This window comes from Rosa rugosa, chromosome 7, assembly GCF_958449725.1.
Source record: "Rosa rugosa chromosome 7, drRosRugo1.1, whole genome shotgun sequence".
NCBI classification, from domain to species: Eukaryota; Viridiplantae; Streptophyta; class Magnoliopsida; order Rosales; family Rosaceae; genus Rosa; species Rosa rugosa.
Window position 1 is genome coordinate 39,372,969 of NC_084826.1, and position 71,788 is coordinate 39,444,756.

General features: G+C 41.8%; 5 protein-coding genes and 1 pseudogene across 8 annotated transcripts in view; 2 read left to right on the forward strand and 4 right to left on the reverse strand.

Annotated features, from left to right (window-relative positions):
• LOC133723285 (uncharacterized) overlaps positions 1–1,019 on the reverse strand; it is a 1,210-nt gene extending 191 nt beyond the window's left edge. The window contains exons 1-3 of the mRNA XM_062150099.1: positions 721–1,019; positions 172–613; positions 7–101 (exon numbers count right to left, since the gene is read on the reverse strand). Coding sequence (XP_062006083.1) covers positions 7–101; positions 172–613; positions 721–1,019 — 836 coding nt within the window. The remainder of the gene's footprint in view (positions 1–6; positions 102–171; positions 614–720) is intronic.
• A 13,680-nt stretch (positions 1,020–14,699) lies between these two features.
• LOC133723286 (pleiotropic drug resistance protein 1-like) lies at positions 14,700–17,249 on the reverse strand (annotated as a pseudogene).
• Positions 17,250–21,962: 4,713 nt separating this feature from the next.
• LOC133720682 (protein EMBRYO SAC DEVELOPMENT ARREST 30) lies at positions 21,963–31,724 on the reverse strand. The gene is made up of 10 exons (XM_062147104.1): positions 31,269–31,724; positions 31,099–31,183; positions 30,952–31,022; positions 30,775–30,863; positions 30,431–30,674; positions 29,515–29,627; positions 26,275–26,365; positions 26,079–26,207; positions 23,904–24,457; positions 21,963–22,864 (listed from the first exon to the last, which is right to left on the reverse strand). The coding sequence occupies exons 1-10, from the start codon at positions 31,440–31,442 to the stop codon at positions 22,417–22,419; spliced, it is 1,998 nt and encodes a 665-aa protein (XP_062003088.1). The 5' UTR covers positions 31,443–31,724; the 3' UTR covers positions 21,963–22,416.
• An 825-nt stretch (positions 31,725–32,549) lies between these two features.
• Positions 32,550–35,848, forward strand: LOC133722468 (uncharacterized). Of its 4 annotated transcripts, none has more exons than XM_062149359.1 (11): positions 32,550–32,878; positions 33,285–33,344; positions 33,428–33,529; positions 33,663–33,743; positions 33,834–33,952; positions 34,049–34,150; positions 34,249–34,365; positions 34,569–34,637; positions 34,755–34,821; positions 35,205–35,282; positions 35,486–35,848. In XM_062149359.1, exons 1-10 carry the CDS (start codon positions 32,876–32,878, stop codon positions 35,208–35,210), a joined length of 726 nt encoding a protein of 241 aa, XP_062005343.1. In that variant the 5' UTR covers positions 32,550–32,875; the 3' UTR covers positions 35,211–35,282; positions 35,486–35,848. The 4 variants fall into 4 exon arrangements, with proteins under 4 accessions (XP_062005343.1, XP_062005344.1, XP_062005342.1 ...); XM_062149360.1 differs by having other exon boundaries at positions 32,550–33,193; positions 35,486–35,847; XM_062149358.1 differs by having other exon boundaries at positions 32,550–33,344.
• Positions 35,849–60,817: 24,969 nt separating this feature from the next.
• Positions 60,818–61,991, forward strand: LOC133719916 (probable transcription factor At2g01370). Its single transcript, XM_062146105.1, has 2 exons — positions 60,818–61,379; positions 61,452–61,991. The coding sequence occupies exons 1-2, from the start codon at positions 60,900–60,902 to the stop codon at positions 61,863–61,865; spliced, it is 894 nt and encodes a 297-aa protein (XP_062002089.1). The 5' UTR covers positions 60,818–60,899; the 3' UTR covers positions 61,866–61,991.
• A 4,409-nt stretch (positions 61,992–66,400) lies between these two features.
• LOC133723287 (protein SRC2-like) lies at positions 66,401–66,820 on the reverse strand. The gene has a single exon (XM_062150101.1). It carries the CDS (start codon positions 66,818–66,820, stop codon positions 66,401–66,403), a length of 420 nt encoding a protein of 139 aa, XP_062006085.1.
• Between the last annotated feature and the right edge of the window lie 4,968 nt (positions 66,821–71,788).

Genomic DNA, 71,788 nt, shown 5'->3' on the forward strand with positions numbered 1-71,788 from the left:
ACCTACCAATATGCCAAGCACTGAAATGGGGCATACTTCTTATAGATTTCTTCCACATCTTCCATGACAGTATTTTTGTTGCAATTTTTCCTCCCATGAACCTACAATTATATAGATTAAGCATTGTAGTATAATTAATTAAAGCTTGATTTAAAGTGAAGTAATGGGTACCTGCTGCAAATGCCTTATAGTTTCAGTATCTACTGGAACTTTGTGATAATATCCAATGCACATCATAGCATTGGCGCATGCAAAGGAACCAAAACCTTTTATTTGCATGAATTTCTGAAACACATCATCTTTCTCCTCAAGCCCTTCAAATTCAGCAAGTCTTATCTTTCCACTCTCCACACCTTTAGCAAGACTTAGAATGTATTTTGCCCGGTAGCCAAGAATATTATTGGTAAGCTTTTTTAAAGTCTTCCCATCCAATCTAGCAAGTTCCCGTGAGCTTGGAAAATTACCTAATTTTTCTTTACCATCACTATCACTTCGATCAATCTTTAATTCTTCTCTCTGCCTCTTTTGTCCGTTTGATCTCATCGAAGCATTGCTGCTTGGCTCAAATTGAAGCTCACAAAGAGCTTGAGCCATTTTCAATGAATTCGACCACCTAATATCAATCATGATTATATATAATTAGAAGACAAATGAATGAAAACTAAATGAATATGAACAAGTGACCAAAAAAAGAAGAAGAAGAGTTGTAGATGTGTATACTTGCAGTTACATAACAGAAGGCATTTGACAAGGTCTTCAAAGAGAGAAGGAGAACGAAACATTCTACCAGAACCGACTTTGTAATGGTCGTCGTTGTCCTTGTCCTTGAGCTGGAAGAGCTTTGTATGATACTCTTTTACATTTTCTTCATCTTTATGGGAAATCCTAAGCATTCGACGCACTTGTTCTAGTATAGCAACCTCATCTTTTTTTGATATGTCGCTTGGACTAACTTTGTGGAGTCGAACTATGAGAGAGTTCTTATGAATAGAAACACATGGCTTTAAGATGGAAACCATCACTGACTTGGTTGAGTCTGCGAGTCTCAAGGGACGTTGTAGGGTTTTTGAAGACGAAATCCAACGGTTTGGAGCCATCATGAAGAAACCATGGTTGCATACTACTTTTTCAAGATCAAAATTGGACTTGCTTTCTCCCAAATGCAAAAACAAAGAGAAACCTTCTTCACCCCCATACATGATCATATGACTCAAAGTAGAAGAGAATTTTATTAGTATATATGACTAGAAAAGAAGTCAAAAAATATATAGGTTAGTCGCAAGTTGCTATATGGTTGAAGAAGAAGTTTAGTTAGAGATGAGAGTGTTTAATGGTTCAGATTATACATTTTTTTCCTTTTTAATTTTGGAATATGAAATCAAATAATTACTTTTTTTCTTCTCTTTCCTTCTCCATCAAATTTATTTATTGCAAACAAAATCTTGATAACTCTTTATTCGATTTAGAATAAATTCACCATCTTCCCTTTCTTTTTCTGTAAGTTTAACACACGAAATTTCACAAATTTGGAGTAATAGGTGAGAAAGAGGCATAATATATCCCAAGAGAAATTTATTTTAGATTACGGTTTCGAGACCATCAAAAATGTCAAATTTCTTTTGCAAAAGATGTGTGTGAGAGAGAGAGAGAGAGAGGAATTAAGAACATAAATAGTTAAATTTTGGATTTTTTTTTTATCAGAAAGTTTTGGATTTTGTGTTTGTAATAAATCAATATGATAAATTAATTTTAATAAGGAAATAGAGAGAGGAAATATTAATGGATTATTATTTGATTTTGCATTTTGCATTTTAGAATTAAAAAAGGAATAGAATATCGTCAATTATCTCAGTCATAATCTAATTGATGAGAATTAGAAAATATTTTAATTATCTTAGTCATAATCTAATGGATGAGAATTAGAAAATATTTTAATCAGAGATAATTAAGACGATTGACTGCCATTTATAGTCATCATCATCATTGTTTAGGCACTTAGCCCAACAAGAAAATTAGAAAATAAAAAATCAGTAAACATGTTGATCAAAAGCACTCAATTTTTTTAGTTCTTCTTCTCGACCTAGGGTTTGCGTCTGCAACCTAGGGTTGCGTCTAGTTATCTAGATTGTTGTCCATCTGCTACCATGAACATGGATATACTCAGTTGGAATTGTAGGGGTATCTACAACGATGCAACTAAGAGGGCTCTGAAGGATTTGATATCCCAGAATCGTCCCCGAATTGTCTTCCTTTGCGAGACAAAAATTAGTCGAATGTTAGACTTCCTTAATCTTCACACCGCCTTGGGCTTTCAACACTTCAAAGAGGTTCTGAGTGATGGCAACTCGGGAGGACTAGGGATGTTCTGGAATGGTGATGTGGTGGTACAGGAACGAACTTCTTCTGCCCATCATATAGATCTAGTTATTGTACGTAGGCAGTCCAGGGGAACCGTCTTGGCGTTTGACAGGTTTCTATGGATTTGCTCGCACGGGTGATAGGGACAGGTCGTGGCAGCTCCTCAGGGATCTTAGTGATCTTGACTCTCTACCATGGGTTGTTATAGGTGATTTCAATGAGATTCTGAATAGCATTGAGAAGATTGATGGACCGGTAAGGGCTGAGCGTCAAATGAGAGGCTTTCGTGAAGCTCTAGGTTATGGTGACTTGCTGGACCTAGGGTTCTTGGGTCCAATGTGTACGTGGTGGAACTCTGAAACACAGTTGCGGTTGGATAGGGCAGTGTATACACCTTCGTACGTGGTGTGATATCTTTGGCTATGCAAGGGTGCGTCATCTTCCACCAAGTGACTCCGATCACGTTCCTATTCTCTTACATGCTAGCTCGGTGCCTCTAGCTCACAGACCGCGTCATCATCGCTTTAAATTCGAAGCTTATTGGTTGCAACATGCGGAGTGTGATGGGGTGGTGCAGGAGGCATGGTTAACGGATGTTATAGGGACTCCCATGTACTGTGTTTCGCAAAAACTGAAGCATACTAGAATGAAGCTAGATAAATGGCAGAAGCAGGCCTTTAGGGCGAGGCAATTGAATATGCTTGGTATTCGATCTCGGTTAGAAGAGCTAATGGATGTTCCTATCTCAGAGGCTATTCAATTGGAGAAAAAGAACCTACAAGACCAGCTCCAAGTCCTTCTTTCTCAGGAAGAGACCTTTTGGTGTCAGCGATCAAAGGTTACTTGGCTCCAAGAGGGGGGATCGGAATACGAGCTTTTTCCACCGTAAAGCTTCAAATAGGAGACGTAAAAATCGACTTCAGGGCCTCTATAATGAGGACGGGGTGTGGTTTGAGGATGATGCAGGGGTGGAACATATTGTTACTACCTATTTCACAAAGATGTTTGAAGCCCAAGCTGTTGATATAGAGGCGGTCAACACAACTCTTGAAGCTATTCAACCTTGTGTTACCCCGGTTATGAACGAGCAGTTGTGTGCTTCTTACTCTTATGAGGAAGTACGTAATGCTTTGTTTCAGATGTACCCTACGAAGTCTCCGGGACCGGATGGGATGCCCCCACTGTTCTTCCAGCACTATTGGGATACAATTGGGGTGGATATAACCTTGGCGGTGCAAAGTTTCCTACATACAGGTCAGTTATTAAGACAAATCAATTTTACACATATTTGTCTTATTCCAAAGAAGAATGATCCCGAACAGATGTCAGATTTGCGGCCTATTGCTTTGTGTAATGTGTTGTATAAGATCTGTTCCAAAATGGTGGCTAACCGGCTTAAATTGATTCTACCTAAATTGATTTCTCCTTTTCAAAGTGTGTTTGTGCCAGGGAGATTAATCACTGATAATATTCTGGTGGCTAATGAGATTGCTCATTTTGTTCATAATAAAAGAGAAGGGAGTGAAGGTTTCATGGCATTGAAGCTTGACCTTAGTAAAGCTTACGATAGGATGGAATGGTCTTTTCTTCGAAAGGTGTTGGTTCGGTTTGGGTTTGCACAAAACTGGATTGACATAGTGATGGAGTATGTCAGTTCGGTGAGATATTCTTTCTTGATTCGTGGGAAGCCGCGGGGCTTTGTTTGTCCGAGCAGAGGTTTGAGACAGGGCGATCCCTTATCTCCTTATTTATTTTTGCTTAGAGCTGAAGGTTTTTCGGCTTTGCTGCAAAGGAAACAAGATACTGGTCTGCTGCCGGGGATCGATGTATGTGACAATGCTCCTTCTGTTAATCATCTTTTATTTGCAGATAATAGTATGCTTTATGCAAATGCGTCTTTGGAGGCCTGTTATGAGATTAAGGATGTCATTGAGACATATGGGAGAGCTTCAGGTCAGTTGGTGAATTTTAGCAAAAGTTCTGTTGTATTTAGCAAGAATATTTCGGAGGAGACGAAGGAGATTGTCTCTAGTTTAATGGGAGTGGAAGTGGTGGCGTCACATGAAAAATATCTGGGGCTTCCTACTTATGTGGGGAGAAAGAAGTCTGCTACTTTCCAATACATTAAAGATAACTTGGCCAAGAAGATAGATGGTTGGCAGGGGAAGATGTTGAGTGGGGCTGGGAAGGATATCCTGATCCGAGTAGTTGCTCAAGCTTTACCAGCCTATGCCATGAGTGTGTTCCAGTTGACAAAGAATTTTTGTGAGGACTTGGAGCAGATGTGTGCCTGCTTTTGGTGGGGGTCTACTTTGGATAAACAAAAAATACATTGGAAGATCTGGAAAGCTCTGTGTAATCCAAGGGAGGAAGGCGGTTTGGGATTCCGGAGTCTTATGAATTTCAACTCGGCAATGTTAGCAAAACAGGCTTGGCGGGTGATTCATCAACCGGATTCTCTTATTGCAAGGATTTATAAAGCAAAGTACTTTCCAGAATCTTCTTTTTGGGAGGCTCCGCCTCATGCTTCTCCCTCGTACTCCTGGAGAAGTATTAGTGTCACGCCCCTGATTTTTAACACAAATAAAAATCGATATATAATCCCATAATTATACATGCGTGATCGTTCAGCCATCAATACAAACACCTGGAAAACTTTTTCCCTTTAAACTAAATACATATTGATGCCCTGAACCTACTATGTCAATATACACTCACCCCACAGAGTTATATACAACACAAGCTTACGAATTAAATTGTCAATAACAAAATAAAACGTAAGTACTCATCAGAGTTTACTACATAGAGGAAGTCACACAATGGCAAAGCCAACAAAATTTGCTTCCTACCCGTTCTGCTGCCAACCAGCTACCTCAGCTTCAGCTACGATTATCCTAACCTACAGGATTAACCCCTACACCGTTTGAATGGTGCACCGGGTTGTCACACAACAAACCCGGTAAGCTTTTGCAAGCCCGTATGAGTAACTCAAAACAACTCACACCAAAATCACGGGATGAACCCCGCACATTTCAATCAAGAACCCAAATCACGCTTTGATCCCTTAAAACACGAAATAAAGGAGAACAACTCATACTTTAATTCCCATTCAAATCGAAATAAAAGAAAGCAACATACACCTTGGTTTCTTTTAAAACGAAACATAGAAAACAACACACTCCTTGGTTTCTATCAAATATAACATAGAAAACAACTCACACCTTGAATTCTATCAATTGTACCAAATCATACCATAGAAAGCAACTCACACCTTGATTTCTATCAAATATAACATAGAAAACAACTCACACCTTGAATTCTATCAATCGTACCAAATCGTACCATAGAAAACAACTCACACCTTGATTTCTATCAAATATAACATAGAAAACAACTTGCACCTTGTCCCCTTAAAAACCGTTAATAAGGAAGCAACTCACACCTTGTTCCCTAAAAACACGTAATGTCATGAGTTATCAATAACCAATTCTCGTTACCCCATGAATTACCTATATGGCAGACAGACTAGAGCTCTAACTGAAATCGTAACCACTCGTCCTGCCAAGGACGTGATTACCTATTTCCTGCCTTGGTCACCATCTGTGACATATGATTTCAGACCCCGTCTGGTCATAAAATCAAACATCAAGTACGTCACACCTGACCTAAAAACGTTACAAACATCTAGTTTCGGCTTTCCCTATCCCTGCTCACCATCTGTGACCCTTGGTACAAGGACCAATACATTTAAAATGAGTCACGCTTGACTCAAAAATGTAACATCAAACTCAATACTTTTCAAACAATAGAAAACATCTTTTTCCACAATATTGTTTCAATGAAAAGTCGCATTCAACAATAATATGAACACCATCATGCATATTATTCATCACACATCATCCACAAGAATATATATATTTCACGTAAATATATATATACGTAGTCATTCGCTCAGGAATGCCTACTAATACCAACTATAGTTTGCAGTTAAATAATTAACGCCAAAGCAATAATGGTAATTCCGTTCATAATGAACCTTGTGAGATTACTCACCTCGAAACTCCCGCTGCGTCTTCAATACAGAACAAGGCAGCCACACCACAAAACAACCGTCTAAGGATACCTCGTCAAGTACCTAATCACATACGGTTCAACTTAGCAACAGTCCACAAACGATTTAAGTCCGAAACCCCTGTTTTGAACTAAAATCCCCAAAGTGACGCCAATCGAGGGGAAACCACCCAATGTCTCCGGAATACTTCTACGATCGATATGCCAAAACCACAAGTCGATCGGATAGTCAGATCCTCACGAATCGAATCATCGAACGGTCCGAAACCGTAAAAACCCTAACATACTCATACGACCTCCAAAAATTACAAACAATATATCGAAATGCTCGTATCGACTAGTAGATCGAACTCAGGAACAGAAACTATCCCTGAGATGGCCGGAAACCACCGGAAAACACCACCACAGTGGCGGCGCCGCCGCCGACCCAAAGTTGGAATTTGACAAAACTCCCAACACCAAAGTTCTTCATCTCAACTCCAATTTAAACTATCATAACTACACCAAAGTCCAAATATGAACCAATCGATCGAATTTTACCTTAGAACAAAACAGCTCGATTGAAACCCTAGAATTTCAATTCCAAAATTCGACCTCTATGAGTTAAATCGATGCAAGCCACCTTGTGGGAAGCATCAACGTCCTCCGAGCTCCAAAAGCCCTCAAGAATCACCGGCAAAGGTGGCCGGAATCTCTAGTTCCGACGAAGGCGATTTCGTCCCCGACTAGGCTTCTTCTCGGCCTTGCAGCGTCCACCACAGTTCAAATCATGAAGAATCACTTCCACAGACGTGTAGAGGGGATTGAGGCGAAGAAAGCCCACTTGGAATCGCGTCCGATGGTGGCCGGAGGAGGAAGAACGAAGCCGGCGAAGATGGAGGCTGCGCACGGGCTCGGGAGAGAAGAGGAAAGCTCGGGTTTCCAGTTTGGGAAATCTGGGATTTTCTGCAAGTTTCCCAAAAATTCGTCCTTTTATACAAAAATAGAAAGTTTTTCCAAAGCCCATAACTTCTTCATACGAACTCCGATTCTCGCGTTCCACATGTCCACGAACTCGTATCGATGCGCTCTACGACTTTCATGAAGGAAGCTTTCAGAGAATCTCAACGTATGAAAAGTCAACCTTGAACCCCTCCTAAATCCACACTTTTCGAATAAAAATTCGCCCGAAGCACTTCCGCTCCATCCACGAGCCACGAAATCGTCCAATAACCACAAATTAGATTTCGGAAAATCCTCGGAAAATAAATACGAATTTCCGGGGCATCACAATTAGTTCTACTAGGGATCTTTTGAAGAACAGCTCTTGCTGGCAGATCGGTAACGGGGAGGAGGTCAATATATGGTCTCATTGTTGGGCTCCTGCTTTGCACGAGGGGAGGCCGAGTACCAATGTTTTAGCAATGGAGGAAGTTAGCAAAGTTAGTGATTTGTTGTCAACTACGGGGGTTTGGAATGAGGCTCAGATTCAGTGGCTTTTTGGGAGGGAGGAGGCAGAAATTATCTTAAACATTCCTCTTAGCTGTAGAAATATACCAGATAGGTTGATATGGAAGTTGGAAAGGAAGGGTGAGTTTTCTGTTAAAACTGCTTACCAGTTTTCTTTTTTACACTCTCCTTGTCGTAGTCCTTTTACTCTGGCGGTGAGTGGGGATTTCTGGAAAAAGATTTGGAAAGTTCTGATTCCTAATGCAGCTAAGGTATTTGCATGGAGAGTTTGTCATGACATTATACCTTCCCTGGACAGGCTAGCTTCAAGGCATGTTCAAGTAGAATCTCAGGGCTGTGTTTTGTGTGGAGGTAGTGTTGAGTCTACTTTACATTTGTGTAGAGATTGCCCATTTACGCGGCAGGTAATGCATGGACATGTGCTTCTGAGGAGGACGTGTTTTGATCCACAGGTCGTAGAATGTGACTTGTTGACATGGTTTGGATATTGTGTGAGGACTTTATCTATTACAGATCTGGGGGTACTGATTTTTCTATTGTGGAGTATTTGGAAGGAGAGAAATTCACGAGTATGGGAAGGTAAGAGTGTATTGGCCTGTGATGTTTTTCTTCGTGCTGATTCTCGTATCCGTGAGTTTCGTGTTCATAATATGAACTCTGCTCTGGTGAATGTTCGTTGAAGAAGAGTGCAAACATGGGGGGCTCCATCAGCAGGGATCCTGAAAATCAATGTTGATGGATCTTTTTATCATCACACGAGAATAGGTGGTTACGGTTTTGTAATTAGGGATTCCAGTGGTGCTATGGTGGCTGGGGGAGCATGCCCTTTACGGGGATTGCTCTCATCTGAGCATGCCGAGTTGTTGGCGTGTAGGGCTGCAATTACTTTTGCCATTGATCATGGTTTCATTCCAGCTATCTTGGAAACTGATGCACAAGAGGTGCAACGTCAGATCAATGCCCAAGTGAGCAATAATTCTTCGGCTTTGGGACGTTTATATGAGGATCTGAGTTTAATGTTGGTTTCCCATAATAGCTTGCAAGTTAGTTATGTTAATAGGAAGGCCAATGTAGTGGCCCATATGTTAGTTGCACATGGAAGTAGTATGATGCAAGCTTGTTTTTATTTTTCAGTTCCTAGTTTTCTAGCAGCTGAGGTTCCTGTGATGTAATTTGCAGTTTCTTCAATAAAGGGCTTACCTCCTTCTCTAAAAAAAAAAAAAAAAAAAAAAATTATAGTCATCATTGACCTTCCGATCCTTCCTTACTATAATTTAACTTATCTTGAGTATATTAATTGGTGGATCATTAGTTGTTTTTTGTTTTTGTGAATTTCAACTTCTCTTTCAGTAATTATTCCCATACTCAAGGATATAGGTTCTCAAGTCACCAAAAAACCCTAGAGCGCCTCACTGAAGCTCACAAATCAGAAAAACTCAAACCCTGCTAGCACGGTGTTTCTCATCAATCTTGCTCCCCCTCCTCCTCCTCCTCCTCCGGCATTGATGATGTCACAGCGAGCTTTGCAGCTTCACTGGCTCTGGCTGGAAGCGACGTCATTGAAGTTTCGTGTTTCATAATGGTGGCAGCGCCGTGTAATTCTCAAGCTTTCTGTTAGGGTATGAACCCCAACGAAGAAAGAAATTGCAGAAGGAAGAAAATAACGCAAAGAAGAAATACTTATATATTGATAGATGATGAAAGGAGTACAGAGTTCTGGTTTATATAACCCAAGGATGAGCTACCTACCATTGGCTACAATAACAACCCAGCTAATTAACAACTCAACCCAAATTAACCTAATCAACGACTAATTAACCCACTGCACATGTGCACAGCACATGACACATAATGAGTTATCCTACTCGGAACAACAATGCCTATTTAAGCCTATTTTCATAACAATGCAGCCCCCTTAACAGAAACTTGTCCTCAAGTTTTACATTCTGAGTCAAAATCTGGACACCTCTAACCAATGCCTTGAACTGATCAAGATGAACCCTTGCTGCAGTCACACTCTCACATGTAGAATTTTCCTTGATCAATTCTTTGTCCCTGCTTGAGAACTCCAGAACATCATCAACTTTAATTATCACCATGGAGAAACAAAGGAAACTAATAACAGTCATCTGAGTCTGTACATATTTTGTATTCTCCCATGTCCAAGTCTGCAACATTTTTCTAACCAAGTCCAACAAGAGTTGCAAGCAAAGTATATCATATATAAATCCTTTTCCCACATCAGAAATTCCATGTGGCAGCAACATAGCTTTCTCAGCAAATTCATCAATGTGTACTTTTGCTATAGTCTTCATCACACCACAAGTAGTAACACACATGACTAATGCCACAGAAAGAAGAAAAGTAATAACGATTGAGGTAGCTGAAGAAGAACAATACCTCAAAGGAGTTTATGCAGACTTAGTATGAGAAAAATGTTTAGCAAGTTCATCATTGATCACTTTGGTATAGGTAGCATAATTTTGTCTCAGGCAATGGCTACTATCTTTATCAGCAAATTCCCCAATGGCTTCAGAGCTAGAAGAAAGCAATACAGCCAATAAGTTGTTCTGTAATTCTTTGTTATTAATAGAACCAAAGATCAGACTATCTGCACAAACAATTCCTTCCTCATTTGCCAAAAGGAAGTGACCGCTCTCCAGACCCTCTCCTATCCACCTCAATATCTGCAAATTTAAAGATCCATACATCACTGCAGAAACATCTTCACAAACTTTACGCAATGCGATGCACAAGAACTCAAGGACAGGGGTTCTGATATTCCAGCAGCCCGTTCTCTATAAAAGACTGTTCGTTCGACAGACACTAAGGACTGAACTGTTGTCGAATTCTTAATACCGAGAAAAAAGAATCACAACTGTCGCAAGATCTTTTGCATGGCCAGGGTTACATAGAGATGTAAAGACCTATGTAGCTGCATGTCACAACTGTCAACAGAACCATTATGAAACTATTCGGCCACCAGGTCTTCTGCAGCCTAATGTGATCCCAGAAAAGGCTTAGACTATGATTTCCATGGATTTTATTGAGGGCCTTCCAACTTCTTCAGGTAAGACCGTCATCATGGTAATAGTGGATAGATTGACTAAATATGGTCATTTCATACCTTTAGCCCATCCATACACTGCTACCATCATTGTCCAGCATTTTATCAACCATGTTTTTAAGCTTCATGGAATGCCTGAGTCTATCATATCGGATAGAGATCCAGTATTTCTAAGTAATTTCTGGGAAGCTTTCTTCATGGCTCAAGGGACATCTCTGAACAAGAGCTCAGCCTACCATCCACAAACAGATGGCCAAAGTGAAAATCTCAACATGACTCTTGAACAGTATCTAAGATGCGTTGTTGGGAAGAAGCCTCACTCATGGGTTGAGGCCTTATCTTGGGCGGAATACTGGTATAACTCATCCCACCATTTCGATCGGCATGACACCCTTTCAAGCTTTATATGGATACGAGCCACTTGCTATTCGAGTGTATACGCCTGGCTCCACATCTGTAGAAGCTGTTGACCATCAACTCCAAACTAGGGATGCACTCTTGGCTATTATCAAAAGAAACTTACAGATAGCTCAAACAAGAATGAAGCAGTTCTATGACAGGAATCATTCTTAAAGAACTTTTGTTGAAGGGGATTGGGTTTATTTGAAGCTCCATCCTTACAGACAGCAGTCCGTAAAGAAAAGACTTATCCACAAGCTTGCCCCTAGATTTTATGGTCCATACCAGATTGAGACGAGAATTGGGAAAGTGGCCTATAAACTTAAGCTTCCTAGCTCAGCAAGAGTACATCCAGTTTTCCATGTGTTCTTGTTGAAGAAAAAAATAGGGGATGCAGCTGTAGTCCCTTCCCACCTACCACCAGACATTGATCCTTATAACCCCAGGTGGTACCCTGCTAAGATCTTGGATAGGAAGCTTGTCAAAAAAGGAAACGAGCCAATAACTAAGTGGCTGATTCAATGGATTGGTACAGTACGTTGAGGAGGAGGCTACATGGGAGGAAGCCGAAGAAATAATGCAGCGCTTTCCTGACTTTCAAGCTTAAGGTCAAGTTTATCTTATGGGGGCTGGATTGTTACGAAAATAGCTTAGAAATGGTTTCCTAAGTAACTGGGAGAAGTCAGTCTCGTGCATGTGTTAGGCACGTGGTTAATTAGTTCATTCTGTTAATTATTAAGCATGTTGGGGTTTAATCAAGTCTGCTCACTCCATGTGCGACACGTGTCACATATGATAAGGGCTATATAAGCCTCAATCTGTAGCTGGAATACTATCAATGAATATCAGTTTATTATCTTCTTCTTTTCCTTTAAATTTCTTTTGCATTTTCTCTCCAGTTAGGGCCCTTACCCTAACAATTGGTATCTAGAGTCGTTCGATCATGGTGAAACTCAAGGGTGCGGGGTCTAAACCGGCCTCTCCTCCTCATGTTGCTGATGAACCTCTTGTTTCCGACAAGCTTTCTCATCTGGAATATGAGCTGCAACTCCACCGCGATGAGACTAGCGCTCGTCTTGATGAGATTCAAGCCTTTATACAGGACTCTATGGCCACTTCCTTGGCTAGTTTCAAGTCTTTATTAATGGAGGAGTTCAAGCTTCAACTCACCACTCTTATCAAGGACAAACCCCCTGTCAATGATGCCGGAGACATCGCCGTTCCTCAGCCGGACGGGACTGTCAGATTGGGGTCCATACCATCACCGACGATGCAGCAGCGGTTAGTCAGCTTTACGGAATCTTCATCATCCACAGTTGCTAGATCTGAGGGTAACCATACTCATCCTTCGGATACTGGTGCTCATAACATTAGTAATGATGATGTGTTGTGCAAAACTACTGCTATTGTGACTACTACTGTGGATTCATTAATTGGTGGTAATCATGCTAGCAAGAATCAGGTGGCTTCTCAAATTAATGGATCTCAACATGTGAATGCTAGTGGAACAATGGCCCAAACAACTAAATCGGTGGGAGGAACTCAATTCCATTCTGTGCAGCAGCCTACTATGGGGTCACAGCCCTTTAAGGTACCTCCCAATTCAATATATGCTGGCATGAGCCTTGGTTATCCACAGGGTGTCAACCAACCTATACATGAGCATGATCCCTTTATGATGACCTATTCTGGGCCATATTCAACATCCATGATCAACTTTACACCTCATACAGTTCAGTCTACACATCCATCGATTATGCCTCACTATGCAAATACAAAGGGGCACACACCCAATTTCAATGGGGTCTCCACCCTTGCCACCACCACAACGACTCATTCGTCACCTCCTAATTATCAGCAAGCTGCACCAATACCACCATTCACACACATTTTGCCTCTACCATATCATCAGGGCCAAACCAACTATTATCAACCAGTTCCACAAATGCAGCCAAATTATTTTGGTTTTCCTTTCATTGATCCTAACCTACCTACCATGAAACAAATGAGGTTGGAGTTCAATGTGTTTAGTGGAGGAGACCCTGTGGAATGGCTTAACAAGGCTGACCAATATTTCGAGTTCTACCAAATACCAGTAGAAAGGAAGCTATCCATTGCCACAATGAATTTGTCTGATAAAGCATCAGATAGGTGGTATATGTTTAGACATGAGTTTCCTAATACTTGGCAAGGGCTGGCTGATTTACTAATGAGGGAATTTAGTGGCTATAATAGATCAGAATACCAGGCTGCTTTGGCAAGAATGAATCAAACTGGTTCTGTGGAAAGTTACAAGGAACAGTTCACCAAACTTTCCAGAAGGGCACCTGGTTTTCCTCCTGAGGTATTGCTGTCCTGTTTCATTGGAGGCTTGAAGGAAGATATAAGAGTGGATGTGCAAGCACAGAAACCTAGGACCCTATATGAAGCATGTGAGCTTGCTAGAGTCTATGAGACAAGAAATGAAAGTCACAGGAACTTTTCACGAAGCTCTTACAGTCACAAATCAACTACAGGGGGCAGCAAGTTTACAACTGATGCTAGAACTAACTTAAGGCCAAGTGGGACTGCTTTCACTCCTCGAATCACTCACCCCAATTCAGGTCCTGCAAGTGGTAGCAATAATGTCAGGGTTAAGCTCTCTGATGCTGAGTTTGAAGCTAGACGAGCTAGAAATCAATGTTACTTTTGCAATGAGCCATACAAGCCTGGACACAACTGCAGAAAAAAGGGTCAGATGATGAGCATGGAGATTGTACCCAACGATGATGAATTATCTGAGGGCACTGATGAGCAACAGTTAGTGGAGGTACCTCCAATAGTCGTTATTGAAGAACCACTGATTAGACTGCAGGTTATGGGAGGAGAAAATGCACAGCCAGCTACTATGCAATTTAAGGGAGTTTTCAACAAGAGAATAGTGCACATCCTAATTGATTCGGGTGCCACACACAATTTCATTCATCCACAATTACTCAAAGGCTCCAAGGCTCAAATACATCAATTTTCACCATTAAATGTGATTTTGGCCAATGGAGAAAAAATGCAAACGAGAGGAGAAGTGAGAGTACAACTTAAGCTACAGCAGTTTGAATTCATGGATGATTTTTACATACAAACAGACAGTTCCCCTGCATCTTTTTGCTCGGTAAGTGGCACTAACACAAATGTTTCTAATCCGTTCAATTGTCACAAGAATGATTGTGGTGGTATGGGTTTTGTGTTTGGTGCTAATGGTATTGATGAGAAATTAGAGAATGGGAAGAGTGTCGAGAAGAGGGCTGAGGTGGCTAGTGGAGATGGTAGAGAGTTCAGTGAGCTTGAGTGTGTCATTGCCAAGCAGGACGAGGGTGGTCTAGTTGAAGATAAGGAGAAGCGTAGCATACATAGAACCAATTACATTGAAGAGATCCATTAGAGTTGTCTTGCCAAGGAACTCATTAATTATAATAGCATTCTGCCCATACATCAAAGGTGATATCCGGTAGCCCCATTTCCACCATTCCTTTATATTCCCTCTTGACAGGATAAAGCCTCCCAAAGCCACATATACGCATGTTGAGAATGAGACAAGTGTATTAGCAATAGTCCAGCTTCTACTAGTTCCAGCAATGGATTTGAATAATGCATTAACCATTTGATGCATGAGTAGGAGGAGAAGGTATTGTTTGAACAACCTTCCAACATTTGGATCATATCCAATGACATAATAGGAAACAAATACCCAAACACCAACTTCAACACAAGTGAGAGGGATCTTGAGGATCCACGTGGGAAGTGCATACGCCCATGGTGGAAACAAGAGTAGCTTTCTTTGCTTATAAAAAACTGGAAGCTTCGCTACAGTCATCGATATCTTTGCCACTGCATTGAGCACAACAGTATACAAGGAGAAGAACAAAGCACCAGCATAAAGACCTCCATTAATCACTATGTCATGGTGCATCTTAGTCCTTAGGAATAGTGTCATTGTAATCAGAGCCAATATTGATTGTTGGGTAGGCTTGAAAAGGTAAACAAATGAGTTCCTCTTCATCAGCAAGAACTCCCTTAAGAGACAAGTTTTCACCAGTTTGGCTTTTTTAACCCCATATATATTGGTTGATAATGTAGCTGGGTGGCTCTTGGTCTTGTCAAATGGAGTTGCAAGTTCATTAGTAATTGTGCCCCCTACATGAAAAGATTGGAATGGCTCAGAGAATTCTTCGACTGTGATGAACTTGTAAGGCTCATCTCTGCTTCCCCGATACTGCTCCTGATCTTTCTTTGATGTCACTTCTTGCAGAAAATCGGCCACACCTTTTCTCTCGGGACATCTGAAGCCCATGGATTTGAAAAAGTCAAGAATATATTCACGGGGACCTTGGTACACGATTTGACCATCAGAAAGAACAATAATGTCATCAAATATATCATAAGTCTCAGGTGGTGGCTGCAGCAATGAGATGAAAGCAGTCCCATGGAGAATGTGAACAAATTGCTTGATTGAATTTACTATCTGATAAGTTGTTGAACTATCCAAACCAGTCGATATTTCATCCATGAATAGTGCCTTAGCAGGTCCAACCGACATCTCACCAGTTGTGACGCACTTCTTTTGTACTCCAGATATACCCCTTATCATTTGATCCCCTACCAAGGTATCTGCACAGCCACCCAGTCCCAAAATCTTAAGAATATAACTTGTTACAAATACTGCCCTTTGGCTTTCTTATGCTATTCCCTTCATGTAGATATCCAAGTCTATATCCGGCTTAATTCTTGCTTCTTTCTCTCTTCTACTCAACTTTTCTAGCATCTCATAACGAGTTCCGGCGCCTTGGCATCTTGCCGAAAAAGCCAAGGTTTCTGCAACTGTCATTTCCCCAATATGAACATCATGTTGACTGATATATGCAGCACTTCTCTGAGGTACAAATTCATGCATGTCATGACCATTATAAGTCACACTTCTTGAAACCTGCTTCTTAACTTCAGCGAAACCAACATCTTCCTGCTTAGCATTGACAGAAAAAATCGCCATCTCATCAGAAGCATCAACAACTTCACGATGAGTAGTGAGTCCTCCGCCTTTGTCTCGAATGCTCATAGGAGCAATAATGGTCCTTCTTGCATTACACAACCCATCTAACTTTGGCATTTTATCAAACAGTTGGAGGGCATGAAATTCTGACATTCCATTGCTAAGCTGCTCCTTATCTTCAACTAGACCACCCTCGTCCTGCTTGGCAATGACACACTCAAGCTCACTGAACTCTCTACCATCTCCACTAGCCACCTCAGCCCTCTTCTCGACACTCTTCCCATTCTCTAATTTCTCATCAATACCATTAGCACCAAACACAAAACCCATACCACCACAATCATTCTTGTGACAATTGAACGGATTAGAAACACTTGTGTTAGTGCCACTTACCGAGCAAAAAGATACAGGGGAACTGTCTGGTTGAGTCGAAACGGCGCCGTCGAGCTGAGGAGGAGGCTTCGTGGTGGGTTGTGCCAGCGGTGGAGAGCTGATTTGGAGTCGCGAGCTATGGATTTTGGGTGGATGAATCTGCAGAGGAGCACCGTCCAACAGAGGAAGGGGGCTGGAGGTGAACTGTGCCAGTGGTGGAGGAGTCACGATCCGATCTGTGTGGGCCGGCAAACTGGTCAGCTTCTGGACGACGTTATAGATAGGAGGCTGGTGTTGATCCGCAGCGGCCGGTGGTGGTGGCGGCGGCGACATCATGTACAGCTGTTGGTGCGGTATGTACGAATCGATGGTCCCAAATTGTAGCTGAGTCACTGGCAGAGATATGATCGGTACGGAAGAAGTCGGCACCAACGGCTCCATCACCTGAGCTGTGATCTCCAAGCGAAATTGCCTCAACTCGTTTAGTAACTCGGACTGGAACGACGCCATAGTTTTCTCAAGTTCACGGCGCCACGCAGCTGTCTCTTCTCTCGCGATTTGGATCCTCTTCCTCCTCCATTCATCTAGGTTGGGTGGACGCGGCGGTGCTGGCGAGTATGGTGGTGGATTCCCAGCGCTCCTCGGCCCCATGAGGTGGGCTCTGATACCAGTTGTTAGGGTATGAACCCCAACGAAGAAAGAAATTGCAGAAGGAAGAAAATAACGCAAAGAAGAAATACTGATATATTGATAGATGATGAAAGGAGTACAGAGTTCTGGTTTATATAACCCAAGGATGAGCTACCTACCATTGGCTACAATAACAACCCAGCTAATTAACAACTCAACCCAAATTAACCTGATAAACGACTAATTAACCCACTGCACACGTGCACAGCACATGACACATAATGAGTTCTCCTACTCGGAACAAGAATGCCTATTTAAGCCTATTTTCATAACACTTTCCTGCTCGCTCAACCGCTGACGACCAAACCGGTTGCAGCCATGGATCTACACAGACATTTTCGAAGAATTTGGGTCCTTAACAGTGAGTTTAAAGTCCAGGAACGCACGCAAGGATTGTTTGTGTTTGCATTCGATCTCAAGAAGGATCAAAACAAAGTGTTGTGGGGGGACCATGGTATATCAATCGGGCTCCAATGATCATTCAGGCATATGATGGCCTTACAAATCCCACTGCGGTGAAAATGGATTCTATTTTCTTCTAGGTCAAGATCGACAATATTCCTCCGGCATTGGAAGTCAAGACCACCATCATCAATGTGGCCTATGTTGCGGGGAAATTTCAAGACCGAAGACATGAAGCTATTTGACAATACCGGCAAGATCAGGGTAAGAGTTTCTCATGATATCTCTTAGCCTTTTTTCTTGAAAAAAAAAAACCCTAAAGCTGGCTCCAAATGTGGTGGAAGAAATATCGTTCTTTTTTGAGAACCTGGTGGGTAAGTGTAATACATGCCACCTGATTTACCATGAAGATGGCAAACCAACGGTAGCAGCAGCAACAAGCCACTGGGACCGATGATAAACGAATTGGGCTGCGCAATCCATTTCGAAACTCTGCAGATGTCTCCAGCAATGGTGCCTTTCACTTTAAGGGGTGCAGAACCCGATCTTACCCCCCATTTCTGGCAATCTGTTCGGCACAAAAGACACAATCAAACAGCACAAGCCGGTTCTCATACGAAATGCACAGATGCAGGGTGCAAGTTACACTGATCAAACCCTAGCTTTGATCACAGCTGATGATCTGCCACCGGAACCACTGAAGAGAAGCCGTCCTCCTTCACCATTCTCTTCACCAAAGAAATTAAAGTTTCTGCTGGAAGAGTTCAAGGATAATGCTGCGCCTATGAAGAAGGTAAAAGTTCCTGCTCTCCCATTCACTGTCAAATCACTTGGTTTAGTTGAAACTCCTAGCGGTATGCTAGTGCCAGCAGAGGTCATGATGCCCAAAAATGGAGGGCAAGCTGCAAAGAGTGATAGCAAGAAGAACAGGGGTCGTCCCCTGGGGTCGAAGAACAAGAAACCCCCAAAAAACCAAGAAGATACTAGCTGAAGAAGTGCTAAGTGTGCTTTAAATTTGCCCGGAAAAACCTCCTAGCCCTAGTGTGAAGGGCAAGGAGAAAAATTTACCTTTATTTTTCTTTGAGTTTAGCCTATTAACTAGTCTTAGGTCACATAGTTTCTTGGCTTTGTCAGCATGGGTACCGTCAAATGATTGATTGGACCTAATCTATGTATCGTTGTGGTTCTAACCACAAACTCTTTAGCTACCCATACATGGTAGAGGGATATGTAATGGCATTTTCTGGCTTGAGTATTAATATGTCGACATGATATTACTTAAAAAAAAAAGGATATAGGTTCTCAATGAGATTAGTACTTTTAGATTTCACAAAGTCCATATAGTTGTCCAAGCTCCAGGCTTCAGCTTAATAAACTTTAACAAGCTCGAACAGCTTAATAACCAGTTATAGTTTGACTTTCCCCCCCCCACGAGACATATCAATGGAAAAGATTTGGAGCAGATTTGACATAGACCCAAATACTTTAAGTTACAAATAAAAGTTCAATCCGACCTGATTTGATAATACAAAACCCTTTGATCCTCTTTTAAAAAAAAAAAAAAATTAAATCCAAACCTGTATCAACCAAATAAATGAATATCTAGTATTACTTAATTTTTAAAAGGGGCCTTGACCCAAAACACTAAAATGGGTTAAAATTAACCCGCTTATTCCAGCAACAGAATTTTATTCCCACACTAATCCAATTTAAAGTAAAATGACAATTTTACTCTCAGCCAAATTAATAAACTACCTCATGCCATCTCTCTCTCTCTCGCACACCCCCCCCCCCCCTTACATTTCAGATATGCCCTCTGGGAGACCCAAAACCCCCTCTTCTCTCTTCACAATTCACACTCCTTGATGCCCCAGATTCCCTAATGAAGCAGCTCAAGACCATCGGACGGAAGCTCGCCATGGGCTCCCAAGGCACCTTCGGCCAATCCAAGGAGTTCCTCTACCTCGTTAAGTCCATCGGCAAAGCCAAAGAGGAACGCATCGTCCTCCACAAGATCGAAACCCTAAAACGACGCCTTTCTAAGCCTGACATCCCCAAGCGCAAGATGAAGGAGTACATCATCCGCCTCATCTATGTTGAAATTATCAGCCACAACGCGTCGTTCACCTACATCCGCGTTGTCAAGCGACAATCTCGTCCTCAAGCGAAATGGCGTCTTCTGCCTTCATTTCTAAAAAGATGAACAACATCGCGTCGTGTTCCTCATCGACTTTGACAATCCAAGCAACTAAGCAGTCCCATCAAGAGCAACCCATGATGTCCTTCAGCTGTATTGGAAAAAAAAAAAAAAAAGGCATGTCCTTCAGCTGCAACCAAATGCCTACCCTCTCTTTCTTTTTTTATTTTTTATTTTTTATTTTTTTTGGTAAAATGGGGGCAGAAGGCCCAGAAAGAAAGAAAAAAGACAAAATGTTTTATTGTCTTTGAATAAAACATTTATTGGGGGGTGATAAAACATTTCTCAACATTTTATTGCCCTCAATAAAAGTTTTGAATTGATGTAATCTTCTCATCTTTTTCTTTAATCAAAGTTTTATTTGTTTAATTTTAGGGAGATTAGTTCCCCTTCCTCCCAATAAACATTTATTGCCCCCCAATAAAAAGTTTTTACTGGGGGGCAATAAAAGATTATAGGGGGTAATAAAAGTCTCTGGCGACCTATGAGAGCACCGACAACCTCTTTGGAGATCTCTAGTGACCTCCGGTGATGTTTCCGACTGAGTCCGATGACCTGATTCGGATTCCGGCGACCTCTTACGAAGTCTTCTATAGCTTCTCTCTCTATGTGACAAAGGGATGAGAGCAAAATAGTCTCAAAAATAATTTTTTTTAAAAAAAAAAACTTAATTGGTAACTCACTTGTTCATTTTCTATTCTAGCCTAGCCATTTTGCTTCAACAAATTTTGATCAATTATTGTCTAAATCTATGGCTTCAAGTTGAACCTCAACCTCCATTAGTGCTTCTTGTAGTTTCTCCACAAATTCATTCTCTTCGTCAACCAATCCACGATTTAAAAAATTGATCGAATTTTGTTGTAAAAGAATTAGAGTAGAATAAAAAATGAATGAGTGATTGACCAAAAATAAAAACGATCAAATGCGATAGCATTGCATGTCTTCTGGATTTAGGAATTTTGGTGTGAAGAAAGAACCGGGCAGTTGAATTTGTACTAGAGAATAAGAAAGAAAATTGCAAAATAATGTTAGTTAAGACATTTTACCAAAATAAATTGTAAATTTAAAGAAAAATGAGAAAGGGTGTGAATAGAGATTTAAGGTGTGTTAATAACAACATCCTTAAATTATTTAAATTTCAACAGTTATATTAATAAATGTACTTATCCCTCACAATCCCTCAAAAAATTATCTCTCTTGTGAACACTGGGAGCCCTTCTAATGAGGACTACTAAAATGAGGACTAGTTAAGGACTTTCTAATTAACGGTTTATGAGACCTACTTTTCGATTATATCACGAAAAATAAACCGTTAGATGTTGATGTATACATGAGTATATCACTTCTGAAAATCCTTATCCAAATTGCTAATCGTTAAGGTACCAAACTAGATCAAATTAATGGATGAACCAAATTTGTCAAACATGAACGGTTTATGTTCATAATTGATAAATCACGATTATGAATGTCTCAATGATTTTCAATTTGAGTGAAAAATTGCATGAATGATCTACACATAAATATCTAAACATCTAATGGTTGATTTGCAAAAATGTGATCGAAAAGTGAGTCTAACACATAAATCCTCAATTAGTCCTTATTAGAAGGGCTCCCTGTGAAACCCTACTGTGAAAAAAAGATACCACCCATTCTATGCAAAAGGGCTCTTGCCACCATGCCAGTTTCTCTATTATCACTACCCATTTGATGCTTCAAAACTATATAAACCAACTCAAAATTCACAATTCATAACTTAGAGTTCAAGTCACAAACCAGATAAAAACATGGTCAGAGTGTCAGACAGAAGACTTTTCAACAGGAACCTCTTTTACAACTTATCTTGCACCCAACTGAAGCATCTTTATTCCTTTTTTCTTCCCTCCTTTTCTTTTCAGTTTTCTTAATCAAAAGTAATGCACGAAATCCAAAACAAATCAATATCAACAAATAATATTATTGGTAAATAATAAAAGTTGAACAAAGTAATGACCAAAAGATTCGCAATGACTGATTCAGTGTAGTTCTCACTTGTTCTGTATAAAAAATATAAAAAATTACAGTGGTGGCTGATCTAGGACTTTTCCTATGACTGAAAAACAAAAACATAAAAAACGGTAAAGAGTAAAGATGTACATACTCTGATCAGCTAGCCAAAGTGCGTTGATCTTTTCCCACTCATTTGTATGAAGGTAACTCCTTTCTGTTGCTATAAAAAAACCCAAGAATTGACCCAAAGAATATATATGAATACCAATGTCTCTTAAATGGAAAAGACGGAACCATGATGTTATCCTCTATCTCCAAAACTCCCCATTTCAGAAAATGTTGCAAACTGAATTCTTCTTTATCGTCATATGATGGAAGCTGTATCATCTGTAACTACAAAATTTAGTCATTTGGATCCATTTCATCATCCTGATCAAAAACTAGAGTCACATTAGTTCTGTCGTCATTTGATTCTGGTTCTTCAACCACAATATTTCCATAGTCTGATGATTCATTGTCATCTGATTTACCCACTTCTTCCCCAGTTGACTGGGCTGGAACTTCTTGACCATGCTGCTGCATCCATTTGGGGCACTCTTCTTCCCCTCCATATACAACTCGGCCATCATTACCTTTTAAATGAACTGAAGACTCGGCAGAAGATATTCTACAAGAGCATTCCGGGAGTGGGTGTGAAATGAATGATGTTGGTTTCGAGAAAAGCGATTGCCTAATTAGGCCCTCCTCACCCAAGCTTTTGTTAAGATGTTCCTGTACCGAGAGTATCCAATTATGCTTGTGGTGGTACATATTGTCCCTGGTCATGTTGAAAAGTTCTGCTACAACTTTCCTGTTCGAAAAGAGCAGAAAAGTGAAATAATAATTATTTATCATGCAGGTCAAGTAAAAAAAAAAAAAAACTATGTTACACAAAGGCTTTTCCAAAAGCAATAAATTATACAACTACATGATGGATGTCTAAAACAAATTGTTTTCTCATCAGCCCCAGCAAATAGATAACTAAACGATCGTCATAGTACTGACTGTGTAACCACCAACCACTTAAGTTACTTTCTATTCTTCATTTTTTTCTCTTCTTTTGGTTTATTGACTTTCAATTGCAGGCACAATGCTCCTACTCAATAAATCTGTGATTCTTTTCAAAAAGGGAAGAAAAAAGGGCACCTACATAAACCAGGGGTTAATTAAACTGTCTGGGCACTATAAAGTAGGAGAACCAGCTATTGAAATAAAATTAGAACATAAAAATTAGATTTTGCAAAAAAGCACTAGAAAGCTGAAACCCACAAATATCAATAAAGTGTCCATGAATTTTGATTTCAAAGGATAATCATACAAATAGGATTTTAAGAAGAGTGGAAATACCATGTATGCAAAAGTACTTATCATTAACCTTCAAATCTTCAATAATACTCAAAAGTACTTGTCAGAAAAGATGAAATAGAGATCCAAGAACACGTAAGTATGAATGTATATTATCAACCATATCACGGTCAAACGAGTTTAACAATTTATCGACTAACTTTATTACAAAATCATTTTGAATGGTTCATTCTGTAAATTACCATAAGATAAAATATGTGTGTGAATTACATAACACCATCAAAGCAAGAAGACATTTTCTAATTGAACAAGTTAAATAAACCCAATTCTTCATATTCTCTTAAATTTAACTAAATAATTCATACTGCAAGTCAGAATAAATACTGTTAACCATATCAGCACGAAAGAAAGCCAACACATTAAAATATTTAACAGACCCAAATCTTCAGGTGCGATTCAAAATAATTTATATAACTCAAGTTCAAATAGTTCATTTTGTAAGCTGCCTTGTCCACTTCATAACAGTATTTTAACGGATATCTTACCTGTCTGGTCGGTATGTTCTCGAAGAAGCAATCTCATATAAACGGTGTCCCATGACCAAGCTTGAAAAATCGGGCCACCCACTGCCATCATTGTGAAAACCAGGAAAGAATGCATCTGATTCCACTGCAACAATATAATCAAGAGCATCCCAAAGTAGTCTATGTGCTTGCATCCTTAGCTCCACCTTTGAAGGCTCTGGTTCAGTGTCATTCTCAGTAATCCAACCATACCAACCTTCTTTTTCATGCTGATAGATAGGTCTACTTGGAGGTGGAGGAAGAGGACGAGGCCTAGGACCGGCTCTCTTCCATTCTTCCTTAAGCTGCTCCACACTTTTTGCTGGAGGTGGTTGATAAGGATTAAGAGGAAGAGGTGTTTCAGGCCCTAGTAAATCAGAGAGTTCTTTATTTGTGCACAAAGAAGTGCGATCTACTAAGTTGGCAAACATGGCACGCAGAGGAACTAGAATACGTTGACCCCCAAATGTTTCAGAACCAGTCAGATATATGATTGTTTTAGGAGGATATCCCATTGCACGAAGTAGAATACCAACCTGTGAAAGTCTCAACACATAAGCTAGGTAATGAACCACCATTAGAAATTATGAAAACTTGACACCTGATGGCAGTATTCCAGAAAGTCCCAAAGAAGTTTCAAGCAATAACAATACACTACTATCAAGCCAAGTCAAGACAATTATCAAATGTTGAAGATTGAGATCTTGTGCCAAGCTGAAGATTATTGAGCAGAAACTTGACGTTCAGAGTTGGTTGAGAGGTTTTTAACACCAAAATGTTTTTATTTCACTTCTTTTTAGCTCCTATCAAGTAACTACCAAGTTTCAAGCTTCATACACCTGCTTAATCTATGTAGATAGTTTTATTGTCACTAGCCTCTAGACATGCGCTACAGGTGCACCAAGAGGCTTTTTTTAATTGTAAAATAATTATGTCCTTACTTCAAATATGTAACAAGCAAACAAACAAACAAACAAAAAAATACCAACGTACCAAAAATAATATCATAAAGCTGTGCAGTTGAAGAAGTTGGATAGGTGGAGAGGGTGTAAGATTGGGGAGAAAAACATGGGCATTTGTCTTCTTGTACTTTTTGAGTATATTTGATTGTGTTCTTTTGGTTTATATTTAAAGAGGGCATTTTGAGGGTCTTTAAATGTTTAACCATTAAGTGGAATTGGTTTCCTTAATGTAGTTAAAAACAAACCCTTAATCAAGTCTTAAAATACTAGGTGATAGATTTATGCCAATTTATTCCCCTAGCAAATAGAAGGTCAAACCATCAAGTGCACATATAAAATGATATGACTACAAAAATCATAGTTCTGGTCCAACAATCGATGCGTACAAGAAACTTGCATTCTCGTTTATACATGTATCTCTTTTGTGCACACACCCCAATATATAGGTACCACAAGTTCATTATTGCATACATTTAAACTGAGATTTCATGGGTATAATAAAATCCTGGAGCTCAGCTCGTTTATATCAGCCAAGCCAAGTGGTAGGGGTCTGAGCTGGCTTCATAGATATACAAAGATATAGCAGGCTGTTTTCAAGTGAAGCCTCTTCAATTAAGAACAACCTTGTTTGCTCAGTCCCAAGTTATAGCAAATTCATATGAATAATGGAAACAGCGCATTTCATTAGCCGGTAGGAGCCCTAGTCCTTTATTTTATTGGTTCATTATCCATTTTCCATAGATCGTGACCCAACTAGGGTCAGCGAACTAGGTAGTTACAGAATCAGAGTAATACAATCCATTTTTTTATGCGAATGCCTCAGAGTGGGTGAAATTAATATGAAGGTACAATAAACAAAAAAAATCTTTCCATCCTGAGCCCTAAATCCTAAATCATTCTAATAACTACTTAATAAAGAAAAATTCACCCTAAACTTTTGTAGCAACAACCTTATTCCAAACTTTAAAAGCAGAGTGAGGCTTTTGCGAAACTCCTGCAATCAATTCGAATATGGAATCTCTAGACAACTTACAATGATAAGCAGCAAAGTAGTTCAATATCAATATTTGCATTTCTATAATACCAAAGAGTCAAAATTTTAATACAATCAGAGGGGGGAAAAAAACAGCAGTGAGGATAGAAGCCACAGAAGAGGTCTCAAATTGACATAATACGGATATGAAATTGAGCATACCTCTTCAGGCATAAGCGGGCAAGAACCATTTTCTCTGCGGAAGTGTGAATCTACACTTAGTTCTTCCTTAACAACTCCCCGCTTAATCATTTGAGCCCTTCGATATTGTATGAGTTCAGTGTGAACATCCTACAAAAAAGTTCCGAGTTCACATTGAACCTTTGCTGAATCCAACTTTAAATTTAATTCATCTTACCTGAAAAAGTTCACCGCAACCATGATATGCCAAGGTTTCTCTCAATAAACCAGGATTAAATGCTAGGAAAGGTTGGCCCCATGCATGTAACCTGTGTGAAGAGGGTACAAAACCCACACTAATCAATTGCTGGTAATCATTCTAGATAAAGTAATACCAGAAGAACTGAAACGCAATACAAGATATTAATTCCACCCATGATTTCTTTGTTTTCATATTGAAATCAATAGTCAACTAATTGATAGAAATTTCCAGATGTGAGCCGTTCAAAAACATTCAGTGGTTAACATTACTGGTAAAAGTTGCATTATCAGAAGCATGTGATCTTTGGTAATTTTCATGTACAACAGAAGGTTAATCAGGTGAAAAAGCAAGAGTAGCAGGTGCCAATCGGAGCCGTTATCGGCACTCCCAAAAAGTCATCCTGCAGTATTTAATTTTACTTTTAAGTTTATTCTAGCAAGTTCCAATAATACAAGTTTATTCTAGCAAGTTCCAATAATACCCTCATCACATTTTGTTAATGGGGCTCTACCCCTCAACTCCTCCCCAACTGATTGTCTCTTCTTCCTCCACACCCAATAACAGAATGACTTGGAGTACCCTCATCATTTCATTACTACAGAATGACATGGAGTAGACCTCCCCACATTTCAGACAAAAAGGACAAAGAGACACTCTTACAACTACTAGAGCCACTCTAGCATGATTTTTATTTTTTTTATTTTTGAAGTTGGTACAAACTACTGACGAGCAATCCATATCCAAAATAAAAAAAACACACAAAAGACAAAAAAAGGCAAGCTAACACCTACATTCACACCACCAAAGCTAGCAAATCCTGTTAAATATCTGGAAGAGAAATCCCTGCACTTATCAAAGACCAAAAGACCAAAAAGCTGACCAACTTTTAACTCAATGCGAAAGTTCTTCCACCCTAATCCCTTCGTAATTCTCAAATATTCTCCTATTAAGCTCCATCCAGATAACCCAAAATGACAGCTAACAACAAACAACTTCACAAAGTTTTAGCTTTCCACCCATTCCCAAAGCCTTGAAACACAACAAAGCAAAACACCCCTTGCAACAACTTCCCTAAACAGTCTCCACCACAACTGTAGAGAAAAAGGACAATGGAGAAATAAAATCCACTCTGCTCACCTATATCACAGAGAACGCACTAATGTGGGGAAAGGCATACAGGATGCCTTCTCTAGTATGATTTAGGAATCACTCGTTATATATGCTTCATATAAATTTACATGCTTTACACAAAAGCACAAACTTAAGAGCAATCTTCTCGAAAAGTATTTGGCTTACTGACCGGAAGCCATTCTGCTACATAGGAAGGCAGCTTTAGTCTTAGGTTGGGGACATAATAAGGATGGTTTGTCTGCAGCTAGCTAATTGTATTTGATGTAGCTTCCGCGTTTTTGTTCTTACTTTTCTAGCTAGTAGACCTCTTGTCCGCTTTTATTCTATCGATCTTTCTGATCAATGATTCTTGTTTATTTTTAAACAGTTAAAAAGATAATAATATATAGAGGGCCATTCTAAAGAAGACCTCCTTACTTAAAATATATATATATATATATATAGAGAGAGAGAGAGAGGGAGTGGAAAAAAAATGAATTCTGTATTTGATGATATCCACTAAAAAGATGATCTTTGAAAAAAACCATCATGTCCATCGTATCATCTAGTTGTGGAATAGAAAACGGTATATGATGGTACTTCTATTGGACACATCCTCTATATACCATCCTTTCCTGAAGTTAATAAAATCAACAAAGCACATTGACCAAGATTTTCGGGAATAAAACCCTTCTTTAACAACTCATCCATTTCCCTTTTAACTCTTTGAATCTAGAGGATTTAATGATAATTTGACAAAATGGGCAAAGAGCCTGGAACCAGACAATGGCATGCAGTATGACTCATAAAGGTAGCTACTCACTGAAAACCATATCACTCAAGTCAACAATAATTACTGTCCAGCTTTGGGAATTCAGTTGAATATAATGTTGAGGCAAATCCAGAGGAATCACTATTAAACCTTCGGGTTCGTAATGGCTACTTGAAGAACTTATAGTGGAAGTCCTACTGATGCCCAAGCGAGATGAGACTTACAGCAATCAGGCTTTCATTGAAGTGTATAAGCAGACAAAGAAGAGACTTAATGACGGCCCTTTATTTAGTATTTTTCCTTTATGGTCAAGCCCACTACTTTAATCTTGTGCGATTAAGGTAGAGTGGCCATGGTTAAAAGTTGGGACATGGCTCAAAATCATAATTGGATATTATTTCAATAAAAATAAATAAATAAAAAGAGTAGTAGTTTTCAAGAAGTTTGAGTTAATTCTAAGAATCATGTATTTGGAAATTAATTAAGAGTGCCATGCTTCAGAAACCAGAAGCAATCAAGGACATACAAATAATATAAAAGGGATGACTTTTCCTGTAGCATAGGAGACTAAAAGTACAGTTGAACATCAATATAGATCATGCATGTCTTGTTTGATGAAGTGAATTTTATTTTTAGAGCAATCTCTTCTGAAGAGTTGAGTCACAATTTGAAAGAGGTGTGAGGCTGTGCTCTCAACTAGAAGTAGTCTAAATACTACTAAAGTACTTCTTCATGTGAATTTCTTCTTTATAAATTTATTATTTCTACAGCATTGTTCCTTTTGGCACTTTGATTACCTACAACTCTTACCTTTTCCCCTAAATATATACCTTTAGTCCTTCCCTTTTTATTCTACAGCAAGTCAAGCCTACCATTCAGTTTATCAAGTTTATTAACTACCACAGGGATATACGTCAACAAATTGGACCACTGAGTTCCAAAAGCCTACACAACACTACATGCTCGGCTAATATATTCAAGCATTTTATGAGAAACGGAAAATGATTATTATAGAATAAGTCTCTTTGAGAGAATATGATCACCTTTCTCTTAAGTTTGACTGCTTTCAAACCTAGGTTTATGTGTTTCCATCAAAATGTATTGTTCTCACATACCTAGATCTGATTTTCCAGAAACTCAAGTAAAAACTCCTTAAACACATACCTTAAACCTTATCCTACCAATTAACTGTAACTGTGCCTAATCCTTCAAAATTCAGCTACAGAATTCATTTTGCTGAATGGAAAAGATCTTGCACTAATTAGGTGTCCAAACAACATTATTGCTCAAATGATTGAAATCCAATAAAAAAAAATGGCTTCACAGATTCATACCTCTCCACCATCCGCTGTCCAAGAATTTTAATTTCTTGCCTAAATTGGAGTGAATGGAACGCAAGCCTGCATCTAAGCCTTTGAAACTCAGCCATGCTTGGCGGAAGGATTGACTGAAAAGAGAATTCAAATTGCTTCAGGAAGATGAATAGCTTAAGAGTCGCATATGCATGTATATGCATGGCTAGAATGCAAAATTTAGTTAAAGCAACAAAAAATAAAAATTTATATATAGAGTTAAAATAAAGGCACGTATACTCCAATCACACCAACTGCTGACACGACTATTATGAATTTAAACTATATGACAGGGTCGCAGGAGGCTCCAGTTTCAAGCCCATGTCCACAAAACAAGTTTGGGGGCTTTATTGATATTATAAAACAATACATAAATGGATGACCTTGAGAGATAGAAATGAATAGATCTTGTTGACCACAAGCAAAGCTGTGGATATGTTTCCCTCTAGCCAATAGAGGTAAAAAAACAGATCACCCCACAAGACCAACTAAGGAGACCAAGTCCTAAAAATCACAAATTTTGTTAACAGCTTCTGAACGCCTTAGTTCTGAAGTTGGCAGGGTAAGGCAAGGCAAACTAACCTATACTATAGATTATAAAAAATGTTATTAGCAAGAAAGAATATGCAAGTAAGCTGCATAAGCCGTGTTGTTCTGTTAGTTAATTTTATATGAAGTAGTGTAATGCAACATTAGCTACATATCAGATCTATAGCAGTTCTAGGTAACTGATTTTGCATCAATTCTTTTCATAATTCTAAATGATTTCTTGGTAGTGCAACAAAAAATATATATATAGAGAGAATGGGGACTTATGCAAATAGAATACGGATGTTCTATGCAAGAGATGATTTTGTAATTGTTATGTATATATTGGTAAGAGTGAAGCAGCAGCTACCTGCAGACATCCACCATCAGCAAGAATCAAGCCAACAACCTTGGATTTCTTCAGCGTTGGTAGGACTTCTTTGATATAATAATTAGGAGAAGCTGAATTCTTGGGTCTAAAAGTTTTGAATTCATTCCTTTTCCTTGCAGCCTTGAGATTATCGGGCAGGCTCTTCACAACGATTATGTCATTTTTGAGAGATGCAATAAATTGCTCCTCGTCATAGAGATATGAGAAACTCTTAAAACGAGTACTGAGAAAGAAAGGAACAAAAAAAAATACATATTGGTAAGAAGCAATGGAGGCTAGAAAAGTAGGCAATGAAGATTAAAGTAAGAAAAAGTAGGATTAACCTGATGCCCTTTGAGCGAGTGCTTTCTTGAATCTCTGGAATGACAAGAGTAGCATTTAGAAGCCTGGATATGGTGACCAGATCACAGATCTAAAAAATTAACAGAGATTCATGAACACCGATTGAGTTGAATACAGATAAAGATTAGAATGAGTTGAATGCATTCGAGAAATCGTACCGAAGATCTTATCTTGGCAAATCCACCGAATATTTTAGCGTAAATAAAGCGAGTGGTGTGTTCATTTGGAGCTGCATGTAGAGAGAATAAGAGCAATGAATGAGCATTATTATAGTTGAGAGAGAGAGAATGAGAAATGATTCGCACCAGGATAGTTGCTTCGAGGGTTGGCATAAGGCTGCAGAGACTGCAAGGGCTTGACAGCCGCCCAGAGCTTCCTATTGGGAATTCTCTGCAACAAAAAAAAAAAAAAAAACCCAAATCTTGATTAGAAATGAATTCCCAAGAAAGAGAAAGTATCAATCATCTATACCTACCTGTCTTTGTGTTCCTAATAAAGAATCGAAATCGTTATGAAATGCGGTCAATGCACTATACTGGACTAAATCCACAGTCGGATACTTGGCCATAGAGAGGTGCCGAAGCAACGATGCCAAGGATAAAAGCAGCACAAAAAGAGCCACCCATTTTATCTTCGATTTGAACACCATCTTCGCCGACCATCACATTCCCAGTCCCAATCCCAACTAAACCCTAAATCAAATTCACCCGCGAATCCCAGATAGATAGCAAAGGGAAAGGGAGCAGCAGCAAGATCAAATCGAATACTCTAGACTGTCTCTATAATAAAGTAACAAATCCAAATCCCAAGAAATTATGGGAAAGGACGAATCCTCCTTCCAACTCTCTGTACTCCCAAGATCCTGATTTTTGTTTTCTTTCCCCCTTGCTTTACAAGCATGCCTACTCACTCTATTTCTTATTCTTCAGACAAAACAAATAATAAATCACTCTATATTCCTTTTTTTAAACAAATAATAAATCTTTCTTTATTTTTCTTTTTTTCCTTTTTCTGAGTGGAATGTTATCGTACATCTCTGCGTCAGGACAAACCTACAACCTCAACCCTAAAAGACTGACATGAGGCACCTACCTATCTCCACAGCCTTTGAAGGATTGACATGGGTCACGTACGCACCTATCTCCACAGTCCCTAGGTATGGATTTCCACAGAACATTTACATATCACATGACCCAACATAGGACTGCTAGCAGTAGAGATCGAACTTGGATTGGGACCCGACCACAAGCACACCCATACCAACTGAACCAACCAACATTGGTATATTTCTTTTTATTTGGATAACTAGAGTCAGACATTTAAAAAGAGACAACCCAAACCTGTGAACATTTAGGGGCCGTTTGGTATTGTTCTGTAAACCTCCAAGATACTGCGGTCTTACCCATGGTGAACACATAACCAGTTTGGGAATGACATTTGTGTCGATCAGAGAGGTACCCAACATCAGCAAAACCTTCCAAAACACTAATGTTGTTTTGGGATGGGGATAGATGACGCAGGCCAAGGTTGGCGGCATTCCTGGTGTGTGATGAGTCTGAATCCATCATCTCTCTGTAGAGATAGAACAAGCTCATATCAATCGTACACCTTAAGTATCAAACACTACTACACAAAACACAATCCGGGACACCCAGTTTTTTTTTTAAGGACGTCTTTTTATGTTGAGTGTCATGAAACCCATATAATGACGTTGGGCCCAAAACAGCTGAAACTTAAAAGGAGAAAAAAATAAAGAGAGACGCTTTCTACCTTTCAGAAAGAACACAGAACAGCGCGCAATACACTCTCTCTCCTCATTCGCGACCTGGTACATCTTCTCGGTCTTCCTAGTGCTCTCTTTTGTGATCGAAATTCATGGAAGGCCCTCGATTTACCATTCTCAAATTCTGGCTTTTGCCCTCTCGCGCTCTCTCTCTCAATTTCTTTTGAAATTAGATACCCATATGGAGACTTCTCCCCAAAGTGTCTCGATCCGTCGTATCTTTATTCAACCACTCTCTCACGCTGTTCTTCTGGTTTAGCAAGCGTTTCGGCAGGCGATTTGGTTTTGGGCAATGGGCTATGGTAATACCTTTCCAGATCTGGTTTTTCTTTTGGTGAGGGTGTGGAAATTTAACTTTTTTTGAATTGGTCAGATCTGATAATCAAGATCAGAGAACTTAGGTATTTCAATTGTGGTGTGGTTTAGCTAGTACTGGAATTAATTGTCTGTTTCCATCTATCATTCCCCTATCCTCTGAAATTGCTTCTTTTTTTTTTTTTTTTTCTTATGAAAGAAAAAAAAAAAAAGAATGTTTGTCCCCTTTGAATCTGTATCTGAAGCTAAACACATACAAATCTACATGAAGGTAAAGTCAATATTTTTGTCCGTATAAAGAGGTACGCTCCACTTTGAATATTGCACATATAATGAGTGATTATGAATGTTCTTTCCTATTTCTGGCTTAATGAGGGATTTCATTATTCACAGAAGTTTTTATCATGGGGATTGGTTGATGCTATGCACAATGCAATATCTAAAAATTGCGAGGTTTGTTTCTATGGCATTCAATTTTATATAAATGGCTGTTGTTCTAAATTACTTGATTGCTGTTGTAATATGTTCATATATAGGCTCAATGCAGACCTGAGGGAATTGAGGCATTACCTAAAGGAATTGTTTCCAAGACCTCTGACTTTGTAATGCAACCATTATGGGGACCCCGAACTCAAAAGGTGTGCCAATATTTATAGTCCTGAACAGTTTGCTACTTAGATCTAAATCGGTTTGTGATTACTACAAATTACGTTGCTTTCTGGTGATATTTGAATGCAATGATAATATATGATCCTTATTCCTTTTGTTTAGAAACCAAAGTCATCAACAAACTTATTGGCCATTGCAGTTGGAATCAAGCAAAAAGAAAGTGTAAACAAAATTGTAAAGAAGGTGCAGTAACCAACCTGTTTGTCATGCACTATTTTCAGTTTTTGTATCTTTGAGTTCATTGGATTTCTACTTGTACTTTTGATTGTACAGTTTCTATCAAGCGATTTCGTCGTGATGCTATTTCATTATGATGGTAATGTAAATGACTGGAGGGATTTGGAATGGAGTGGTCGGGCCATACATGTATCTGCCATGAATCAAACCAAGTGGTAATGCTTCCCTATCCACAATTGTAATTTGATATTGGTCCTTGGATGTGCATTGCCAGTTCAAATAACATGGTTAGGTATCTTTCTTTCACTTAGGTGGTATGCAAAGCGATTCTTACACCCAGATATTGTTTCTGAGTATGCATTCATCTTCCTTTGGGATGAAGACCTTGGAATCGAAAACTTTAATGTTGGAAGGTACATATGCATGCATCTGCTTATTTATGTATTGTATATGCAGTTATGCTCTAGAAAGAGGAAGACTTACATTCTGCATCTTGATTTCTTCTATGCAGATATCTATCAATTATTAGAAAAGAGGGGCTTGAAATTTCACAGCCAGGACTTGATCCTGACAACTCGGAGGTGCATCATGATTTTACAGCAAGAGACAAGAGATCAGAAGTACATAGGTATTCTATCTTTTTTAAATATAGTAATATACTATGGAGATTTTTATCACACAGTATCAGCTAGGGATCTGATTAATCCGCAGTCCTAAACTCCTAATGATACTTATGATCCAAGTGTTATCGTCTTATTCTACTCATCAGATTTTTCTCTTTAATATTTGTTGAATTTCTATCTACATCGTGTCTTGGTGTTGAATTAACAGGAAGATAAACAAGACAATTGGTGGTGGAAGGCGTTGCAATGAAAATAGCACAGATCCTCCATGCACAGGGTAGGAAGCTGAAGTTCTCATGATATCATGAAAATAATACATATTTAGTAAGTAGTAACGTACATATGCATTTGAAGTTAGAATTGACAATATATACTGGCATATATGATATGGCAGGTTTGTTGAAATGATGGCTCCTGTTTTTTCAAGAGCATCCTGGCACTGCGTGTGGCATATGATTGAGGTACAGCTTCTTTACTAAATTTCTAAAACATTCAGAATTTCAGATTGCTGATTTACAAGATCAGGGAGTAGCTTCTTCACTAATTTATCTCACTTCATAGCAATGTTTTACTTTTCATATTGGTTAGCGATACAAGTAGATATGGGTCTTTTTGGTGTCAAAGTCAAGTTCTTTATTAAGCTGTAGGTTTTGTTCCCTTGAGAGAATTCTGCATAAATCGTAATTATGAATAGAGATACATTAAACAAACTATACCCCTGGACATTCTTTAATAGTGTTATGTTATATGTTTTTCTCTAGATAAGCTCTGTACATTTGTATGCTGTGTTTTTGTTGTAGGTTGTCATGTGTCACGTGGTTGATGCTTATCTTTTCCATTGCAGGTGTAGACATTTCAAATAGTACGTTGGTTCATGCTATGAGTAGCTTTACAAAAGTTTAAGAGGAAGGAAATCTGAAAGGTAAATTAGAGTTTGCTGCTAAATGTATTCACGTGTATATGCTTATTAATTAGCTTATATGATGATCTTATTTATTCATTTCATATCATAGCAGTCAAGTATATTGGTAGGTATGGTTGCTTGAGCATGTCTGTTACCTGCTATATATAAGTACACACTTAAGCTTTGTTAATCGCTGAACTTTTCTTATTTTATTTTATCAGGTGGAGCGAAGGTAAAAAGGATTCATGAAGAAGCATGAGTTATGGAAGTTCTGAAAAAGCTCATTACAGAAAACATGCCATTCTTCCCTTAAAGATAAGTGGCTGTAAGTTAAGTTCAAATGATGAGAGGCCAAGTATGTATGTCTCTTGTCATCTAGGATTACATAACATTAGAACACTTATAAGTAGGAATTAATTACTGGATTATATTGTAACGAGTAAAAGATACAATGACATTTGTTTTGGGATTGTAAAGATTATTTGTATGTAAATGTCTTCTTTTTGTTTCAAGGATATTTTTTTTTTTGTGTTCTATAATAGATATAAGGACGTTTTTTTAGCGTCCTAATATACATTAGATGACCCTTTTCTCGGATTTAAGGACACTTAAAAAGTGTCCTAATATACATTAGAGGACGCTCTTCTAATGTCCTTAAAGACATTAGAGGACGCTTTTTTAGTGTCCTTAAATACATTAGATGACGTTTTTTTTTAGATTAGAGGACGTTTTTTGAACGTCCTCGTAAGTGACTTACAATGACTCCTTGATAGATGACGTTTTTTTTGCGTGTCATCTAAAGTTTTCGAAGACGTTTTTCGAACGTCCTAAAATGTTTTTTTTGTAGTAGTGAAAATATATCTTTTATACTAGTCCAATGGCGTATCGTTGGCGCAAAACTATACCTAGCTAACAAGTTCACTGCAAATGAGATGTCCGGTCTTGTGTATTGAGCTAAGTACAATAATGCGCGTATTGTTCTCAAGTAGGGCACTTCTGCCTTCAGCACATCTTCATCACCATCCTTCGGACGAAGAGGATCCTTTTGAGGATCAAGTCTACAAACGATCATGGGTGTTCTTGAAAGCTTGACCTTGTAAAAACGCCTAAGCATCCATCAACACGATCCTCAAGTTCCAAATCGCGACATAATCGTGTTCTCCCAAGATCCTTCATTTCAAACTCAGATTTCAAATGTTCAGCTGTTTCCCTTAACTCTTTAAGGGCTTCCAATGAATATCATGTCACCAACACGAACCACGATAAAATCTGAAACTTGTCATAGAAACGCACAGGCATTTACATATCTTTTCCCAATCAAGTAGTTATTTTAGTGAGCGTTTCAATCTCTTTGTAAACACGCTCTGTGGTCTAGAACCACTTGACTTGGGTAAATAAAGTTCACCATGAACCTTCATGTATATTCCGTATCTAGATCCCCATAAAGATATTTAGTGACCACATTCGTAAGCTGCATGTTCAATCATTCGGAAACCACCAAACTGACAGGGTAGTGGAATGCAATGACATCCATTATGAGAGAACATGTCTCCACGTAGTCGATTCCAGGGCGTTTTGTGAGAAGCTTGCGCCTTAAGGCGAGATTACCATCTCCTTTTGTCATCACGATTTCTAACGAATACCCATTAGTCAATAGATTTTATGTTAGGAGCTGTTGGCATCATCGGCTCGAAAAACCTTCCTCTTCGTTAGTGTAAGACCCCGGAAATTCGTTATTAATTTCTAATGGTTTCCAGGAATTAATAAAGTGTTCGTTAGAGCTATTTTGTGGTTCAAGGGTGGATCGGAAATTATTTCGAACAATTATTCGCTTGAAATGCTTCGTCTCAAGGGTTGACTTTTTATACGTTAGGATTCTGTGAAAACTTCCTTCATGAAAGTTGTAGAGTGCGTCGATACGAGTCCGTGGACATGTGGAACGCAAGAATCAGAGTTCGTATGAAAAATTTATGGCAATCGGAAAAAAGTTTCCATTTTGGGATATATAGGAAAAATCCGAAAAAAATATCAGAAAATCCCAAAGTTTCCAAAAACAGAAACTCTTTCTCTCTTGACCCCGGTTTCGCCTCTCCCCTTCCCCGGCGTCGTTCTCCCCCCTTCGGCTACCATAGGACGCGATTCAAAATGGGTTTTGCTAGCCTCAATCCTCTCTAGAGGTCCGTGGAAGAATTGGAGCAAGAAACGAGCTGTGGAGGGCGCTGCAAGGCCGAGAAGTAGGGCGACCGAGCTGCAAATCGCCTTGGTCGGAGTTGAAGATTCCAGCCACCATAGGTGGAATTTCTTGAGGGGTTTTGTTGCCCAGACGCTGAGGAATGATTCTCCCAAGGTAGCTTGCAACGATTTCACGTGTGGAGGACGAATCGAAGCTTTGAAGATCTAGGGTTTCAATCGGCCCGATTTGTTCTAAGGTAAAATTTGATCGATTGGCTTATAATTTGACTTTGATGTAGTTGGGAAAGTTGTAATTCGAGTTGAGATGAAGATCTTTTGTTTAGGAAGTTTGTCCAAATTCTGACTTTGGATTGGCGACGGTGGCGCCGCCACTGTGGTGGTGTTTTCCAGCCACTTCAGACCACCCCAGGAACGGTTTATGTTCCTCTTTTTAATCTACACATTGATACGATCATTTCGATATATAGTTTGTAATTTTTGAAAATCGTATGACCAAGTTATGAATTGTAATTTTGATGGATTGATCGTACAAGTATTCCGGAGTCCTCGGGTGGTCTCGAATGAAGTTTCGCCTCGATTGGCATTACTTTCGAGATTTTAGTGCAAAGGGGGGGGGGGAGGGGGTTTGACACTTAATTGTTTTCTATTCGTGTACTAAGTTGTGACGTACATTCCGTAAGTGATTGACGGAGACTAGTCGATACCTTATCTCTGCGGTAAGAGAAGACACAGCGGGATTTTGAGGTGAGTAAATCTCACGTGGTTCATTTACGAACCGAGTTATTTAATTGTCGGAATTGATTGATAATTGTAAATCGTTTTCAAAAATAAAGATTTTTTTGAAATAATATGAACTCGATCGACTACGGTTCATAGGGCTACGACTCACAGGTAAAAAAAAATGAATTGAAGTATAAAATGAATTTCTTGGTTTTATTACGTATGAACTATAGTTGGTATTAGTAGTCATTCATGCATGAATGACTACGTATATATATATTTACGTGGAATAATATATATATATATATATATATATATATATATATATATATATATATATATATATATATAAGGCCCTTCCGGATCCCTTTTTTTGGTCTTTTATAGGGATAAGGCATGAGACCAATTTTTCTATCACATTTTGATATCTCAACCGTTCAGTTTTTAGGTCCTAATGTGTAGATCACTTCTGCAAATTTTCGGCCAAATCGGTGATCGTTAAGATATCAAACTAAAATAAATCAATGAACGAGCCAAATCTGTCAAACTTGAACCGTTCATACTTATATCTTAAGTCGCCGTTTTGAATGCCTTAGCGATAATCAATTTGGCTGAAAATTTGCATAAGTGATCTACACATTAGGAACTAAAAACTGAACGGTTAAGATGCCGAAATGTGATCAAAAAGTTAGTCTAATGCCCTATCCCTAAAAAAGACAAAAAAAAATGGATCCCTCACTAGAAGGGCTCTCTCTCTCTCTCTCTCTCTCTCTATATATATATATATATTGGATGGTGTAACATTGGGTGAAGTAATGATTCAGAGTTGATTGAATTGTTATTTCGAGCATTTCTCTTACGAGCATACAATTATCATGATGTGTTGATTATTGTGTAAAAGTGTGTTTTGCTTGAGGAAAGTATTTGAGTCAAGTGGTGTACATACATGTACATTTGCAAGCATAATTAGCTATAATGGGCCACGCTCATTGTACCGCTAAAGGTACTAATTCCAACCAAAGGAATGACATGCAGACACACCGCCAGGCGGGCTACAACCCCAGCGGCGGAGCACCTCCAAATCGCCTCCGACGCGCCGCCACGCGCCGCGCCAAGATAGCATCAGAAGCTTCTGAAACTGGGAACTGAAGCACATCAGTCCCACATCGAAAACAAGGAGGAGGTCAGCCTCCTCCTCACCTATAAAAGGTTCTCTCCTCTCTCCTCATTAATTACGCATTCAATACTTACCTATTGTTACTTTGTCAACATAAATACATTGACTAACTTAGGTATCGGAGAGTTGAAGACCGCCCGGCGCGGTCTCCCTCTGACGCCCTTTGTATTTTACTTGACAGGTAGCGGAAGCTTTGAGAGCAACACAAGTACTAATCCGCCCACCGGATTAGCGTTAACAAAGGTTCAGCTACCGCCGAACTCTTAGACATTAACATTGGCGCCGTCTGTGGGAATCCTTGAACAAAAGGTCATCCCACCACATCCACCATGACTAACGGTAGCGGAGGAAACGCTGAGGAACGGGCGGACCAGTCCACCATCCCCCAACCCTCCGACCCAGCGATAGGCGTTAACCGCGCACTATTTACAACCCCGGCAGCGAGGCAAACCCAAGCAGCAGCCGCCCGCCGGGCCAAGATCTCGTCACCATGTATGAGATAGCACTGGCGAATCTTCATAAGGCAAACAGAGAGCGTGAGGAGGAGCGCAAGGAGAAGGCTGAGGCCCAAAGACAGGTGGCTACGCTCTTAGCACGTTTTGAAGAGCTAAAGAGGACTCTGGAGCCCACCGCCCGCCCAGCACAGAGCGAGCAGTCACGCAGCACCAGGCGTAGTCGACCCGGCACTGGCACATTGGTACCGGGGCCAGTCCTACAGATGCAGGTACCGCTGAACCCACCTGAATTGTTGGGAATGGGACCGCCGCCCATCCCCCAACTGATGATTGAGCAGGAGGCGGAATCACTGCCGCATACCAACCGTTCAGAGGCTAGGGCAAGGACTGAGGGCAATCCGCCTGCGCCAAGGCGCAGGCAGGTCCAGCGGAGTACTCGGGCTGACACCTCCGACGATGCAACCGCCCAGATATTGGAAAGGATGCACCAACTGGAGCAAAGGTTGATCCGGGCGGAGTCGGGCGCCCCAGCGCCAACTCAGAATCCACTTTTCGCTTCCAGACCTGGGCCATTCACCGCTGAGATTCTGCAAGCTATCAGACCAGCGTCTACAAAAACCCCAAAGATGTCGCATTACGGCGGAATGTCTGATCCCTTCGTCCACATGGACACCTTCAAGAAAGTCACCAACAACAAGGGATTCAATGACGCCACCTTGTGCCACTTGTTCAGCGAGACGTTGGACGGCGAGGCAATGAACTGGTTCTTTGAGTGTCCGCCGGGGTCTGTCAACTCATTCCATGCACTATCACACGCTTTCCTCTCCCGGTTCATCTTATTGTCCGCCGGGCATCACAACACAAGTCAACTGTTCAGCGTCAAGCAGGGCGAGGACGAATCACTGAAGGCCTTCGTCACAAGGTGGCGGGCGGCAGCATCTCAGTGCCGCGACCTAGACAAAACAATGGCATCGGCGGCCTTCAGGAAGGGACTTCTCAAGGGGCCATTCCTCTATCACCTCAACTACAATCACCCAAATGCGGCGTACGACCACATCATGAGTGAAGCGGTCATCCACGCTCAGGCGGAATTCATTACGTATGGAGAAACCCCACCGCCACCAGCAACTCCAACAAAATCATCACAGCCATCCCCCAGTCATCAGGAAACCGCTAACAAGACCCCTTCAACACCGCCACCTGACAAGAAGAGGGAGTGGCAGCAGGGCCACCACCAGAGCAAGCGGCAGAAGGACCAACATTACAACAAGGGCAACCGCCCAACCCATGGGGATAACCGCAACAAACAGGCGGAGTCCTCGCAGCGGTACGCAGTGTTCACGGTCCTCACGGCCTCATATGAGGACATCTACAATCAGTGCAAGGATCAGATCCCACCGCCACCCCCTCCAAAATACCCAAAAACGGGCAAACCCAGGAACACCGACAAGTGGTGCAAGTACCACGAGGACAGCGGCCACAATACCAACAGCTGCAATGCTCTCAAAACGGCTATTGAGACTCTGTACCGCGACGGCAAGTTGGAACAGTTCAAGGTACGCCAACCACCACCTGTGATCGCCAATGTTGAGACTTTGGGCCGCATCAACACCATCGACGGCGGTGCCCCAATCACTGGCATGTCCCACAGGGCAAGGAAGCGCTATGCACGCGCTAATCACCCAAAGGAAGTCTGCAACATCCGCTACGAAAGATCTGCCAAACTCCCAAGGTCAGGTTGGGAACCTATTACCTTCTGAGAGGAGGAGGAGCGCGGAGTCAATTTACCCCACGACGACCCATTCTTGGTCGACGCCATCCTTGGCAGATTTTCAGTAGGGAGAATCTTGGTGGATAGCGGGTCCGCTGTCAATGTCATCTTCAGCGGTTGCTACGACCATCTCAAGCGGAACAAGAAACTACTCCAGGATCACGAGCCACTGCTCAGCTTCTCCGGTGACGTCACGCAACCGCTGGGGTCAGATTGCATGAGACTGGTTATTGGCACTAGTCCATGTATGGCGGAGATACATACGGAATTCATCATTGTCGATTGCTTCAGTTCGTATAACGCCATCATTGGGCGGCCGACACTCAACAAGCTCAAGTGCATCATCGCCGGATACATGCTTCTCATGAAATTCCCCACACCCAACGGCACGGGCTTTGTCAGAGGAAGTCAACAGTTGGCTCGGGAGTGCTATTCAACGACCATAGCGCGCTCGGCGCGCCGCCATGAGATCCTGACAGTTGGCAACCACGCACCGCCCTCGGATATTTTCGAGGATCCTCGAGATGAGGAGGAAAAATATGTAAAGAAAGAGCCGGTCAACCCGGACACGTCGTTGAAAGTTGTCTGCATCTCGGACGAGCACCCTGAGCGGACAGTCCGCATAGGCGCCCAGCTAGACCCGGAGGTAGCGGCAGAGCTCACCCAATTCCTGCGTGATAATGCCGCAGTATTTGCATGGTCCTACGCAGACATGCCAGGTATCTCTCCTGAGATTATCACTCATAAGCTGACCATCAAACCATCCTTTTATCCCATGAAACAGAAGCGGAGGGCCTTTGATGAAGAAAAATACCGGGCAATTGGCGAGGAGGTCGCCAAGCTCCAGGGCATTGGATTCATCCGCCAAGTCATTTATCCCCAGTGGATCTCCAATCTGGTTATGGTCAAAAAGCCCAGCGGTAAATGGCGAATGTGTGTCGACTTCAAAAATCTCAACAAGGCATGCCCAAAGGATAGTTTCCCGCTACCCCGTATCGATCAGCTAGTCGATGCAACCGCCGGACATGAGCTCCTCAGCATGATGGACGCTTTCTCCGGGTATAATCAGATTAGGATGCATCCCGGCGATCAAGAATGCACCACCTTCACCACCGACAAAGGCCTCTACTGCTACAATGTCATGCCTTTCGGTCTGAAGAATGCCGGCGCAACTTATCAGCGGTTGATGAACGCCATGTTCGCTGAACATCTGGGAAAAATTATCGAGGTCTACGTGGACGACATGCTAGTTAAGAGCATAAAGGCCAGCGGACATGTGGCAAACCTCAGAATCATTGTAACCATTCTCCTAGCCTATGGTATGCGCCTCAACCCAGAAAAATGTTTCTTTGCGGTCACCGCTAGCAAATTTCTGGGTTACATTGTCAGCGAGCGAGGCATCGAGGCTAACCCGGACAAGGTACAGGCCATCCTCAACCTGGCGGACCCCAAGTATAAGGTTGACGTCCAGTGCCTCAAGGGCAAGTTAACCGCCCTTTCTCGATTCATCTCCAGACTCACCGATAAGTGTGCCCCATTCTTCAAGCTCCTCAAAACAACTCACAAAAAGGTCATCAACTGGAACCCAGAATGTCAGGCGGCGTTCCAGGGCCTGAAGGAGTACTTGGCGGCAGTCCCCCTCCTTTCTGTCCCTGTGCAGGGAGAGACACTGTTCATATACCTCGCGGTCTCAACATCGGCGGTAAGCTATTCCATTGTCAGGCGGGAGGCTCAAGACGAGCTCCCAGTGTTCTACGCCGGTAGGGGCATGAACGGGGCAGAGACAAGATATCCTCCCTTGGAGCAGCTAGCCCTCGCACTCATCGTTGCCGCCAGGCGCCTCCGCCAATACTTTCAGGCTCACACGATCCACGTGTTAACCAATCAACCGCTGAGGCAAGTTATGCAAAACCCTGAACACTCAGGGCGCCTCAGCAAATGGGCCATCGAGCTCAGTGAGTTCGACATCGACTACAAACCAAGAACCGCCATGAAAGGCCAGGTGGTGGCGGACTTTATCGCTGAGCTCACCGAGCGTCAGCCAGAACCCGACACCGAGACAGAGCCTGGAACAGAAATGGTTACCGCGGAGGAGGCAGGCTCCACTGCACTCAGACTGGAACCTGCATGTGGACGGCTCCGCTAGTGCCAAGGCCAGCGGCGCCGGAGTCATCTTAACAGGACCCGGGGGACTGAACGCGGAATAAGCGTTGAAATTCAACTTCAAAGCTTCCAACAACATGGCGGAGTACGAGGCACTCATCGCCGGCCTGCTCCTTGCCATTGACTCAGGGGCTGACAGCGTCAACATCTTCAGTGACTCTCAATTAGTCGTTAACCAGGTCGACGACAACTTCCAGGCCAAGGACCAACAGTTAGCGGCATACTTGGGGTACGTCAAAACGTTGCTCAAAAAATTCAAATTTCACACCATCACACAAATCCCCAGGGAGAAGAACGCCAAGGCTGATTCACTGGCGAGACTGGCAACCGCCCAACCACATCAAAGTCCAGCGGACACAAGAGTGGAGTGCCTTGACAAGCCGAGTATCACAAAGACCCTGGCGGAGATATTCAGCATTGAGGTCAGCCCCAGCTGGATGGATGAGATCATTGCATACAAACACAACGGCACATTGCCGGAGGACAAAGTTCAGGCGCGACAGCTCAAGCGGAGAGCAACCCGCTACAACATCCAGAATGGTAAACTTTACCGCCAAGGATTCACTCATCCCAATCTCCGCTGCCTAACCCCAGAGGAGGGAAAGGCCGTCCTAGCGGAAATCCATGGCGGAGAATGTGGAAATCACTCCGGCGCCAGATCCTTGGCCAACCGCACAATGCGACAGGGCTACTTCTGGCCCACACTTGGTGATGACGCCCGGCGAATTTTGAGGTCTTGCCACAAATGTCAACAGTTTGCAGATCTTCCACATGCACCGGCAGAGCCGCTATCAATTATCATCGGCCCATGGATTCACTCCACGTGGGGCCTCGATTTGATGGGAAAGTTCCAAACCGCCAAGGGCCAGTTCAAATACATCATCGTCGCCATCGACTACAACAGCAAGTGGATAGAGGCGGAGCCACTCACGGCAATAACTACCGCCAAGGTAACTCACTTCCTCTGGAAGAACATCTATTGCCGCTATGGTGTCCCACATACAATCATTACAGACAACGGCACACAGTTCAACAACAAGGAACTCATCTCCTTTACCGCCAACCTCGGCACCAGGTTGAGCTTCGCATCTGTCGCCCATCCTCAAACCAACGGCCAGGTCGAAGCAGCAAACAAGATAATCAAGAAACTGCTAAAAAAGAAGCTCGACGACGCCAAGGGTTTATGGGCGGAGAAGCTGCCAGAAGTTCTATGGGCTATCCGGACAACTTCAACTTCCGCCACCGGCGAAACACCCTTTTGTATGATGTTCGAAACAGAGGCTGTCCTACCTATTGAGGTAACTCAGCCTACCGCTAGGGTCGAAGGCTACTGCCCAGAGACCAACAACGACGGCGTCAACCTGAACAGGGACCTCCTAGAAGAAAAAAGACACAAGGCCCATTTGCACAACTTGCAAAACAAACAACGGGTATCGCGTTTCTACAATGCCAGGGTCAAGGCCCGGAACCTCCAATTGGGGGACTGGGTAATGAAGGAAGTAATTCCGCCGCCAACAAAACTCCGCCCAACTTGGGAAGGTCCATACAAAATTGTGGAAGTCGTTAGCCCAGGCACCTTCTACTTAATGGACAAGGATGGCGTCACATCGACCCACCCTTGGAATACCGAACACCTTCGGTATTACTACAAATAGTCATCCGCTACCCAGGAGTATCTTGACTTAGCTAAATTTTTGTTCAATATTTAGCTAAAGGAAGCTACCCAACGGGTACTACCCCACTTTTGTACACGCTGATCAATCAGCTATCAATGAAACGAGGAATTATTCAAACCATTGTTACCAAGTCTAGCACTGAGGGCAAATGGCAACGCCAGCAATCGTCAGCGGACCTCGTCCGCTACGTACTGCACTTGGGACCAATCTTAATTCCTTTAATGTTTCATTGATCAAAAAAAAGAATACAAGTCAAGATACTAGCGGTGCAAACACATCATAGCAAACACAACGTCGAAAACTTCATTCCATTTCAAAATTTTTGTTACAACTTATTGTGCCTCAACGGCTACACAAAAAAAAAAAAAACAAGAGAATCTCTGGCGGTCCCAGCTGGCTTCAGGGGTTGCCCTCGGCATCTTCTGCTTCAGCAGGCGGCGGCACGATCGCTCGACTCGTTTGATCGGACCCTCGGGCTGTCGGACTGGGGGTCTCTATGGTACCGTCTGCCCGGGTATGCGCCGCCAGGAATCCAGCACGTGACACCTCCGACGGTGTGGGATTGGGGGTCTGCTGGGACCCTTCCGTCGGATGTGCACCGCTTTCCCCACTGCCTGAGCAGGCACCTCCCGCTGGGGCAGGCACGACCTCTTTCTCCGGCGGGGCACCCTTGGCCGGCGGCGCATCGGGCTGTGACGCTTTGGCGAAGTCGATGGCGCCATTCCGCTTCAGCATGTCTATGTTTGCCAAGGCCCCGGCCTTCGCGGACTCGGTCATCGCCTTCGCGTACTCTGCCGACTGCTTGAATTCTTCAACAGCGGCGGCCGCGGCAGTTTCCCCTTCAGCCCTCAGGCAGACAACCTGGCCTTCCAGCCGCTTCAGCTCCGTCGCCCTGCCGATAGACTCCCGCTGCACAATGATAAGCTTCTTGTCCTTGGCGGCTATCCGCTCCTCCAGCAGGGCGATGTCCTCCTCCAACTTGGAGACGCGGTCATTCCTCTCCAGGTCCCGCTCGATGGCCACATTGAGCTTACCACGGACGTCGGCAAAGTCACATTCCGCCTTGACCAGCCGCCTTTCTGTATCCGCCAGCTTCTCCCTCGCCTCCGCCAGTTCCCTCTAGAGGCTTCGAATCTCCTCCCTCAGCTCCCCTTCGACCAGAGGCTGCTTCCTTGCCGCCTCAAACATGTCGTGGAGGCCAGCTGAAATTTGACCAAACGCCGAGCTGTAGGGCGATTGGTCAACCGCGGTTAGGCGTGAGATCCCCGCTAGACAGCCAAACCCTAGCCTCTCGCACAGGTGGAAGAGGAACTCCCTCTCGCCATCTGTCATGAACTCCGCGTAGGCGGCGAAGGAGTCCAGGTCACTGGCGGCGGGCGCCTCCCCGTCCACCACAGCACCTTTGGGCGGGGCTTGACGGGCCTTCTTCCGCTGCCGGCCCTTGACAATCTCCACGTCATCCCCCTCTTCCTTGTCGGGGGAGTCTATCTGCCGGCGCTTCCTCTCGAGCACCCTCGTGTTCCCGCCAGCAGCCCTCGTCACCCTCGGCGGTGGTTCCTCTCGTGGGGCGGTGACAGTCCCTGCCGGCTGCACCGGTTTTTCTTTCTGGGAACCACGCCTGTTGGCGGGTACCCTCTCCTTCGTAGCAGCAGCTGTGTAGGCCCCTTTTTTGCCGCCTGCTACGGGGACCCCCGCCTGAACGCCGGGTAGCCCATCATCGCCAAGGTGAGAGTGGAGCGGCATCTGCAACACCACCGGAACCTCTGACAGGCTCAGCGTCAGTGTCTCGGGGTTCACTACGGTCTGCTGGGCCACCAACCCCTCGGCGTACATTGTCTCCAGGAAAATATCAATCTCCGCGCGGTCCATGGCTTTTTCGAAAGCATCCCGGCTCGATTTGTTACCTGGCGGCGTTTCTAAAAAAAAAAAAAAAAAAAAACTCAACTAGTCAGTCGGCTACTTAGTACAAAAAAAGAGAGCAGTATGGCGGCAATTTCTTACCAATGGACCGAGTTAATTTCTGATCGACTAGCAACTCCCAGCCAGTCAGAAGTCGGAAGTCCAGCAAGTTGCGGTTCCGCCAACAACCTCTAATCCGTGCCACGCGACACTCCTCCTCGCGCGTTAAGTTGTACCGCAATCCCGCTGCACAAGCACAAACCGATTAGTAAAAGTACATTTGCAAAATACAAACCACGCCAGCTACATTCCGCGGAAACTGGTTGCCAACCTCGAATAGGTTGGAACTCCGACTTAATCCTAAACGTCGGCTCTTCCTCGTTCGCCCTAGCCTGATACTCCCACCCATCTGTGGCGACGCAGAAGGTCCCCCGCCAGTAGGACATTGAATCCCTTAGATTCTCGATCAGCTTGGGCGCTCCCTGGCGACGGCTCAGGTTCACTTGCCCTCTACAACCCTGGCGCTTCACGTAGACCAACTCGTAGAAGTGAAGCACTTTCGCCACAGTAGGCCCCTCGCACCCGGACAACAGCCACAGTGAGTTCATCGCCAGCATCAACCGCCACATGTTGGGGCAAATCTGACCGAAGGCAAGGCCAAACTCGCACACCAAGATTTGAAGATTGGGCACCAGCGGGAGTGTCACTCCTTGGCGGAATATCGCCTCATGCACCGCCGCAAACCCCGCTGGGAGAATCGACGCCTTTTCATCTACCGTCGGCGGCCGTAGTTTCACCGACCCCGGCAACCGGAATGTCTTCTTCATTCGAGTGACGGCGGCGGCATTCATCCGCCCTCCTGCCTTGTCAACGGCAGTGCCATCCTCGAGGAACCACGCCGACTCAGCATCCTCCCCCGCTCTTTCTTCTTCCCCAGCGGAGCCGCTGGCAGCGCTATTGCTCGCCAAACGCTCGTCACGCCTAGCTTTGGCAGCAGCGGCCTCACCCGCCCTAGAGCTCTCTGGACGTGGACCACGACCCATGGCTACTTCCCAAGGTATGGTCTGTAGCGGCTCTACCTCTAGCGGTCCCGGCAGTGAGGTTCCTGCATGGGCAGACGGACGCAACGAGTCAATAAATATCCTATCCACCGCGCTGAACGACACGTCAGACCTGGAATCCTCACTGCTCGAAATCTCTATGACGTTAGCCATCCCAAACCCTAAAACCCACACCAGTTAGCACAAACACAGATCTAACCTATTCTCAGATCAGTTATCGCCAAGAACATCAAGAACAATTTACCCAGAAAATGCCAAAATAAGAACACACTCAACCCAGATTCGACCATCTACATCATCCCTAAACGCCAACTCCCTCCCAACCACCATAAGCCAACCCCAAATCTCACTTCACACCTCAGAACACGCCACAACAGAAACCATCCCAAACCCAAAAACAACAAAAACCCAGAAAACGGCAGATTCAATGAAACAGGGAAAAAGGAACCCAGATACCAACCTCGGTGTTGAAACCTACGGTGTGATGGTGCGCAGCAATTTTGCGAGTGATGAGATCGTCGTTTCCCCGGGAACAGAATCTCAAGGCTCCGGCAACCTCTTCCTTCGGTCTCGGACGAACAGAGCGAGAAGACGACGACTGGGTTTGAAGCTTTTACCAAAGTGTCAAATCTCGCTGAGTTTCCCCCCATTTTATGTCAACATCAGCGCGTTCTCAGCCGTCCGCTAAAAAACGACATCACACACCAGCCGTACACGTGTCGCGGATCTCCACTTACTCTCCGGATTAACCGAGGCGTCGCCTCGGTTACGGAATCCATAATTACTATCATTAATGGCTTAGGAGACAAGCCTCCGCACGCTAACCCTCTACGAGTTGGGCACGTGTCAACAACCACCAGACGAAGCGTCTGGTGGAAGTAACCACTTCTGATGACTTCCCCAACCGTCCGAAGTCTCCGCTAAGCGAAACCTCGCCAGCGGAACTTCTCCCTTGTCATCTTCCAAGTGACGAAGTCTCCGCTGAGCGAAACCCCGCCAGTGGAACTTCTCCATTGTCATCTGCCAAGTGACGAAGTCTCCGCTGAGCGAAACCCCGCCAGCGGAACTTCTCCCTTGTCATCTTCCAAGTGACGAAGTCTCCGCTGAGCGAAACCCCGCCAGTGGAACTTCTGTCATCTGCCAAGTGACGAAGTCTCCGCTGAGCGAAACCCCGCCAGTGGAACTTCTCCCTTGTCACCTTCCAAGTGACGAAGTCTCCGCTGAGCGAAACCCCGCCAGTGGAACTTCTCCCTTGTCATCTTGCAAGCGGGGCATCTTCCGCTACACACCTCTAGCGGAGCCCCTTATCATCTTGCAGGCTGCGTACTTTGTTCAGCGCAGTATCGCTCAATAAAATACCGCCAGGCACGTCTACTGGACGCTGCTTCCTGCTGCAATCAGCGGGGGGATTTCCGCCAGCGGCGGATCCCGAGGCCACGCCTCACTCTGACAACGACCGCCACGCGGCGTTACGGTCAGACGGTCCCTACGGGACACGGGGACTTGTGTCAACAGTCTACGACGACCCTGATCAGGCACGTTGACCCCCGTCACTTGGGTGCTAAAGATTGGGCTCGCTACCCAACACCCTCTGCTCCGCGCAGCTCCCCCTCAACAAACAATTTACAGACCATCCGGAGGTCTATCTTAGTCGGGGAGTGGGGGACTCCCTGGGGGGCCTAGCAGGGGCCCACCGGAAAGGGTATAAAGCGTTTGCTCAGTAAAATCCATGGTTGACAACGCACTGACGCTAATTATGCTCTTGCAAGTCTAGCGGAAGAAAACGCTTCAAACCGCCGAACAACTCCCCAACCAAGATTGCCCTCCTTGACTGGGGACTTGTACATACATGTACATTTGCAAGCATAATTAGCTATAATGGGCCACGCTCATTGTACCGCTAAAGGTACTAATTCCAACCAAAGGAATAACATGCAGACACACCGCCAGGCGGGCTACAACCCCAGCGGCGGAGCACCTCCAGATCGCCTCCGACGCGCCGCGCCAAGATAGCATCAGAAGCTTCTGAAACTGGGAACTGAAGCACATCAGTCCCACATCGAAAACAAGGAGGAGGTCAGCCTCCTCCTCACCTATAAAAGGTTCTCTCATCTCTCCTCATTAATTACGCATTCAATACTTACCTATTGTTAATTTGTCAACATAAATACATTGACTAACTTAGGCATCGGAGAGTTGAAGACCGCCCAGCGCGGTCTCCCTCTGACGCCCTTTGTATTTTACTTGACAGGTAGCGGAAGCTTTGAGAGCAACACAAGTACTAATCCGCCCACCGGATTAGCGTTAACAAAGGTTCAGCTACCGCCAAACTCTTAGACATTAACAAGTGGACTGTCATATGTTCGGTCTAAGGACTTTTTGTCACATTGGTGATCAAGGCAATTATTATCGTAAGCCTGAACCTCGGCCGAGGTGACAAGTTACGATTCAGTTAGAGCTCTAGCCTGCCTGTCATTGTACTGCTTAGGGGATAACCTTGTGTTATCGTGTGCCTTTGTGTACAATATACTGCTTGGGGGATAATTCTTGAGTTATCACATGCCCAAGGGTATATAATTTTAAAGGAGAGTTTCAAGTGGTTCTCTCTTTTATTGTCCAAGAGGGACTTGATTTTCATATTATGGGTGAGTTGAGATATGATCATTTATTGGGAGTTGATGGGTGATCATTGACTTTAGTTTGGAGTTGATGGGTGATCATCGACTTTAGTATGGAGTCGATGGGTGATCATCGACTTTGGTGTGAGTTGTTTGACTTCCTTATTGATTTTCCTTTTCATTCTAATGATTGATTTAAATGTAATCTCCTGAACTAAACTATACGCAGGGATTACTATGGTTTTGGTTTGTATACTTTTGGTGATTTCCTGAACTAAAATTCTATGCAGGGATTACCTGTTTTCATTAGAATGATTTGATTTGTCACGGTTGTGATATGTGTGTTCCTTAAAAAGAAAAAGAAAAGGATTTTTATGTGGGAATTAATCATTGTGTGGATTTGTTGTCCTTGGGTCGGATGGGTGTTTTGTGGTTATTTAGGTTTACTCATACGAGCTTGCAAAAACTTACCAGGTTTGTTGTTTCAACCCGGTGCACTATTCCATGGTGTAGGGGTTATTATGCAGGTTAGAATATCTAGTGATCGTTGTCGAAGCTGAGGTGTACGTTCGGTAGCGTGGATGTCGAAGGGTACTCTTAGTTTTAAGTCTTCTGATGTGTAGTGAGTTGTGGTGGGTGTGTTTACTTATTGAATTGTCATGTAGTTTAATTTGTAAACTATTTGTAATGTAATATGTGACTCTAAAGAACGAGTCGATATTGACATTGTGAGCTCAGTTTGTTTAGTTGCTTAATTTAAATGAAAAATTTTCTATGTGTTTTCTTGTGCTTGTTAAGTTATCGCTTTTCGGATTTTGAATTTATTATTCAAAATTCGGGGTCTGACAGTTAGAAAATCCACCTTAGCCTGGATCGTATTTTTCCATGTATGCCAATTTTCTCTACGCTGTCATTCATTCATCAACAGAGTGTGGTTCGATATCATCGGACTCAATAAACTCATGCGCAATGAAATGCGCGACTACATCATCAATCATCATGGAGTTTTTATCCTACGTCTCATGTACACTAATGTAATTTTCAAAGAGCTGTATATTCTCAGAAAGGTTCTGACATTGAGGCGTCCCCCAATGATAACCATAATCTGGAGGATTCTCATGAGACGAATTTTGAGTGTCGATGATCGAAGGATTGAGTTGTGTCAAAGTATCCTTCGAATCCACTGGCCTCCTGAGCATCCTAGCTGGGAGCCAGAGCGCCACTCTCTATGGCGTTGGCGCCATGCCTACCTCTGTGTATGGTGGTGCTACGTCCTCTCGCAGATACGTCCATTCTTGCAGGCATGTTTACAGCAGATATGTGTGATCTCGTCACTTTAACGGGGATCGAGATGAGACATAGTGGGGACAGACCATGACAATTCCTGTTGAACATCTGTGTTCTTATCTCCCCCTAACAACGAGAAGACTGTCTCATCAAAGTGACAATTCGCAAGACATGCGGTAAAGAGATCGCCCAACAAGGGTATTGAGTGGCGGACGACTGTTAAAGTCTCATATCCAACATATTCGCCCATTTGTTTGCAAGGACCCATCTTAGGGCACTGTGGCGGCGCAAGAGGCACAAAAATAGCACACTCAAATATGCGTAAGTATGAGATACTTGTACCCAATCACTATCTGTAATGCATACATAGATTGAGTGACGGTGGGTCGTAGACAAATTAGCATAACTACATGTGATATTGCCTCACCCCAAGCGGATATAAGGAGATTGGTGCCCATTACCAGTGTTCAGGCTACCATCGTAGTCGTTTTCGTGAGACTATTTGGGTGTGTACATGGGAATATGATGTCCAACACCAGTCCCAATGCAATAATCATCGAGTCTTCAATGTAAACTCTCTAGTATTGTTAGGTCGAATTGACAAAATAGGATGATCCAGGGAGTGAGCTCGTCATCATATAATCAGTGCTAGGAGTGTAGTATAAGCAACATTACAAATGAACAATGGCACGACACTTGACGAGCGTGTTTGCATGTCAATCAACATCATGAAATATTTAAACGTCCGCAAGTTGGATTATATGTGAGAACAGAGTGAGTATTTTCATATCCTTTGCGTAGGACGATTTCAGTTCTAATGTCCCTAAGGAACAGGCTTTGTAGAACGAGCGAGAGGCCTTAGAAGCAACTAATGAGGATTTTGATTAGGCCTGAGCGTCTGAAAAGCTATTGGAAGCAATGTTGGTGATTGCAGCATCACCTAGAGTGCCATCACCATGATGGACGCCATTCATGGCATCCTGGATATGGACTGCGCTAGCCCTAGGCTGGCTGGCGATGGACGGCAGCGGTGCTATAGTCAGCGGCCGTGGTCATACTTAGTCCAGGAATCAACCTTTGATTCGTGCTTCATTTTGCTTGAAAGAATTGATGTCCGTGTGAAGTCTTTAGTAGACGGATCATCATATCATGACTAGGATACCTATCTTGTCGTGACAAAGCTAATATGTGTCTTAATTCAAGAGATCTTCTCTCATAACTCTATTGGATTTAATAGCTCGAATAGTGGTGACAAAAAAACCACTAAAAAGACACATAAGGTTCTCTAATATGCGCCTTTATTCGCAATCATTAGAGGTATTGCAAAGGAACTCTTTTCCGTTCTCTATATGCGTTTCTACATGGAATCCATTGGCTCGAATAGCTCAATAGGGTTCGATTTTCCCTAGAAGCGTAGAGAGTTTCTGTGACAGTAATCAAGGTACCATTTGGCAAGAGGAATTTGGGCTATTCCATGTCCTTGAACTAAACTTGATGGCCCAGCCATCGTAGTCATGGAGGAATGTGTAGGCAACATCTCTAAGAATGATTGCCTATGGCGGTGAATGGTGTGCGTAGTCGTTTTATCTGCAAGATATTGATGTTCTCTAGGATTCATTACTCAAAAGCTCAGAATTGAAATGGTGTCATAATGAAAAGGACTCGAAATTTTATTCATAAGCCAATGGAGTACATCATTGTTTCTTAACCACATTAAGAGAATCTAATCCAAATACTAGCTAACGCAAAACAATGGTAGTCGTTTGACTTCTTTCGGTAACTCCAAAATAAATATGACCAGGTGAGTATAGAGATGTCGGTAGAGAAAGGCTCGCTTAAGTACCACTTATCTCAAAACCTTCCTAGACATCATCTCCACTTTGGATGAGCCTAGTTGAAGAAAAACTAAACCAATGGCATCTACTAATAATACTGTGACAATTGTCTTATTACATCTCTTGGAAAAATAAAGACTTAAACAGAATTGGCGATCTATTGATCCCAGCCAGATTTGAAGTCTTCAACCCTTCACTCTAGATCACCTTCATGATATTCTTGTTCCACATAGTGAGCTTCTCTTGCTTCACAATATGCTTTGTAGGCTGTGACAAAATCTTCACGAGCTCTACAAATGTGTGCCCAATGACTGGATGCTCCACATTGAGAACATACATATCTGTGCTCATACTCCTTTGATTGAGGCGCTTTGAAAGCGTCATAAGGATGGCTCTTAGTGTTGGTGGCACCACTAACATGGCTAGAGGCGTAGCCTTCCACGTTGACCTCTTCGATCCCGTGTCTGCCTATTTTGGCGGTTTCCTTCCCAAGTAGAGCGATTGTATGGACCTGAACATCTAGAAGTATCCCTAGGCTCTTAGGGGCGTGACTATAATTAGACTCCGAAATAGACATAGTTCCCACAGGTCTCGAATTATAAACTTCACAAGGATGTGATCATGTTTTTCAGCGACATTCACAGCTCCAGTTAGCCCATGAAACTTTGTGATACGTCTTGCAGTTACATCTATACTGTAGTTCTTAGCAACCATCAAAGTAGAGATGGGGAAGGTAGAGAGAGTCCTCTCAATCATCGCATATGTGATCTCTTTTCCACAGAATTCCATTAAGGATTTAATGAGAAGTGCTTCCGAGTTCTAATCAAGAACTGTCTTGAAATCACAGAAGCGGAGATTATGTCATCTCACTTCTAAGTCAGGAAGCACGGAGTCACGAACGTTGCCAAAGCGTTCTTCGAGTGAGACCCACAGCCTTCTGGGGTCTTCTTCATTCATATGCTCATACTGGAGCGAATCATCCATATGACGAGTCATTAAGAGATGACGGCTTTTGCCTTATTTGCCGCCAAAGCTGCTCTATTTGCTTCCAAAGCTTGAGCTTGCTCAACAATTAGTGACAGAACCCGCCCCCGGATTTCACCTCAAAATCCGAAGTGGGCCTGCAGGACCCACTTTTAAGGAAGATTTTTCCGAAAATTTCGACAGAACCTCCCCTAAAAGTAGGCAACGCAAAACCTGTAAAAGATCGAAACACTTCTAAAATACCAACCAAGAACTTCTGGAGCCACCCTGCTCCCATACTCCATCCATCTCTAATTCATCATGGTAAATTAAACACTTTAATCCAAGAAACTTCATGCATATAAGTAAACAATTCACCGAGATTAGGTCATAGACCTCAAATATAATTCATTACAAGTTCGGGTCACGAATCCCTTAGTAATCAGAGCAACTAAACCGAACATACGATAAAATACAGTAGGTTAAACAGGTAACCTACAATATGAGATGGCGGGAAACTGATGCGGTCACTATGGCTCTCTCCTAGCACGCCGAGCAGCAACTCTGAAAAACTGGGCATTCGAAACCGAAGGGCCCAGGGGAAAAGTATATGAAAACATTAGCGTGAGTGGACAAAATAAATAATTGAAAAGAAAAAGGATTTTATACTTTCCCACATTTATTTCTTTAAAAACTCGATGCATGCAACAATGGTAAAACATTTATCTTTAAAATCAGGAAACTTGAAACTGTAAATCAAATCCGCGGAGTATCGTATCATCGGACTAGACCCCGCTAGCCCATAAATAATATAAAAGTAGGGGAAGAAGGTAGCCATACGAATGAGCCTCCCAGGCTCTGGTGATAGCCTCCCAGGCTAAAGTACTCCTATATACTCCCGTTATATACCCACACGCCACTAAGTGTAGCGATTAGGATACTGGGCTTCAGCATTACTGTCACAAAGACAGTAACCAGCGCCACAAAGGCGGACGGGCTTCGGTGATCCCATCACCTCGCCACAAAGGCGGACGAATCAATGCTAGCAATAAATCTATAAAGCTTCCCCAACTCTCGCAAATGAATTTCCAACGACGTGTCCCACACGCCAAGAGTATCTCAAATCAATAGCAAAAATGCGAGAAATAATAATAAATCATAATCTCCATAAATCGAAACAAAACCAATTCCAAAATCATCATCAAGGCATTCCCAATGCCAAAACAGAAAGTCGATAAATAAACAAGAAATATAACTCCATCGAAATCCCATTTCGAAAATCCTTTAAAAATCTCAAATTGACGAATAGAAATATAATTAAAAAGTATAATTCCGGAAATCACCTCGGAAATAAATAATTCGTCAAATAATAATCAATCTCTGAAAATAAATCATATGCTCGAAATATAATATGATAATTAACTAGAGCATTACTTTAAGAACTAAATGCATGCATCATTATTTAAAAACAAAAGTCCACTCACAATATTCAGCTAATCTTGTCGTCGATCGATATTCTCCTCGTATTGAGACTCCTCTCGTCCTGTACGAGTAATACTCGTAAAAATGCAATTACAGGATGGAAATTAAATTTACGATAATTAGATAATGAAAATCCTAATCATCCCCTTAAACCGAACTCTTTCAATCAATCTCGGATTCCCTCCAAACTACACCATAAAATCCAATTCGTCGATTTATAAATTCTAGGTATTATTCAAGAGAAATCCGATCGTCGGATTCTCGATATTCGATAACCGGTATTATAGTTTTCCAACAATTCAAAATCCAATCCCAACTCTTCCAATTTTCACCAAAAATCGCATTTACAACCTCCACAACTCATGTACATTTTAATTAGCTAAAAACATAAACCAAAACTCCACCCTACGCTCCACCACCCACAGTAGCAGCGCTCGGGTGCCGCCGGCAACACCACCACAGGCCACCAAATTCTACCAACAAACACAACTCAACAAACCAAATATCTTACTCAACTGCACCTAAGCCTAATTATACCTGGAATTGCCTGAATCAGAGCAAAATTCCGAAGAACACCGAAGTGAACAGTAACAACTTCACTTCAATTCTTCGATTCTCCTTCCACACCTCAAATCGGATCGTGAAACTTGGAGAGATTCGTCTATGAGGAGTGGGCTTTCTAGAATATACTCGGTTTTGTAGTCGGAGGTGGCCGGAATTGAAAGAATCGGTGATGGAAGCCGACTGCTATAGTAAAGTTTGGAAGCTCGATCTGCAAAATTCCTGCTAAATCGTCGTGAATCGACACCGTAGGCGTGTCAAGGAGGAGGATAAGCGTCGTCCTATGCCCTAGGTTCGTCGTTGGGTGGCCGGAATGAGAAGATCGGCCGGAAATCAAAGGGAGGTCGAAGAGGAAGAGAAAAAATCGGGAAAGAGGAGAGAGAGAGTTACTGAGGTGAGGGGTGGATTTCTGAAAATAGAAATCTACCAACAGTAATTTTCCATATATATACTTATTACCATGAATAGTAACTTTCACATTTTAAGCTATAAATTTCACATACGAACTCCGATTTAAGTGTACCACATGTCCACGGACTCGGTTTAATGTCCCCCACAACTTTCGTGAAGAAAATTTTCTCAAATTGTTAACCCATAAAAAGTCAACTTCTAACACCCCCCATAAATGGTAAAAACTAAAACCAAGGACGGTAAAACGTATAGTAATTCACTCAGACACAGTAAAAGGGTAAATCAGATACGGGGCGTAACAGTTAGCACGTCCTGGTTAGGCTCAAGAACGTTATCCAGGATTCCTTGGGCCTTGAGATGTTGGCGGACATCATGAACCCACTTGTGATATCCAGAGCTAGCTATTCCCAATGGAGTAAAGTCCAGTTCGTTCAGGTTACTCATCTTGAAAGAGAACAAGAAAAATGGGTTAGTTTGGGAGCGGAAAAAGCTACCACGAAAACAATAGGAATTTCTGAGCGTAATTGCTCCCAAGAAATTCAATTCCAAGAGGTATTGGATTAGATCAAAACAATGATGTGTGTGGTCGATCATATATTCTCAACAAACTCTAAGTTTGGAGATCTCAACAAGCTCCAAGCTTGGAGATAGCATGAACCCCCACAGTTCGGCTTAGGTCTCCCCTATGAAGAAGAAAGTGGGGTAGAAGAAGGGAGGTTGCAAGTCCCCGAAGAAAAGAAAAGAATGAAAAGTACACAAAAGCATGAACTTTTAGAAAAATTTACCTAGAAAAGGGTAAATTGGGGTCGAAGGATCTTTTGGCTGGGAAAAAATGCGTCTTGGTCGGTGCTAGCCAGTGGCAGTCCGAAACTGGTCAAAAACTGATTTCAACAAGCTGTTTAAGCGTTCAGGTGGCCGGTTCAGTGCTTTTTCAATCGGTTATTAGAATGTTTGACAGGTTCTGGAATCCTCAGGTCAAGACGCTTCTGGTGACTAAATTTTACAGCAATCGGAGATCTGGAAGGCGGCTAACCGGTGGAGGATCTCTTTCTTCTTCAAGGGGCCGATTCGGTGATTTTCTGGCCGGTTCTGGTGGTTCTGCCGCCGGTTCTGAACTCCTAAGGTTGAGGGCTTCAAGGTGTGCATCGGAGGCAGAAAGTGTTTCAAGGTTGTGTATTCAGATTTAGGGTTTGGCTATTTGCTTTCTATGTTCTTTTGATCTTTGAGGAGATGGAAACAAGGTGTTAATGGGTGGTCCGTGGAGCTTCAATCGTGCCTTGGTGGTGCTGGAACCTTATGATGGGGTTTCATCTCTACAATCTGTGGAGATGCAAGACTTGTGCTTTCAGGGTCGCATCACAAGTATGTCGCCGACATATGAATAGAGAAAGACCATTACAGATGTTTCTTCTGTAGCAGGCAAGTTTCTTAATCTTGATCATAAGCTTTTTGATGTGACTGCGGAAATTAGGGTTAGGGTTTCCCATGCACTTCCAAAACCTTTTTTCATGCAGAAAAACCCAAAAGTTTGCTAAAGGGATTGAGCAAGAGGTTTACTTCTTTTTTGAAAACCTGGTGGGAAAATGCAAACATGCCATAGAGTGTACCATGATGCAGAGGCCTGTAACCTGGAGTCTGCAACACCGGTAGAGACAGTAGCAACACAACCTGAGGCACGAAAACTAGAACTCAATGGATCTTTTTTGGGTTTTCAGGGGAATCAGTTCAATTATGAAACTTTTTGTTTTCAAGGTATTACCACTCCCATTCTCCCACCAGTTGGAAGATCTCTATTTGGTGGAGCTGAGACAAGCGAGGTACACAAACCTGTTGTGATTCATAGTGCAGACAAAAGACCAGCTAGTGAGGATGACTTGTTAGCTCTAGTACCATGGAAACCGAGCATCAATCTAAGTGGGATAGGCCTTTCCCTTCCCAAAAAAGCTGAAATTTCTATTGTCCGACTTATTAGAAGGAAAAATAAGTCATGTTGCTCCCTCCAAGAAGGTAAAAATGCCGAAATTCGCTACTAAATTTAGTGCCAAATCTCTGGGACTAGTGGAGGCATCAGGTGGTATGTTGGTGCCCAAACCTGTACAAGTTGAGCTTCTAGGTGCAAAGAAGAAAAGAGGCCGGCCTTTGGGGTCCAAAAATAAAAACCCCTCTAAAGCAAAGTAAGTTCTTGTTGAAGAAGTTCTGAGTGTGCTGTTTTCAGGTAAACCTCTTAACCTTAGCTTGAAGGGCAAGGAGAAGATATAGGTTCTTTCTTTCATGTTTTAGGCCTATAAGCTATGTAAAAAAATTTAACATAGTTATAGGCTCGCTTTAAATAAGTGAGTGATAAGTTCAAATATAGTTAGTCTATCCTATGTACCACTGCTCCTCCACGAATCCTTGTGTTGTCAATTGTTATGTGACAGTGGGCGAGAATGTAATGACCTTCTTGGCATGAGTTTTTCTATCAATGAAATTATTATTAATTCAAAAAAAAAAATTAAAAAAAAGGAGGCTAGATATTCTAAAAATTTAGAACTTTGGGTTCTCGATTCAAATTACTAAGCGCTAAATCAAAGTTGGTAGCTTTAGAGTAACATTTAACACAGTACAAAATTAAAAGCAGAATCAAGAGATAAAAAGGAAGAAGAAGGAAGTTGGAGAGATTACGTACATTAATGAGTTAATTTACGCTGATTTTCGTCCCTCTACGTAAAATCAATTAATTTATGGGGGGAGGAAAAGGAAATTTACAATGATATTGACCATTTAAAGCTTTGACTTATCGGATTTCCTAAATAATTTGATTTCTTTTTCCAAAAAGAATGAAGAGAAATGAAAAAGAGAGGTATATGATATATCGGTTTCCCTAAACAATTTGATTCCTTCTTTCAAAAGGAAAGAAATTAAATGAAAAAAAAATGGAATATGGAAACAAAAGGCACTATTAACGTTTCAAGGTTTGTTGTCAATGAAAATTTAGGTGCCGTGTGTTTGTTTATGATCATAGCTTTTCATTATCTTTAAACTCGATTCATAAAATGAATTTAATTAGGATACCTTTTCCTAAAATAAATTATTTTTTCAAAAGAAAAAGGAAGTTGCAGGGGAAAATTAATGAAATCAGTACTAAACCGAGGAATTCACAATTCTAGATTTATATATCCCTACAATCCTACATCTTGGCCAAACTACATACAAGTCTCTCCTCTGCAATTGGTACAAGTAGGACTCTAATACTCTTATCATATAATTATGAGTGATTCATCCATCCCTCAAATGGCGTTCTCACCCTTTATCGTACCCGATTCGCCAGACCAAGTCAAAGATGCTTGTGACGAGAACGAAGCTAATTCCAAGGACGTTATCATGTCCAACAAGACCACCGAGCAGACAAAAAAGAAGAGGAAGAAGAAGAAGAAGAAGACAAGGCTTGCAGAGGAGACGAAGCAAGTCGACATCAACGGACCTGAAAAAGAAAATCAGTCTGTTGATGAGGAACAAGACCCGAAAAACAAGAGGGTGAAAGTAGCAGCTTCACCGGCTCCAGAAGAGAACAAGTCCAACACCAAATCGTCTTGTGCTGGAATAACATGGAGCAAAGACGATGAGATTGTTATTTTGGGCGGCCTGATCTCGTTTCAGGGAGACGAGAGAGAGTATAAAAGCAAGGAATTTTATGAATACATAAAGAGTCGCCTCAGCCAGGGAGATTTGAACCAAGTAAGGGACAAAGTAAAATCCCTTAAGAGAAAATATATGGGGATGCAGAATCAGACGTTCATAGAAACTTTCCAGAAGGGGCGTTACCAAGAGATGAAGGTGTTCAACTTGTCCAAAATTTATTGGGTACGTACGTCATACTTAATTATCATATCTTGTCGATGATGCATTAACTAATACTTGTTTGTTAATTAGCAGGGTAAGTTTGATGCTGCTGATGATGACAAATTAAACAAGGAGAAGGAGGAAACAATACTAGTGCAGGTGGCTGACGATGAGGAGGAGGAGGAGAATGAGGAGGAGGCGGAGGAAAAGGAGGAGGAAACAATACAAGTGAAGGTGGCGGACGATGAGAAGATGATTGATGATGATGATCAGAGCATGCCAAAGATTAGTGGAGTTCTTCGTCGTGGTTTGAGAGACCATTTTCGGAGAGAGCACTTTGATCACAGGTGGGCTGAGGAGCAGGACCTCGAGGACTTGGAGAACAAGTGGAAGGCATACAAAATTGCTGAGGCCAAATCGAATTTGGCGGAAGCCCATTTTCGTAAAGCGCTCAATTGCTGCACACTCAAGGCCTACCGGATCTTTGGTTATCAAAATAATTCCTAGCGAAATGCCAAAAAAAAAAAAAAAAAAAAAAATTCCTAGCGCCTTTTTATTATCTGCCCTTGTGTTTTTGTTTGGATTTAATTTGTCGACAACATGTTATTAAAAATACGAAATTTTTTATCGTTTTTTCTACGTCTAATTTATAGTTAATTTGTTTGATATATATTGAAGAAAGAACTGAACTCTTAAATGATAGATTATAAAGAAAGAGGCTCGATAGAAGAAAACATACTCAATTTATAGAAGAAATTAAATAAAGGAAACCAACTCAAAAATTGAAGGCAGTCGGAGGACTTTGCTCTTAATTACCATACAAATTTATTAAATAACAATTGATTTAAGAAAACTCTATATTGGGATTGTGACAGAACCTGCCTGAGATTTCACCCTAAAATCTGAGGTGGCCTTGCGAGACCCACCTTAGGAATAACACTACTGAAAATTCGGCAGAATCACCCTTAAAGATGGACTACCCAAAACTTGAGGAAAACATATTTTACACTTCTAATAATAAACATCATCCTCTACTCCTGGAACCACTATGCTCCTTAAATCACAACATCTCCAATTATACAAATACAAGTCTCAACTAAATAACATTAATCCCACAGGTTATCAGAGCATTCTAATGAAGAAATAATAAATCAAGATACAAGTAGGTTAAACAAGTAACCTACAATATCAAATACAACAACAGCAAATGCTATGCCCCGAATCCTACTATGTGATAGAAGCATAGTAATGCGACGTTTTAATAGTTAACTCCTCATATTTCACTAAGTTATTTCCTTTACTTAGGGCCTTAGGGGGGTGTATTCAATCTAGATTTTAAATGATTCTGTTTGATTTTTTATAATCCGTGGATTGTCATGGATTTTGCAGAATTCATGGATTGTTTTTATTCCATATGAATTTAAACAGATTCTAATGTATTGTATTTTGTAAGATTTGTTTGGATTTTGATAAATTCATGGATTGTTACTTTGAAGGGTTTCCTAATTTGCATGTTGCATAGCATCAAAAAAGAATTCAACTCTTGCATTTTTGCTCGACTAAAAGAAAAATTTGAAGCAGATAAACAATTGAACATGATGAGATCGAGATAAACAATATAGCTTGATGGGATTTGTTGGACAACATGTATTAGCATTTCAAGCCATCTATTTACCTTTCTATTACACTCGAACTAGTTAATGCATCTCCTTATTTTGTAATGTTATATGCAAGATAAGTTCAGTGTAGAACCAGAAACAAAGTACTCCTCTCATAAGTAACAAAATATCTCCATCATTGTAACACTTGTAGTAAGCTCTTTAGTCAAATATGGCTCTGAAGGTACATGAGGAAGAATGACAATAAAGTTCTAGGTACATTGGAGCACACGACAAGGAAACGAGCTTAAAGGCATATGAGAAGCATGTGAGACGTTGGAAATGACAAGTAGAAGGCACAAGGGACGCAGAAATGAAGAAATGAAGTATTCCTGATCCAACTAGGAAAAGGAATCCCAGTCAAAGTAGGAACCCGGAGTCAAATATGAAATAAGCTAGGAGAAATGGCGAAAAATGAAGAGTCCTAGTTGGACTAGGAAACCTACTCCTGACAGGAAAAGGAATCCTAATGAGACAAGGAGTCCCAATAAGGTCCCAGAAACTTCTAGAAAACATCTCGATCAAAGAGTCCTGATTGGACTAGGAGTCCTGATGACATGAGGAGTCCTTATTGGACTACGAAACTTAATTGCATAATGAGTCCTAATGACACTAGGATACCTAATTGGACTAGGAGAGCCCAAGAACATTCAAAAAGCATCTAGAAGAAGTCCAAAACGTCCTATACAAAGGTGATATGGATTGGGAGTCATTTTTGACAAGAAAAGATAGATAAAAATCAGATTTGGAGTCTGTATTAGACACAGACTAATTTTGGCCGAATTTCAATAATGACATCTCAATTAAATCCTAAATGCATGATTGTGGTCAAAGGGAGACTCCTAGAGATAATGAAGGAAAGTTTTAAGGAGTTTACATTCAGAAAAGATGAAATTAAGTCCAGATACGTTCCTGATTGCATTAAAGCTTCTTTGGCCAAAATAAAGAGATAAAAAATAAAAAAATATTCATTTAAATTCGGCAAGGGTTATCTCTCTAAAATCAAGGTGTAATTTTACTTAATTTTAGAGGATTCTCATTGGTCGGATGATGCAAGAATGCTGACATGGAATTATTTGATTGGTTTAAGTTGTGTGGACCAAATAGATAATTCCTGGAAATTAAAAGAATGGTCCAGAAGGCATGGACGTCCCCTATATATAGATGCGCCCTTGAGACGTTTCAATCATCCATTCTTTCATTCTTTCACACACCAAAGTTCTATTCCATTCTCTAGTCTTCAGAAGAAGGCCCATCCATGGCTTATGGATTTACTTATGTATGATTCTCATGTAATTTAATGTCTTTTAGGGTGTGTGGTACTCTTCTCATGCCTAAGATTTTTTTGACGTGATTTACCTAGGATAGGTTTAATGAGGCCAGTATATGCACACTTGTAGTTCTTGTATGTTTATGGAGTGTTCTCCTAATAATAATATTATGCTTTGTTCAAAAAAATAATAATAATAATACGAGATGCTATAACGCAGTGATAATTAAACATAACAAGAATACGAATGGATGCAAATACGCATCTAAAGAAGCATCTAATATAAGCCGGGATATGTAAAAATTTATTGATGATATGATTGACCATAGTAGAGCAATCTTCCATCAATGTAACAAATAACGTGACCGACCAGAAAAATTTCACACAAACCTTACGTCCAATAGAGCTTAATCTTCCACCAATGTTGTTTCTGGTGACTTCTCCGGGTATGTCAGGCAGAATGCTATACCCTCTAGCTTCATCATGGGAAAGGTATTTCCCATTTCTTCAATGTGGGATGCATTTCATCCCTTTGCAGTTATAACAAGCTCTGGTGTGTATCTTGGGGAGCACTACAGGGCAGGTTCGAGGCCTTTGTCCACCAATGTGTCGTCCCATGTGAATACCACCATGGTGGATGTTGGACCTGGCCCCAGATATGGTACTGCGGGGTCTTGCGGGGTTTTGTGATAGTACCAAACCTTGTGTCAAGTATGTATTAGCATGTACAAATGTTACTTGTGGTATGACCGATTATAATAGGGAAATCTCTTATTAATGTAACCGTTGATATGATCAGCGAAGCATGTTCTACAAAATCATACGTTCAAAAAAAGGAAATCTCCCACTTTTATAACCAAAGAACCAAATGACAAAGAAGGAACCACAAGAACTCTCCGTCCTTTTCGGATCTCATAGGGATTCATCAAACTTTGGGTTTTCAAGTTTTTCTTTCGTTGCTCCCATGAGGTGGCTCCTTATAGGAGCATGAAATGCTATGTTTATAATGTTAATCTCTCTAAATTTTGCTCAGTTATTTTATTTTTTTTATATATTTTTAAACTTTATTTTATTATTTTAGGTGTATTTTCAAAGAAAAGGAGAAAAAACGCATGAAAGGAAAATTCAGGAAATCTGCCTGTGCAGATCAGTTAACTTTGACAGAGCAATGTGAGAAGCTCACTACGAAAGATGATCTTTATATGTTGAAACCCTTGGATGTCTAGTTTCCAGAGCTTTTTACAGTTTGTTAATATCATTTTTCTAGAAGAAGTTATGGTCAATTTAGTACAGCAAGGTCAAGCTGCGCGTGAATTTGACTTTTGACTGGAATTTCTGTTTTGAGGCCTAAATTACATCAGAAATCCCATGGATGAGTTTGTGCTTCATATTCCAAATAATATTGTACATGTGCCGTAAAAGAAGATTCTACAGTTGACGTCAAGATCAAATTGGGAAGCAATTACAACTTGTATGCAACAAGGAAACAAGAATAAAAATCCGATTTGGATTCTTGATAAGAGATTTACATCTCTTTTGGCCGAAATATGGAGATAAATATAAAAAAATATTCAACAATATTTCGGCAATAATCTTCCTAGATTCATGGTTGCTTTCTAATTACTTTTGAAGGCTTTTCATTGATTAAATGACACAGAAGATGTGACATGGATTTATTTGATTGGTTTGTATTATGTGGACCAATTGATTAATGGGATAATGACCATTTACACAATTTGAGCCTAAAAATTGCTCACTTACTCCACTAAGAGTTTTTTACTCTCATTTACCCAATTTAACATTTAATGACAGTTTTGTCTTTCGTATGATTAAGAAACTGTATAGATGCCACTATTTCCACTCTCTCCTCACTCTCTGCGCTGCCGGCACCCTCTCTCTCCTTTATATCTCCCTGATCTCCACCTCCAGTTTCTCTCTCTCTCTCTCTCTCTCTCTCCACGCCGCCGGTACCCTCTCTCTCCTTTCTCTCTCCCCGATCTCCACCTCCAGTTTCTCTCTCTCTCTCTCTGATCTCCACCTCCGATCCCCGACCTCTCCGGCTCCCTCCTTGGCGGCTTCTCGGCCATCACCGCCGGCTACTCCATCGTCGAGCCCTAGGCCTCCATCATCTGCGACTCCGTCGCCATCGTCGTTCTCATCTCGTTGCCTTTGGGTCTCCCCTTGGCAGTGATGACCGGATAGGTCACGTGCTTGTCGTTCTTCTCGTTTTGCAGGAGGTCCTTGACCAGAACGACGACCTTTCCGATCTTGGTCTCGCCGAAGGTGCGGTCACAGATGAGCTTGATTTTGATTTGGAGGCGGTCGAGGACGGAGTTGTCGAGGGTGAACTTAAGGGTGTGGTTCCATTTGGGGTTGGTGTCTGCGTCTTTGTGGATGGGGGTGCGGAGCTTCTGCTTCCTGACGCCGTTACCGGAGACGGAGACGACGGCGTAGACATCCATCTTGGAGAACATGTTCACGCCCTTGATGTCATTTGCGCTGAACACCGTTATTTCCAAAGGCCTACAATCCATTGATGATGAAGATCAAAAAGATCGAATCGGATATTGTTGAAGATCATATCCAATTTTCCTTTTTACTCTTTGCTACCCACAACATTTTCTGGGTGGTCAAATTTTATTTTATTTTATTTTTTGTGGTAAACTGTGAACTGTGAGAATGGAAGGGAATTTTGCCAGTTGTGATTGTTTTTTTTATATTATGATTTGGTTGGCAATAATAAGATTATGGGGATGCAATAATAAGATTACTGGGGAGCAATAAAATATTTATTGGGGTAATAATAAGATTATTTATTTGGATAAACCTCCGAAAGCTTTCAAAATTAAAAACATCTTCATTTTTCACTAATTATTGATCCCCAATAAACTTGTTATTGGGGGGGGGGGGGAGGCAATAACTTTTTTTATTGGGGGCAATAATATGTTTATTGAGGGGCAACATTATGATTACTGGGAATTATTAGGGGGTAATAAAATCGGACGCCAGAATCCGGTCACCAGTCCGGTAGCCATGTGGTGTTAGCTCAGTGGTTAGAGCACCCACTACCTATGTACGAAGTCATGGGTTCGAGTCACCATGGGGGTAGGAGTGAAATCCTTTGATCTCCTTTAGTAAAAAAAAAAAAAAAATGTTCGAACTATATACATAGGTATTTTTCGCGTACTATAAACATCCTATTTTTTACTAACTATAGTACTCATCTTGTTCTCTACACTTCTCAAAATCTCTGAAAAACCCACTCTACTAAATCAGAATCTCATTCATTCCAAAGTTCCTCTGGTTTGATGCTTTCTTCGGATCCTTTATCTTTTAAAACTAAAAATAGTCAAACCACAACTCCACATATCATATACCTTTGGTGGTTGTCCCGCTAAAAATTTCAATGTGTTGTAAATATTATATGTATGTGGCTGTCCACTATAAATACTCATTAGTTATGTCCTTATGATGTAAACACTACTCCTATATAAATGGGTCTAATGAGAATGAAATATACACTTCTTCTACCTTCTCCTATGTTCTGTTTCTTTGTTCTATCTCTCTTATTCTCTAGTTTATAACACGTTATCAGCACACATTTCTTATTTTTTTTCTTCTTCTTTGAACTCCATGATGATTCTCAAGCGTTCCAGTATGAGTTTTTTTCTTTCTCTCCTAGATGAACATCAATTATTTTTATGCGCTCGTATAATTTATAGATATTTGATGTATAATTGTTGAAAATTTATATTTCCTATACGACATTGAGAACTACATGTTCCAATAGTCAAGACTCGAGTCCACTAACTAAGTAGTCTTAGAACCTATGGCTCTACAGGCATCACAAGAATGTTTTTCTCGTGTTTTCCCTATGGGATCCATTGTTCATATTTATGAACACTTTGAAACTTTTGTTTCGTATATGAATTTTTTATGATTTTTCATAGAACATACAGTTCTAATACTTATGCATCCTCATACGGCTGTAGATGTGGCTACGGTAATTTTTTTTTTTTACTCATTTGTCGCATGCCCAAACATTTAGTGGCACTTTACCAAGCCCTCCCTAAAAAGGCAATAAAGCCGAAATCAATTATATTGATCAGTCAAATCCCCTGAGATTCATCTGAGCCATTAGACAGTACTCCACTCAAAACCGATGATATTTTGTGGATAGTGGAATACATGTTGATAACATGATCAACGACGGTGTTCTTCACACCGATTAATTTTAAGACAATATTTTGGCACCGATTAAACATAATTACATTTCATTATCTTTATCTGTTTAATCACATTTATTACGTTTAAATTACCTTTATTACAATTCTTAGTAATTGAATTTGGCATTTGTTGCAAGAGTTACAATTATCATGATAATGTTTCAATTACCATTATCTAGTAGTTATTGCTATTAATAACTCATTTTAATAGCTCATTTTTATGTCTTATGATTATTTTTGTCATATCTACCTCATATGATTTTGTCGTTTGTGAAAAAATAACAAAACAATTTTCCATCACTAGGACTTGAACCCAGATCTTTTTGAATGAGAGCCAAATATCCTAACCAACTAGACTACAACAAATTTTTGATTATTTTGTTATAATATTATGTTAATGCATGTATAAGTTATTGATTCTACATGAATACCTCTCTATTTTGGCATATGCTACTCATGAATTGGTATCAACAATATTAATTTTGTTTCCAACAATCAAGATATGCATTTTCATGAGTTTAACGACTTCAATTTGATTTTCTCTTATTATTTGATTTAATAATTTGATATTAAATTATCAATTTATAATGAGATCGAAACTACATGTTTCTTGATCCAATTATATGAGGACTAAATTCCTCCATTGATTGTTATACAATCAAATAGATCGAAACCTCTTGTTTCTTGATCTCCATTTATGTCAGGACTTTTGTCCCTTCTCTTTATAAGTACATATGAACCTCTATTCACTCCACTTTTAGAACAAGCTTCTAATTGTGAAGACTCGAGCCCAATGTTTTCCGTACAATATTGTTGATGCAAAATGTCGTTTGCATCAAGTCAACAGGGTTCCGTTGAAATCCGAGGTGGAAAGTAGTGGGGTAGGATCTTGGATGTGGGGTTTATCTTCTCTCCATGGGGTTGACTGGTTGATTCAGCATATGATGGCAGATGTCTTGAGGTCCAGGGTGAAATTGATCTTGATATTGAAGAGAGAAAAAGGGTAACTCAAATAGGCACCAGCATGGTGCCGGCCTATCAGGTTTCGATGACCAAGTCAGAAAGTGAGAAGGAGGAGAAGTTCTTTGGTATAATGGAAAGTGATCGAAAAATTCCAGAGGCCCCAGAATGAAGGGTCCTTCTTTTTATAGGGCTTGGAGGTGGTTGAGGTACAGTGTTGAAGCATGGGCTTGGCCCCGAAAATAAGGGTGTCAGCTCCTTTCTGACATGCCACCAGCATGGGTTTGGCCGAGTACGTGGGTGGCAGAGTGGTTGACAGATGTCACCATTTTGTGGTCTCTTCTAATCACATCGTTCTTTACCCACGTTCATGGCCATGCTGGTCATGAAATTGTGACACTTGTTCAATTAGGTGAGATTTGCTCCTTGATTTGAGTAAATCAAGCCCTTGTGAGCAATCTCATGTAGAGGAAGGCTCTGACAGTCCAACTGAGCAGTGCTAGTCGATCATGACATTGCAGACTTGGGTGATGACTGAGCTATAAGAGTGACCTTCCAGCTCTAAGATCCATGACATTCGAGTAATGAGGGTGGGAAGTCGATGCTAAGATTATTTAGTTGTAATGTATGACGAACATTTTTGTTTGACATTTATTATTTTGTTATCGTTGAAAAGTCAGAATCCCTCGTGGACAGTTTGACTTTTCAACGCATCTTACGTGTACAAGGTTTGAAAAGTCATAGACATTACCCTGTCTGTTTATACCTACACTAGCAAGGCTATTTGCTACATCACCAAGCATAAGTAACACCCTCTTTGGGACACCCACAAGACATGGCAAGGCCCAACCGCGACATCCATCGTGTAGCCCTATGTTCAGGCTACGCCACGGTATCCGGAAGTCGCAAATCCGTCGCCGGGAAGCCACCTTTCCGGCCTTGCCAAGTTGCCTCCGCAACTAGGTATTCCTATACTAGAATAGTTGTTTGCTTGTCCTACATCGAAAACCATGTAGAGGAGATGGCTTCCTTGACTTATAAAAGGAATGCCTCCTCCCACAACTCAATGGATTCCATTACACCTCTTGTAATCTTGTTGGGCCGCAAGGCTCGACACACTAGTACACATTCAAGTGGACGTAGTCTCCCGCTCATGCGGAGGCGAACCACTATACATCTCGTGTCAACTCTCTCTCTCTCTCTCTATCTCTCTCTCTAAAGCTAACTAGAGATCCCACGGATCACTAACGTTAACATTGGCGCCGTCTGTGGGAAGCCGGCACACAAAGGCTTCGTCACACTTACCATTGAGTTAAGACATCTCAACATATCCGTAGCGGCAACTTGTGCCATCGGCCAAGTCAACGCCGACCATGGTCGGTCAACGCCCATCATGGCTTGATCAACTTTTGGTCAACGCTGACCATGGTTGGTCAACGCCAAACTCAAGAGTCAACGCTGCACTATTCAAAAAAAAAAAAAAAAAAAACTGATCAACATCACCGCAGCTCCGCAGCTCCTCTTCCGAGCTCCGCCGAGCAGCTTCTTCCGCCAGCTTCAGCGCCGCTGAGATCCTCCGCCAGTCTTTGGTGCACCATATGCAACAATTCACTGGCCATCTCCCGCTAGCAAATCCCAGAGGCAAAAACTTCGGCGGCAAAACTTCACAGGCAAAGCTTTCTCCGCTGAACTCGGAGCCTCCGCCGATCTCCGCTCCGCTGAGTTCCGAGTCTCCGCCGACCTCTGAGTGTCCGCCGAACATCGATCTTCCGCTGAGCTCAAGTGCCCAATCACCGCTGTCTCCGCCGAGCTCCAAGTGAGCACAAGGCTCCGCTCCGCCAGACAAAGCTTCCGCCAGCCAATCCTTCCGCCAGCGAGTCTTCCGCCAGAGGGATCACAGAACCGCCACCGGCCTCTTCTGGAACGCTACCGCTAGCACCAGCACCGGCCATCACCGCCAACTGTGGCCTCCGCTGAGCTCCGAGTTCTGCCGGCCTTCTTCCTCCGCCGGACTTCTCAGCTGGACGAGCTTCTTCCGCCGAACTTCGACCTCCGCTAAGCCCAGCGGCCAATCCCTGCCAACCCAGCTCCGGCCATGTCTTCTGCTAGCTTCCATCAGCGGAAATGCCAGCTGCCATCAGCGGCAAAGCAGGCTCCGCTCTGCCGGCAAGTTCCGCTGAACAATAAGAGCAACTCACCTCCGCTAGCCGGTACGAGTCTCCGCTGGACTCTTGCTTCGCTCCGCCAGACTTCATCTCCGCTGAACTTCAGCTTCGACACCAGCGCTCTCCTCTGCCGAACTGGTCCTCCGCTTCA

Excerpts from the sequence above, each read along its gene's own strand:
- LOC133720682 (XM_062147104.1), bottom strand. The coding sequence starts at position 31,442 with ATGGTGTTCAAATCGAAGATAAAATGGGTGGCTCTTTTTGTGCTGCTT. Across the intron at positions 31,023-31,098 it reads CCCTCGAAGCAACTATCCTG|CTCCAAATGAACACACCACT; the intron begins GTGCGAATCATT and ends CTCTACATGCAG. Across the intron at positions 26,208-26,274 it reads GTTGCGGTGAACTTTTTCAG|GATGTTCACACTGAACTCAT; the intron begins GTAAGATGAATT and ends ACTTTTTTGTAG.
- LOC133722468 (XM_062149358.1), top strand. The coding sequence starts at position 33,234 with ATGAATGTTCTTTCCTATTTCTGGCTTAATGAGGGATTTCATTATTCA. Across the intron at positions 34,151-34,248 it reads GAAAACTTTAATGTTGGAAG|ATATCTATCAATTATTAGAA; the intron begins GTACATATGCAT and ends TCTTCTATGCAG. Across the intron at positions 34,638-34,754 it reads ACAGATCCTCCATGCACAGG|GTTTGTTGAAATGATGGCTC; the intron begins GTAGGAAGCTGA and ends ATGATATGGCAG.
- LOC133719916 (XM_062146105.1), top strand. The coding sequence starts at position 60,900 with ATGTCCAACAAGACCACCGAGCAGACAAAAAAGAAGAGGAAGAAGAAG. Across the intron at positions 61,380-61,451 it reads ACTTGTCCAAAATTTATTGG|GGTAAGTTTGATGCTGCTGA; the intron begins GTACGTACGTCA and ends GTTAATTAGCAG.
- LOC133723287 (XM_062150101.1), bottom strand. The coding sequence starts at position 66,820 with ATGGATTGTAGGCCTTTGGAAATAACGGTGTTCAGCGCAAATGACATC.